General features: G+C 43.3%; 4 protein-coding genes across 13 annotated transcripts; 3 read left to right on the top strand and 1 right to left on the bottom strand.

Moving 5' to 3' along the window:
* Window positions 1-5,251: 5,251 nt before the first annotated feature.
* Window positions 5,252-16,845, bottom strand: GPR161 (G protein-coupled receptor 161). Of its 3 annotated transcripts, none has more exons than XM_080393618.1 (6): window positions 16,734-16,845; window positions 16,207-16,636; window positions 14,964-15,688; window positions 13,341-13,445; window positions 9,954-10,073; window positions 5,252-7,969 (listed from the first exon to the last, which is right to left on the bottom strand). In XM_080393618.1, exons 2-6 carry the CDS (start codon window positions 16,572-16,574, stop codon window positions 7,722-7,724), a joined length of 1,566 nt encoding a protein of 521 aa, XP_080249744.1. In that variant the 5' UTR covers window positions 16,575-16,636; window positions 16,734-16,845; the 3' UTR covers window positions 5,252-7,721. The 3 variants fall into 3 exon arrangements, with proteins under 3 accessions (XP_080249744.1, XP_080249745.1, XP_080249743.1); XM_080393619.1 differs by lacking the exon at window positions 16,734-16,845 and having other exon boundaries at window positions 14,964-15,115; window positions 15,617-15,688; window positions 16,207-16,674; XM_080393617.1 differs by lacking the exon at window positions 16,734-16,845 and having other exon boundaries at window positions 16,207-16,674.
* Window positions 16,846-17,704: 859 nt separating this feature from the next.
* TIPRL (TOR signaling pathway regulator) lies at window positions 17,705-29,103 on the top strand (the record flags this gene model as incomplete). 7 transcript variants are annotated; one of them, XM_080393661.1, is made up of 8 exons in its annotated part: window positions 17,705-18,108; window positions 19,273-19,371; window positions 22,968-23,147; window positions 23,994-24,093; window positions 25,224-25,355; window positions 26,351-26,446; window positions 27,191-27,253; window positions 28,829-29,103. In XM_080393661.1, 8 exons carry the CDS (start codon window positions 17,705-17,707, stop codon window positions 28,976-28,978), a joined length of 1,224 nt encoding a protein of 407 aa, XP_080249787.1. In that variant the 3' UTR covers window positions 28,979-29,103. The 7 variants fall into 7 exon arrangements, with proteins under 7 accessions (XP_080249787.1, XP_080249792.1, XP_080249791.1 ...); XM_080393662.1 differs by lacking the exon at window positions 17,705-18,108 and adding an exon at window positions 18,361-18,737; XM_080393667.1 differs by lacking the exons at window positions 17,705-18,108; window positions 19,273-19,371 and adding exons at window positions 19,890-20,160; window positions 21,456-21,563.
* Window positions 29,104-31,968: 2,865 nt separating this feature from the next.
* On the top strand, window positions 31,969-44,028 carry SFT2D2 (SFT2 domain containing 2). Its single transcript, XM_080393708.1, has 8 exons — window positions 31,969-32,788; window positions 34,035-34,121; window positions 34,444-34,529; window positions 35,608-35,689; window positions 37,765-37,800; window positions 37,905-37,960; window positions 38,729-38,758; window positions 39,438-44,028. The coding sequence occupies exons 1-8, from the start codon at window positions 32,726-32,728 to the stop codon at window positions 39,475-39,477; spliced, it is 480 nt and encodes a 159-aa protein (XP_080249834.1). The 5' UTR covers window positions 31,969-32,725; the 3' UTR covers window positions 39,478-44,028.
* On the top strand, window positions 35,646-66,880 carry TBX19 (T-box transcription factor 19). Of its 2 annotated transcripts, none has more exons than XM_080393651.1 (12): window positions 35,646-35,689; window positions 37,765-37,800; window positions 37,905-37,960; window positions 38,729-38,758; window positions 53,097-53,323; window positions 59,029-59,293; window positions 61,184-61,318; window positions 62,128-62,189; window positions 63,055-63,116; window positions 63,830-64,015; window positions 64,892-65,024; window positions 65,822-66,880. In XM_080393651.1, exons 3-12 carry the CDS (start codon window positions 37,958-37,960, stop codon window positions 66,054-66,056), a joined length of 1,338 nt encoding a protein of 445 aa, XP_080249777.1. In that variant the 5' UTR covers window positions 35,646-35,689; window positions 37,765-37,800; window positions 37,905-37,957; the 3' UTR covers window positions 66,057-66,880. The 2 variants fall into 2 exon arrangements, with proteins under 2 accessions (XP_080249777.1, XP_080249776.1); XM_080393650.1 differs by having other exon boundaries at window positions 63,827-64,015.
* The last annotated feature ends 3,098 nt before the right edge of the window (window positions 66,881-69,978 follow it).

Genomic DNA, 69,978 nt, shown 5'->3' with positions numbered 1-69,978 from the left:
TTGGGTTAGGTGTGTGGTAAGGTTTAGAGATGAGCATTGAGTCAGCTGGAGAACAGAAGGATACACTGAGGTCCTCGGGGGAAAAAGAAAGGCAGTCAGATGATGCAGGTAACAGTGGATTGTAGAGGGGTCGCTCAGCATCAGTGAAATGCTCTCAAGACAATGCTTTGCTGAATGGCACCCAGGGAAGCTGGAATGCCCTGAAAGGTACTTGGATGTTCTGCCTTCTCTGAGAGGGTGCTTGATCTCTCCTGGGCTGTTACTTTTCCCAGTCACAGCAACAAGTATCACCAGGAGCACTCTGGTGAGTACTGTAGGCACTCAAATGTCCCATCGACAGGTACACAGAGGAAGCTGAACCATCCTGGGGGACAATCTGAATACCCCATACAGCATGTGATGGCACTCAGTGGCCCTTGAACATCACCAAAAAGCACTGGCATGTTCCCCAGCTCTCATAAGAAGGCATCTGGAGGACACCAAACAAACCCAGAAGCCACTGAGAGGAGTCTGGGTAGAACACGAAGGCACTAGGAGGAGTACAGGCAGCACAGAACGACACCCAGAAAGTAACTGATGGCCTGTTGACACCAGTGAAATGCACTCCGGAGACTGCAGGGTACCATTGGATCCTAGACTGCTCCCGAACGGTCCCAGGGAACTTGAACTGCACTGAAATGCCCTCAGAGGCTGCTGCACTGGAGAGAAAGGCACTCACGGAGGCCAGAGGCTACACTGAAAGGAACGCGGGGGGCCCTGCATTGCACTCAGCCGCACTCTGTTGGTACCAACAAGCACAAAGAGGCCCTGGGAGCACACAGAAAGGCACTTGGAGGGTACAGAGCTGCCCCGGAGGACATTTAGCTGACCATAACACAGAAAGGAAATTGGTGTTACAGCAAAAGAGATTCAGGGGGACCCTGGGATGCACAGAAAACCACAATACTCTGCTAGCACCAAACATACTCAGAAAACACTGGAGCGCCCTGCAAAGCACTTGGAGCCCCCAGATCCCACAGAGAGAGGCATCATAAGGATGCTGAATGGCCCCAGAGGACACTTGGAAGAATCTAGGCAGACAGACAACACTGGTGGGCCCTAAACAGAGTCCATCATATGCTGGATAGGCAGGGCTTCAAACTCCCGAGTAATTGTACAGATCATTGACAGACATTGCTTTGAGCTAGCGCAACTGTGACACTTGCCCAGTAAGATATCAATAGCCACATTCTGCAAAACAAACTGAATTCACCATTTCTTCTGAATCAGATTTTGCAGAACATATTTAGGAATATTAGCACAATGTTCTAATATTAAGAATTTTGAACCCCTGACCCTTGGGCCAGGATCTCAGCAGGGACCAGTGATAACAACATCATCCACAGAGTGGATTTCCCCCACCATTTATGATGTGGGGAAATACTGCAGACTTCCAAATGCTGGGCTACCAGCCCATGACAAATCACAGGGCTCGGTAGATACCCCTGGGCCACAGCTGTGAAGGCATGCTGCTGATGCTCCCATGAGAATGCCAGTTGCTCCTGTGATTCCTTAGCTGTTGGAATGCTAAACAAAGCATTAGCTGGATCTAGCACAGGGTGCCATGGCCCAGCTGTGGTTTCACTTAGCTCAGGGAGCGTGACCATGTCAGGCATGAGGGCTGCAAGTGTGGGGCAGCCTGATTTAAGAATTAGCAATCGACTTTCTCCAGGACCCACCAGGGAACAACACCAGCCTCTGCTAGCTGTCCAATTATCTGGGCGATCTTTGTACTGCTTGGATGCAACCAGTCAGAGGGGGGTGTTCCGGGAGTCCAGAACAATGGCAGCCACAAACACCTTTTCCAGAATCATAGTATGAAACACAAAAGAGTAGTTCTGCCAACATCATGAAAGTTTTGCCTTCCAACAAATAATATATTGCAATACTTTAGCTACCCACATTTTTGCTATAAAAGGTAGGTAGGAATCTAATTGTAATATCAAAGAGATTTCACAAACAGGTTCTTCTGCCCCCAAAGACATAAATTTCCTTGAATCTATTGTTTGGATATTGGGATGGGTCTCCAGAAATTAAAGTGACCTTAGCCCCTCTGTCCATTACAGCTAACACCCACTGCTGGTTATGATGGCTCCAATGTATTTTCAGGGGAATACAAGGGCTGTTATCTCTCTGTGGGGGTCCCAAAAACCTGTTGCATCTTGAAGGTGCAACATCTAAGAAGAAACCACATCTAGTTGGTCCATATGAGTTTTGTATGTTTTTCCAGTGAGCCACGGAGGCAAGATCAGATTATTACTTGGTCCTGGTGTACTCTCCCTCTCTTCACTGAAGGCAGAGGAAGGGAGTGGAGGGTGTAGTTGGTCTATCTATTGTTCTAACATCCTTTTGTGATCTCTTTTTTCCTTGCAATTGCTTATATTTTTCCCATAAAAGTTAGTTTTCCCATCAGTTCTGTCCTTTTGGGACTCCAGACAACAATACAGCTACAAACATATCCTTTCAGGTAACTTTTTTCTTTTGCAGTTTTCCACACAGTGTAATATCCTCTCTTCCCTTTCCGCTTGTATTCTCCTAACTGCCCTCATGTGACAATTACATCACCGACAACTTTTGCCTGGGCAGCTCCCAGAAGTGTTATCATGACCCCGTTAAGATGAAGAAGTGCTCCAGCTTAACAGTCTGGGTTGAATTGCTGAAGTAAATATCTCTGAGTCAGGTTTAGTGAAAGCAAGACTGTAAACATCCTGTTTAATATCTAAATCACTCAAATACTGCCTCCCTGTCATGTCACATATACTTACATTCAATATTCTACCATTCAAATCAAACTGGGGGGGGGATGCTGTAGCTTTGCTTCCCCCCACAACTACTCCCAAAGAGAATAAATCACACTGCCATTTGCCTGTGTCCCTTTTAAGCATTGAGTTACCATTAGATACTGGGAAATTGCTCCAAGATGCATCAGTTGTACCCGGTTCCCTTCTTGGTCCTACCCTTGCAGTTGCAGTTCTCATTATTTTCCCCCAGGTTTAGCATGGAATCACAGAATGGTTTGTGTTGGATGCAACCTTCAAAGATCATCTAGCCCAACCCGCCCCCCACCCCCACGGAAGGGAGTATCTTTCACTAGATCAGGTTCCTTTGATCAGGTTGCCCTGTCCAACCTGACCTTGAACACTTCCAACAATAGGCCATACGCAACTTCTCTGGGAAACCTGTCCCAGTGTCGTATCACCCTCATCATAAAAAGTTCCTTCCTGATGTCCAAACTAAACCCACCGTCTTTCAGGTTATAACCATTCCTATGTTTCCTCAATATTAACAACTACAGTAACAGAAACTGTTTTGCAGAGTTCTGGGGCAAAAACATTTAGCCCTACCTGTTTCAGTAGTATCTGCTGTCTAAATGTTAAGAGCACCAAGTGCAGCTTCCGAATCCTGCACTTGCTTTAATAACCATCCCCCTTTATCTGGTAGCAGCTGAATGTTCACTGTAACCAACGCACTCTGCAAGAACAAAATAGAATCCAAAACCTGAGGGTGCTTACCAAGCCAAACTCTCTGCCAACTGAAAGCAAGTCAGAAGTTTTAAAACACTAATCTTATGCCATAGTAATTTGTATTTTGATACTGTTCTGCAATCTCCAAAAGCATTTAAATGCCATTCAGTGTGATTAAATAGGTTTATAGCAGAAAATAAGCTAGCCATTATTGTAGTTTAGGAAAGATGCAAGGACACAGAGCCTCTCTTTTTATGGAACAGGTAGTCAAGTTATTTGGACAATCCTGACATCTCTCAAAGCACCCAACATTCAACCTATTTGCACGTTTCTTTCTACGCTAGCAGGGACAACAGTTCTGACTATTTTGAGATTCTATTCTGAGCTCTAGGCAAACAGGGATTTTGATAATAAAAACTATGGAACACAGTTGTTGGCAATTATTAAAAAAAAACAAACAGGCAGTTTATTTCATTGTAAATGAACTTTCATGGCTAGATCACTCTCACTCCACAAGGCCAAGAGAGACCACCAGAAATAGCCATGTTATTTAAAAAGGTCAAGCTGGTTGTGCACTGTTCCATCTTAGGCAAATTACTTTCTGGGTAAAAGACAGGCACAATCTCAGGCAGGTAAAAACTGAGCATCCCCAAATGCAGAAGGTTGTATTACCTTAGGGGTGATTGTCTCATATGTGGCTTAAAACAACTAGCCTGTGCCTAGGCTGAATTCCCTGCCTTGACCTGTTTTCCTAAACCATCGAAATATTTTGCATTTCTGCTGTGAGGGGATACCATATTCTGATACCTGTCATGAGTAAGAGAAGTCCCCCTGGACACAGAACCGAAAAAAAGAAGGGAATAATGGGTGCAGTAAATGACCTTCTGCTTCAGCTGGACTACACGATGGTTGTGAAGAGCTGTAGTGTCCTGGGGTCCTTCCACACCATGCGATGCCGCAGCTCCCATCAGTGATGCCCACTGCATGCTGCATCCTCATTTTCCGGATGGAATCTCTCTTAAGCGCAAACTCTCAACTGATTTCTCAGGTTTACTTTTATCGGATGAGGAATAAACAAAACTCTCTTCATCACTGTCACTGCCAGAGGCTCCACCAGCGGGCTGTCCCGGGCACTGGCCCCGCTCCGGTCCCAAGGCAGCGCGCGGAACGCCGGCTGAGGGGGAAATCGCCTCTTCTTCAGGCATCGGTTTCGTTTCTCCATTATTCCGACCGATACGTCCTTTGTTCCTTTACCCCCGCAGGTTTTTAAGCGCTTTGCCTCCGGCCCGGCTCTCCGCACGCCCAGGCTCCCCCCAGCATCGCACCGAGCCCGCCGCCGGGCGGCTGCTGCCGCGCCCCTTCCTGAACCCAGCCAATCAGACCGCCCAACCAGGGCGGCGGAGCCAATCGCAGCCGCGCCCTGAATTCGCTGCTCCTCGTCGCTCCCGCACCCCCGCAGGTTCCGATTCATAACGCCGGGGAAAGGGCGGGAAGAGGAAGGCGCGCTGCCATTGGCGAGAGGGCAGCCCGATTGGGCGTGGCCAGAGGCAGGGGGCGTGGCCTCCGCTCCCCCGCGTTTCGGGCGGTGCTGCTCCGCGGTGGTGGCACCAGCCCGGCGGTGAGACCAGCGCTCACCCCGGCCTGCCTGGTGCTGCGGAAACGGCCTCCGCTGCCAGGCTCGTCCGTGAAAAGTGAAGTACTCCGAAATAAACTTAAGTTGTAGTAGCAGAAGTATAAACACACAGCACTGACTATCGGAAGCTGGAAACGTTTCTTTTTTCTTCTGTATTTAAGATGGGGATTACAATTTTATAAAATGCGTGCATTTGTTCCTGACTGCTTTTGTTAATGACAATTCAACTGAGATAATGACTCTGGTAGTAAGAGAATTATGGAAAGGTTATAATGTGTGTACAAAAGGATTAACAACATTTACACTAAATAACAGATTAGCAAAATTAACACCGACAGCCAAATTCAGTCATGGTGTAAACAGATGCAACCCCACTGACTTGCCTGAAGGCTGAATTTGGCTGAGTACCTGCGTGAAAAGCGTGACTTTTACACACTAGTAACAATTTTGTGCTTTCACACGTGCCTTGGAATTTTTCCTCCTAAATATACACCGGTTTAGGCTAGCACCACAACACATACACGCCCACGTGTGCCCTTTTCACAGCCACAACTTTGCTCAACTTGTTTGGAAGCAGGAATATGAAATAAAAGGGACACAGATAGAATGCTTCAAGCCACCCAGGGCAAGTGTATACCTTACGGAGCGCAGAGTACTACAAGCAACTGTGATAGCAGTGATGACCTCAGCGCAAGACATCTCCTGGCAAATACTGGGATTTTTCTTTTTTTACTGAGTGCCCACAGGTGCCAATTTATCTAACGTACTAGAAGCAAAAAATACCGGAGTGAGGCCCTCGCTATTATTAGTCATTTCATTCCTGCATTATGCAAAGAACCACCTTACTGGTGCTTAAGTGTTCTTGCTTTAACAACCTGTTCTTAATCAGTAAACCATGTACTGAATTTTAAGCATGCAGTTATATCTTACATGGGAATGTAATGGGATTCAGGCTAGCTCATAAAGTCAAGCTGCTTTGTCCAGAGATGGACATAAGCTCGTGTGGAATACAATTCTGAGTTGGGAACACAGACAAACAGGATGTCTAAATACAGTACTGGACTGAGGCTCTGCCACAGTTTGCTTCTGTGCTTGCAAATGAGTTGCACACAGCCATAATTTAACAAGTGTACACCCAGTTTTTGCCCAAATGGAAACATCCTGCCCCTGATGTCCAAACAATCTGCAGCAAAAAACTCATACAAATCACTTCTGGGGAAAAGTGAAGGCTAGGGCGAGCAGACACAGAGTAAACAAACGCAAATCCTTGGTCCTTAAGTCCATTTGCTACTGACACCCACCCCCAAGATATCATCCTATGCACTTAGGTCTCCCTCTCTTTGAAATAAGCAGTAAGGCAGGGCTGTAACCCCCACAAGGTAAGGAAGGGACGAGCCCAGGAAGGCACAGAAAGGTTCCTCAAGCCCACATGCTTGTATGATCCACCTCATCCCTCTTTCCATAACAAACTTTTCTACCTTGCAGCTTGTTTCATTGCCAGCAGCTTGACTGTGGCCGAGTTCCCTTCTTTGGCAAGCAGGGCTGATGAAACATCCCACAAAGGCCTAACACGGTAATGTCTGTACAGTGCTTAAGAACATGCAAAGTGCAATGTAAGTGCCAAATGTTCTCATTTTAGAGATTAATGAATTAATACTCCAAGAAATAGATGCACCGAGGTAACTATAGCTTAAATACTACATTCCCTCCTGATTAAAAAAAAACAACTCATAGAAATTGTCTTTCTAGAAAAGATGAATCCTGAAGTGGTAACACCTTATTTATATTCTGTCAAGCTTACCACAGCTGTAGAGTACCATTTTAGTAAAAGCAAAACTGGGGAAGTGAATTGAAGTTCTCAGAGAAACTAAGAACTCTGCACTGATGATTCCCTCAAATATAGTCTCTGTGATGTTTCCAGCACAGATCTGCTCCCACCTATTACATCTAGAGAAGCTGGTGTCTTACAACACAGAAGCAATGCACAATCCAATTTCAGATCTAGCAATGTGACTGCTGAACAGCCAGAAATACCCACTAGCAAGGGTAAGTATGATGATACTCTACATAAGCTCTCTGAAAAGTTCAAGTTTTGCCCTTAGTGAAGTCCATGTTCCTCATTTGGGAGTCTCTGACAGAAAAGCTGCATGTGGTATCCAATGCACGACCTATCAGAGCACTCCAGCTATTGAGTATAAACTGATTATCCTGGTGGTCAGAAAAGGATCAATGCAACATTGAAATAAACACTGCATGTACTTCTCCATTTTCATTCCTGTATCGGCTTTGGCCAGTAATGGACCCAAGACTCAACAGACTAATGATCTGGTCGATGAAACCAAACCCTGCATTCCTATGCACTGTGTGACAGATTTAAGACATGGCACAAGAGTCATTAGCACCCTAAAGAGTAAACAAACACTGCTGTAAAATGTTGATTTAAGTACCAGAATTCAGCTGGTTTTCAAGTGCTGAAAAAACACCGACAGCATCCCAAAAAGGTATCCTGGTTCTGTTGTAACACTAACAGCTGTAGTAGGTCCCGCTTAGTGGTTTCATTCAGTTTTCTTACTCCAGTGGTCCTGTCAAATATTCCCTTCATCGATGCTCTGCAACTTAAGTCTTTGGCTAGCATGGGGTCTGATACCACGCCGTGTGTTCATACTGCTTCCTGGCAGAGTCCGCACAGGGAACAGAGCTCCTGGTAAAGCATCTTCCCCAAACAAGCTGATTTTCACATCAGCTTCAATAGCTCTTGCTAAACTGGATGCGTAACTGTCCAGAGATTTATGGACTTCGGCTTTTACATGAAGAACAGAATTCTTTGCAGCTTCTGGAAAAAAAAAAGACCAAAACCCAAAACACCAACACATCAGAAAAGTAACAGTTGATCAGTATGGCTGCACAAATGCTTGAAGACTAACATTGATCCTTTTGTAAAGGTATGATCATGCTCTCTGCAAAGTAACTAACCTACAGAGCGCATGTGCTAGCAATAGCCAGGATTCCAAAATGGTTCATAGAACTTAAGCTTCAGAGTGACCTCGATAGGTCAAGCAGAGAAAGACTGCCTCCAAGTGAAAAAAAAAAATAAGATCTGATGAAACAAAGTGCTTATACACGTTTAACTTAATGAATTAAGTTTATGTTGAATGATTTTCTGAATCTGAACCTGTGCACGCTGGATTTTTTTGGTCTTAATTCAAATGAAGTCAACAGCCTGATTTCTGCTTACTATCTCGAGTCCAGGATCAGGGACAACAGGGATTGTCTGGCATCAGGCAAGACATCCTGCAGATGACAGAAACAAAACTCTCAATTTGTACTTGCCCTGCTGTAAGCATGACTTACAGCCTTACAGCAATTCTCAGTGCATTTGAACTAAGATCTCACACTTCACTGACATGAGCAGTGCAGTCTAGGAGCTATTTTATACTATGTTTTAAACCCAAACACCAAATGCTGTGTTTATGGATTAACGGCCCCCAAATTTCAAGTGCTTCTTCCAAGCAGTGATTAAAATCAGCAGTCTGCTGTTCTTAGGCTTAAATTTGTTCCAGCCACACTGTGAGAGCCACTTCCAGTGGGGAAGTCACAGAGCTCGCCATGCCAGGACAGGTTGAAAACTGCAGCTGCAGGCAGTAGTATACTTCTTCCCAACCTTTTATTACCTTGAATACACCTGCTCTTCAGTGTTGATGTAGTTGTTTTTGTAGCATCTATACAACCACCAACACATTGAGCAACACAGGTGTTCATCCTAAACACAATTCTTCAGTGAGGCACCTGAAATAAGTTAAAGTCTCAGAGATTCTGAAAAACCTGAGACATACCAGAAAGAACTGCTAAACCTGTGGGGAACTTTTGCACTAAGGCCTCCTTCTTTCACTGCACTGCACAAAAAATCAGATGTCTGCCCCTACATAATCACCAGAAAGATAATGGGAAACGTACGATAATGTAAAAATATCATAAAAGGAAATAATCAGCTCACGCTGGGAAGAGGGCAAGAGTGCATTTTGCCAAGATGTTTGAAAAGAAAGGTTCACAGGAAGAGTCTTCTCATTTCAGAATCATAAAAAAATCAGTCAGGTTTTATTATTACTTGACTCTTAAAAACATTCTACTAATTTTTGTAGTGTCCACAAACATTTTTGTTTAATAAATCCAGTTATTACCAAGTCTACTAGTCCATAACTATCAGCTTAAACTAACTTTGCCATGTTTTACAGATGATCACAGCAACACTTTGCTAGCACAGAATCAGAGTTGACTGAAAAAAGTGCATGTGGTTCATCTGTTTTCCTCTATCTGCTGAGAAACATACTCAGTAAGTGAAGTAAAAGTTAAGTTAAAAAAAGTAAGTGAAACACAATGAAATTCTATTCAGACCATTAAAGTCTGTAAATGGAAGAATTTCAAGTCTGTGAATGACAAAGTTGAGAGCAGGCAGCAAATGAGAAACGTTGGGATAATGGAATCAATGTATGAGGGCAGGAAAATGTATTCCCTGAGAAACACAAAAAAGACTGCAACAGCCACCAGGTGAGTAGAGTTACAGAGAGGATACTGCTGTGCAACATAAATAATATGTATGCAGGGAACCCCAGTTTCTAACTCTTTTCCCTGCCTGTTGTTATTTGAGAACTGCAAGAAAGACCTGATCTTACTTTCTGTTGCACCTGCTTGAATAGTCAGGTCTGTCAAGGTGAACAGTGGTCAGAGATGTTTTAAAACAATTCTGAAAGACATGGGAGGCTTCCTGAGCAGGCAATATAGGTAATTCTGAGTTTTTCCACATTTATCCCTAAACCCACCTTTAATTTGCTCTATTTCATCTTCAAACGTCACTGAACTCCTCCTTCGAGGAGGACAAATGCAGTGTGGGGCATGAGGACCATCTGAGCTATAATCTTCAAGAAGCATTGCATCTGTTCCTGAAACAAAGCAAGAGTTCTCAAGCAAAACAGAGAAACAATATGTTAAAATATTTAAGTGGTGGCAAAAACTCTTCGGTCCATAGCAGTTCCTTCAAAGACTGTCTAAACCCAGCTTCTCTGAGTAAATTTCAGCCTGAATTAGAACAGTGCACAGAAAAAGAATGAAGTCAGAGTATTCATTCAGAAGATTTAGAAATCTTTTCTCATTAGCCATCTAAAAACCTCAAGAAGCTCTGAAACGCTCAGCTGCAGAGCTCTCAACAGGACAGCAGACATAGGTGAAACCTTACCTTTAGTAAATAAAGGGTAAAGTTGAGGGCAACTTTCCCCATTTCCTGATTAAGAGAAGAGGCTAGCAGTGGCTACCTGAGAGGCAGACGACCATAGCTGCTAAATATCATGCTTGTAATCAGACCTGGACGGAAATCTGAACTGGAGAATTTTTCTGTTCAATTTAGTTTGTTTCTAATCTATTTTGACTTTCTTGAAATGTATTTTAATGGGGAAAAATCCCTTGCTGGTTGGGAATGATTTTTGTCTGATGAGTCTCTTTTCCAGTTTAGGACTTTAGTTTTTGGGGTTTTTTTTACCTCCCTGCATTTGCTTTGCACCTTTACAATATAAAACAGAGTTTACAAGCACAAGCAAATTCATCTTAGCATCTCTGCCACATCTTTTGTTTTCACACAAAGGGCAAAACTGCAGCCTAGACCTCCCTTGCAATGCTGGTCTCTGCTGTGTAAGGGAAAAGCAGAGCAAGCATTTAGGGGAGACACTAGGACAGTGCTGAGTAAGCTGTCCTCAGGTAAGCTGCTACAGGAAGACACAGCTTGCACACATTCGATGTGTGACACTTTACTACCAGCCCATTTACTCCTGTGATGTGACAACAGGCCTAGGACAAAGAGCCTTCACAGGTTTCATAACTTCTCCAGATGGTGGCTTCACATCTTCACCCACTTGACTGCTTTTAATCCCAAATATATTCTGTGCAAAAAAGAGGTGTTCCAGCACCCATTTTACAGAAGTGAAAGACATCACTGGGGGTATACCTCTAGACAACACACTGCTCCACAGCTCTAGTCTTTGCTGACGATTCATTATGATATAGATTTTTAAGGTGAAACTCGCGTGTTATGTCTTACATCTCCCTCCAGCACACAGAAAAGAGAACGACTTGCTGCCCTAATACACAGTTCCAAGTAAGCGAACAACTTCTGTGCTATTCTGTGAATTAGCTGGGTTTGAGGCTGTCTACTGAAAACAGTCCACTATTACTGATCTGCAAGGGTATCACAGCCTCCTCAGAAACAGTGTGCAATGGAAGGGTGGCACTAGGAAGAAAAAGATACTTTCTTCCATGGAGCAGAATTTTAGTGGGTTTTTTTCAAATGCACGAGTTCAGTGTGTTTTTTCAAATGGGGTTAGTGAAGAGACTAGCCCTTTATTCTTACAGGCTGGATCTTTGTCCTTGGAATAACTGATCTTAAGGCAGTATTTCTAGCAATTGGGACTCAGGTCTCCATATTTTGTGGCAGCTGACACCACTTGGATTATTGTCCTTTCCTGCTACTTCATCTGTTTTTCACATGAAGAGCCCAGCTTCTGTTTACCAGTCCACAGGATCACATACATCAATGCAGGCAGCATTGAAGACTGACTAAGACTTCTTTCTGCTCTTTAGTTCCTCACAGTAAAGGCATCCAGTGAAACAGTATTTCAAAGTGGGTCCTTGTGTATCCATTCCCAGGCTATGGACCCTCCATAACAAACAGTGGCACTTCTAACAGCATTTGGTATGCATTTAGTTTGTTCATTTGTTTAAACTGATCAATACCATTCATCAAAAGATGAAATGAAAGAAAAAAAAAACCTCACAATATCCTCTTAGCAGAGGCAGTATCCTGGTTTCAGCTGGGATAGAGTTTTCTTCTTAGTAGCTGGTGCAGTGCTGTGTCTTAGATTTGGTGTGAGAACAATGTTGATAGCATGCTGATGGTTTTAGTTGTTGCTGGGTGATGTTTATAATAAATGAAGGACTTTCCGGTTCCTTAGGCCCTGCCAGTGACAGGGCTGGAGGGGCACGAAAAATTGGGAGGGGACACAGCCAGGACAGCTGACTCAAACTAGCCAAAGGGGTATTCCATACCACATGACATCATGCTGAGTATATTAGCTGGGGAAAGGAAAGGGGGGGGACACTGGGTGTTATGGCGTTTGTCTTCCCAAGTAACCGTCACGCGTGATGGAGCCTGGCTTTCCTGCAGATGACTGAACACCTGCCTGCCCATGGGAACTAGTGAATTAATTCCTTGCTTTGCTTTGCTTGTGTGTGTGGCTTTTGCTTTACCTATTGAACTGTCTTTATCTCAACCCATGAGTTTTCTCACTTTCCCAATTCTCTCCCCCATCCCACTGTTGGGGGAGTGAGCGAGCAGCTGTGTGGTGCTTGGCTGCTGGCTGGGGTTAAACCACAACAGGCAGGTTTACCAGGATGCTATTCTCCTTCATCACATGCAGCTGCAGAATACCCATAACAGTCATAAAACTACCAGCCTAAAACAACTACCAAAATAAATCCTAGCTCCACAGACTTCCTTTACAAAAGCAAGAAACAAACGTCTAACACCAAGGAAATGTTAGAAGATCACCCTCTGGTGACTCTAGAGCAGAAATATTCTTTAAAGTAACTGCAGTGCAGTTAAGGAGCGGTAGCTGAATTAAATGCCAAAAAAAATAATCTAGCTACAGTTCTGCACAGAAAATTACTAGCGAAACTCTTTTGCCCTTTTCCAAATCATCTTCAGTTGAGAGATCTCAAGTAGTGACAAAATCATAAGCTGAAACCACCCTAAGTGTTTATGTTTAGACTGCAGGATGAGCAAGACAAACTAGGAAACACACAAGCACATTCTCCACAGAACTTTGTTGCTCTGTTCCTTGTGGATACATGTAAACTCCCTGAAGAATGACAGAAACTACAGGAGAAGGGCACAAAAGCTACGAGCCCTGTTCCCAGGACACATTATTAAGGGAGGGTCATCGTTCCTTAGAGCAAACAGTATTTTGCAAGTAAATATATTGACAGCAAGGAAGGAAAAAGCAACTGCAGCAGTTTTGTTGTAACAGCTGGAACCGATACTTAATGTCATCCATCCACCAAGAGACATCTGTGTGTGTAAATACAAAATATCCCAGAGATTTCTGCCAAGTTACAAGTGCAATCTTCTGCCCCAAAAAAGAGAGCAAGAGACTTTTAGTTACCTGAATCCTGTGAGCAGCTGAAACCTGTCTCTCCTGTGCTGCTGCTGTTTCCTAATGGTCGCCCACCTGCCATGAGGGCAGTGAGATGAGGAGATAGTCCCAAATCTGCAAAAGTGTTGTTCTTGTTACAAAATGAATGTTTAAAGGGTCTGCTATAGTAAAAACCTCTTTGGGTAACACCCACTCTACTGTTTTTATTATTCTACATTAAAACTTACCTTGCTGATCCAGACTGCACAGCATCTAGACTTCCCATCTTCGAAATCCAGTCAGCAGCTTTCAAATATCCTTGGAGTCTTCCCATATGGCAAGACTCCTTTCTACCTGCACCATCTCCCTCCCACTCTTTCTGCAATTGCGTGTATTTTATGTGCCAGGTGGACTGAACACAGGATCATACACACTCCAAGAGATTGGGGATATTTGCCAGACACCTTCTAGACAGAGAATAACCTGGCAGCCACCAGCAGCTGTGACAGCCCATTAGCATGGCAGGAAGCCCATGAGTGAGGCTGGGGCACAGCAATGCCTGGCTTCTTTCAAATCTCCAAAACAAGAAGAGAGGAGACTCTAGGAAAAGTGCTGTCCTTGGATCCCACTTCAAGATTTTGTTGTGGGTTTGGTTGGGGTTTTTTCTCCTCCCTATCAGCCTCGAGCTAAGACACCTGATAAATTTGAAGTTGTCAGTTTCTTATCGCTTGGAAAGAGAAGGAAGTTTCCTGTCTTTCCCTCCCACCGCAGTTCCTAATGTATTCATCCACAGCATCTCATGGATACAGATTTCCCAGAGCTCCTGCAGTTTGTCATGTGGCTGCAGCTGCAGAACTCTTTCATTTAGATGGGTCTCTCCCAGCGATCCCAGGTTGCAGGAAAGATAACAGATGCCTTGCTGCTTTCCCCTTCCTTCTGCATTTTAGATTTTCCTTCCCAATTAAATAACTTAAGTTCCTGCCTTCGTGTGAAATATCCCAAGGGACCCAATGAAGATGTTTTTGGATGCTTCTGAACAGGACCAGGGAAATTATTAATAATAAAAATCAGAATTTTGTTGCATTTCTACTTAAAAAAAAGCAAAACCACACCAAAACAAACTGAGCCAATGAAGCTCTCAGCCTGCAACTCAGGGAGACACCAAATAGTTTTACTCTTTTACATAGTTTTACTTTGTTTATGATCTTTTCTTCACAGTCATTAAGTCTAAAAACCAAATTTACAGATATAGTAAGGCCAGTGTAACTTTAGTGGATCTCAGAGTTGTAGCAAAAAGCCAGGAATCAAAGAACAAGTGCTGCAAATGTACAACTAGTAGTGTAAAAACCTGGGTAACATAAAACAACAGGCATATGAAAGGAAATACTTGAGAGAGAAAAAAATAAATGATCTGTTAACCTCATCACTAGGTCTTCTCTAGCAAAGAAAATTTTACTAGAGAGAAAGAGGTTAGCTCCCACAAAAATATTCTCCTTTCAAGGGTCTACGATAACCTGAACAAAAGACTGCTGCAACTTCCAGAAACATCCCACTTTGTTTACAGAGCCCTGAAACATGCCAAGCAGAAGCGGGCATTAAATCTTGCTCTTACTGGTATTCAGGAAGCGTGTCTTTTACGGCCAAGCATCTTACCTGTGATCCTATTGGAAATGCTGAATAACCTCGATGTCCTGTGTCGCTGAACAAAGGACTCACGATAATACCGATCCCCAAAGCACATTCCTAGTAGTTCCTTGCGCACTGTCTTGTTCCACAGTCCATAAATTAGTGGATGGCAAATGGCACTGGAAAAGGACAACCATGTAGCTAATGTCTCCAAGGCAGGGGAAATACTATTTTTTCCCCAAAGCGCCTCTGATGTAATTACTACCATGTAAGGCCCCCACGTAATCACGAAAGCACCGATGACAACCAAGATGGTTATGAAAGCTTTGCACTGGTTGGCTGAGTAGACAACCCCTTGGAAAGCATTCCGTCGGCTGCCAGAAGAGGATGTGGAGGTGCTGGAGTTCTTCCTCCCGTTCTTCTGGGAGTCCTCCTCCACAATGACGATGCTACCACAGTGGATTTTGCGGGCCTTAATCCTTGCCACGCGGAATATGAATCCATAGCAGATCATCATGACCATGAAAGGCAGCAGTGCACACCAGATCTGCCAAAAGGCAGTGTAGCCAGCCTCTTTATGCCAGGCCACCACACACATCCACTTGAATTGGTCAAACTCTAAAGATGACCAGCCAAAAAGGGGAGGGAGGCAGCCAATAAGGGAATGTAGCCACACATACACAAGAGCTACCACTGCTCTGTTGCCTGTTATCTTCATCGGGTAAACCATCGGGTACAGGACAGCGTAGTACCTGGTGGACAAGAAAAGTGTCAATAGAACAAAAGACATACAATAAAAAAACCCCACATTTTAATGACGTTGATAATTGGTTCTCTTTTCTCCAAACCTCAAAGTGGGCTCAGGGACCTTCTTATAAAAATAATTACATATAAAAATACGCATCATTGCAGTCAAGATTGTAAAACTTAACTGAAGGCACATGTGCAACTATTAAAACTGTCCCTATATGTGAAAGCATGCTTAGGATATAATCTGGAATTTTAAGTCATTATTGTTTCTCAAGTAGTATGTTATTTTACCACTAATAGCTTTAAAAAAATCTAGATGCATGTCCTCATTTTGCATATTGACGACATTGCTTGCTTCTGTTCTGTATCAGAATTTCACAAGGGGCTGAAGAAAAAATAACACTACAACAGTAGGCAGTGTTACCCACTGCGGTGCTTCTCAATTCTATGAGCAGCCAACAAGTCACTGTATGGAATGAGCAGGCAATTTGTTAAGACTCATTAGAAAAGAGCTGCTCACCTGTCTATAGCTATGAGTCCAAGAGTAAGCATGCTGGCTGAGCTGATCAGCATGTAGAGCAGGGCTGAGAAATTGCACCAAACAACTCCGAAGATCCATTCTCGCCTGATGGAGCTGGTGACAACAAAAGGTAGCACCAGTACAGAGAGTAGAAAGTTGGAGAGGGTCAGGCTGAACACAAACTTGTTGCTCAGTGTGAGAAGGTAAGATTTCCGGTACAGGGTGATGACAATCACCAGGTTGCCCAAACAGATGAAAATAGCAATGACGATGATAGCGATGGACTCTGTGACTCTGACCGCCCCATCTTCCTGCGTGGTGAGGTTCCTCAGGCCCTTCACATTGCTGAGGGAGGAATTGCTGCTCATGGTCAAAGCGTGCAGAGCTGGAGCAGCCGAGACATGCTGAGCAGCTGAGACATGCTGAGCAGCTAGAAGCAGAACAATGCTCAAAAACATTCAGGCAAGATTTCTTCAAACTCTCTTCAAAGACTGGAGGCTTTTTTGCCTGTGTTAATTAAAATTTACCTGTAGGATGCCGGAAACCATTTTAGATGGGAGAGCAAAGAGGCAGGAAATTGCCTGTGGGTACACCAAAGAGGTCAATAACGGTGCCAAGCCTAAAACAGGGAAGAAACTGTCTGAAAGACAAAAAGAGGTGGAGGGGAGGAAACAAGGAAGAAAATTAGCACATTTTACTTTTAAATTTTCTAAGGATCTTACTTGTTCCCAAGCCATACTTGCCAGCTGTGCATCTCACCCAGTCCCTTCATCTAGGCTGTGAAGAAAGAATGTCATCATCAGTCCTTGTTTCTCTCACTTTAAAAAAAAGTGACTTTTAAAAAAAATCTGCAGTTTGATCCTGATTGTTACTTTGTATTCTGCCTGTGCAGCATTTGCTGGTGGTCTGTAGATGCCCGGCTAGTCATATCCTGCTGACTCTTTCTGAACAGTTGCTCAGTAATGTTCAAAGAGTCAGGGATCGCTGCACATGCTCTCCTACCACCTCTTCTCCCTGTCCATAATCACCTTAGCTAGAACACCAATTCTATTTTACTGCCAAAACGAAAGGACTGGGAGAACTGAGGCTCAAAAGACACCCCTGTTGAGAAATGTCTGAGAAATTTTAACCCTTGACTTCTCAGTGTTAGCTAACACCCATCCCACTGACTCACAAGCTTGCTTTTTGAAAGCTTGGTATTTCTCCCAATTCCTTAAGCAGCCTTCTCCCTGCTGCTTCCAACAGGCACTCCTATCTACTTAATTCCATCCATCACCCATCTGCAGGCCAACGTATTGAAGAAAAAACCACCACTTATTCTTGCACGTATTCTTGCAGATACACAAGCCAGAAAACTAGAGTCCACCGATTAATATAAAGCTGATATTAGCATTTCTTGGGAACTGAGGACTCGGGGAAAGTTACCTCAGCTAAGGCCGTGGCCGTGCCCACCCGTGGCTCCCGGACGGGCGGGACTCAGGAGCGGCGCCGTGGCCTGATGCAGCGGTGCCAGGCTGGAGAGCCGCGGGTTCTCCATGGGTATCTGCGCTTCCCTAAAAGCATAATCGCAGGTATGACTGGGCCGTGCTTTGTCGCACATCGCTTGGCGCTTCTCCAGCGAAGGTGTCCGCCGGCTGCTCCAAAAGCGCTTCTCCTCAAGTTTATCTCCAAACACGCCCGCGGCACCCGCGACCCCGCCGGGACGCCGAGGGGTGCAGGGCTGGGAAAGGCGGCGCCCCCCGAAGGCCGCGGCCCCTTCCCGGCCCCTCAGGGCCCTGCCGCGCCCCGGGGGAGAGGAGGGGGCGGCCGCGGGGGGTGGTGCCCCCCCGGGCAGGGCAGGGCAGGGCAGCGTCCCGCCCCTGCCGGCACACACAAAGGCAGCGGCGGCGAGCGGCAGATACGGTGGGTAGGGAGAGGGGGTCGCCATTTTGCCCCCGCGCTCCCTCCGGCAGTGAACAAAGGGCAGGGTCCCCCGCCCCGGGCGCCCACCGACCGCTCCGCACCACCACCGGGTCCCGCCACCCCTGTTCCCCCCGGCCGCCGGTGCCGGCACCGCACTCACCGCCCGCCGGAGCGGGAGGGTTCGGGTTACCGCCCCCGGGCCCCCCACAGCCGCCGCCGCCGGCGGAGAGGCCTCGAGCCGCGGCCCGACCCTCCCCCCGCAGGGCCATGCCCCCTCCCCGCCGGCCCGCCCCGCCGCCTCGGCCCGCCGCGCCCCCTCCCCGGCTCCGCCGCCCGCCATTTTCCCTGTGGCCGCCCCCAGGCCGGCGGGCTCCCCGCTCAGCCGAGCTCAGCCTGCGTTGCGGGGGCCGCGGAGCCTCCAGGACAGCCCCGGGCTGGGGCTCCGCCGCCGCGGGCAGAGCCTGGCCGTGCCCCGGCTGGGGGGGGGGCACCGCATCCACCCCGCGGGCCCGCCCCGAGGCGCAGCCGCCGCTCCCCGCACCGCTGGGCTCCCCGCAGCTTTTCCCCCGCTGGAAACGCAGGAGACCAGTTCAGAGGGGAGTGGGGGGTGTCCGCTTTTCACAGATCAGGTGAAGGGGCTTGTCCCGGCACCACAGTGCAAGACAGCTGCCGAGAGAGGGGCAGACCCCGACCGCCAGACTCCCTAATCCCCGAAATGCTGTTGGAAGTAACAGAGAGCGGATCGGGGGGGGGGGGGGGGGGGGAGTTGTTCTTCCCCACCCGAAACAGGACATCGGTGAGCGCAGGGTGGATGATAATTAAATGCCACGCTTATGCATCCCTAATTCCTGGCTTCCCCGTGTCCTGGCAAGGTCTTTGAGTGCAAAGGTGACTGCTCTGACTTGAGCTTTGCCGTGTTTTGATTGCGCTGTGGTTTTTGGAAGAGGGGGAGTTTTTCACGAAACGGGCATCGCATTCCCACAGCTGCTGTCTCAGCTTGGCGGGTCTAACGCGAGCTGGGCTGCACATCGTTGTGCCCCCACACAAGGGGAAGTTCTCGGGGAGCGTCTGTCCTTTCCATGGTGCAGAAAAGCAACACAAGCATCAGGGCTGGAAGTGTAAATTATGTTATTCTCAACCAGTTCTTCCGATGCTTTTCCACAGGATTTTAAGTTTACCCTGCCATCACGTTTTGACATTTTCAAAATACCATCTTCGGACAGCGTTCAAGACTATACCCAACCGGCACAGGAGATTCCACACGTATGTATGCACCTATGTGTGTAATATCTGCAACAGCAGAAGGCGTCTGTGTGTTGGGGCTGGGTGATGCTTGCTGAACCTTGAAGCATGGCCAGGGAGAATGGCTCGGCACCATTTGAGCGTGGCCACGGAGCTTTAGAGCTCCCCATGACTGTTCTACCTCCCCGTGCGTAGCACCGCCGCAGAACCCTGCGTTAGCGGACACGCACGTTTTGCACCGGCTGCTGCTGCCGCCGCCGCTGCCCGGCTCCCCGGGGACAGGGGCTCAGGTGAGCTCGCCGGTCCTTCGCGCCCAGCTGCCCGCGGCGGCGCCGGGCACAGGAGGCCGGAGGCCCGCTCTCTCGCCGTGGGTGGAAGGAGGTTCCCGCCCGCGTTCTCACCCCCGGCAGGACAGCTCCGGGGCCGCAGAGCAGCCCGAGGCCCAGCACCTCCGGCCTCCCGCCCATGGCCCGTCCCCGACACGTCATCTCCCGCCGCCGCACGCCTTCCGGGCTGCGCGCGCAGGAGCGTGTCCCCGGAAGCGGAAGTCCGCTGAGGCGGCGGTTCCGGCGGCGCCGTTGCTGCCGTGAGGGGTGCACGGGCTGCGGCGGAGCGGCGGGGCAGGGCAGGGCAGGGCAGGGCAGGCGCCGCCGCCCCTTCCGGCCCGTCTTGCCTCCTCCTCGGCGGGGCCTTCCCCCTCGCCTCCGCCATGCACCCCGTTTTCCAAAGCAGCCGGCGCGACTTCACCTTCGGGCCGTGGAAGCTGAGCGCCGCCCGGACGCACATCATGAAGTCGGCGCAGGCCGAGAGGTCGGGCGGGTTTGGGACGGGCCGCGGGGAGGAGGGGGACGACACGGGGCCCGGGAGGTACCGCCGCTGCTCGCCGCCCCTCCCCAGGGCGCGGGGAGGCGGCTCGGTGGGGCTGGGGCCCTCGCCGCCCTGCTCAAGCCGTGACATTCTCGGGGCGCGGGGGACGCTGTTCAGGGCCAGTAGCTGGGGGAGGGGCGGGTGTTGCGCCCTCTCTTTTTGCGAGGGTAATGGCTTGGGAAACTGGGATGATTTGAGACACAGATGGTTTCCAGAATTTTGTTTTTAATGATTGCTAACCGTTTTGCAGATCGAGACCTCTACGAACAAAAGCCTGCTAATTAGAAGTCTGTTTCTCTTCATTATTTTTTAACGGTGATTAAAGTTCTTTTAAATGTGGTCCACAGGCTCTCATAAGCTATTCTGTGATAGCGGCTATTTTAAGATAGTGGTTTTCATAAAAGAAATACTATTTTCCGTCTCCTTGTACTAATTCCCACACTTAGCAAACCACTGGAGAAAATGTTTCTGTCAGCATCAAGTACTTGAGTCAGATTTGCTCATGTGGAACTGAGCCGTTCAGCTGTGTAGTGCTGTAGCTGACCTTGGGCAGTTGAATTTGACAGATACTTCTTAGTTTCAATGTCTGAAATACATACATGAAAGTCTTGTTGCTTTTGTTAAATGTATCTTTATTCATGTGTGGTTTTAACTTTTTGGAGGCTGGGTGGTTTTTTTTATGAAGTCCCATGTCTTGAAATCTTATGCTGTTTTTTTATCACAGTAAACTACATAAAAGTTTTTTTTTTACATAACAGCATAATGCTGATTTTTTTTTAAAACTGGATATCAGCCTTAAAACAGGTAAAAAATACGTTCCTTTCTCCATCTTACGTTCAGTACCTGAAATAATCTTCTCAAACTGCTTCTTTTAATTTTTGCAGTTACAGTTAAGAAAACTTGAATTCTGTGTTTCAGTCATTTTTCTGTAATGAGGATTCAGCATTGAGCTAAGTTGTACCTGTGTCCTGCAGGGGAAGGAGGGGCTGCCTTTAAGAGTATCCTATTTTTATGGCATGTTTCTGAAGCCTTATTTTGTAGGATGCTGCCTCTTAAAAATGAAGATCTTTATTCCTAAGATCAGGAGGACGTTAACTCAAGAGATACTTGAACTGCCAGTCTAGAAGCCAAATTGCCTGCTGTACTCATCTTCTGATCTATTCAGTTTCTTTAACTGTAGCTATGTTAAAATAAACAGCCACCTCTGTAATATTCAGAAACTACCTTTGTCTGTTTAGATGTTTTTGAGGGACAAACAGTTTTTCAGAATGTGTTGAAAAAGGCTGAGAAGTAAATTTGGAAGAGCCACAAAAAGGAGCTTGAAAGAACACAGAGGATTTTGCAAGGTAGGGAAGAGAAATCCAAAATTAGCCGTTGACCTGTAGGTCTTGATACCTAATGTGAGATCCCCAAAACAAGTCATCCACTTTAATTTGAAGAGTCAAGAACTGCCTAGTTGCAGTGCCTTTCGTCGGCTTCTTTTTATAATGTATTTCTTTTGGCATCTTGCCTTTTTTTTATTGCTTGGGGAACATAATTAGTATCTGTAGAAGTTTTATTTCTGGCAAACTTCTATCACAAAAATCCCTCGGCAACCTCTGTGGAAAGGTGAAGGATTAAACATGCAAGAACTCCTTTCTGTCCTGGGGTTGGTCTTTGCAGGTCAAGGGGCCTACACTTAAAATGGAAAAGTTCGTAACATTCTGCCTTCTCTGGGAGAGACATAGGATCATATTCTCTAGATGTATGAATTTGCTATTTTTATTTCAGGCTCGTTAGCATAATGTTCTTTTGTATGTAGAGTTACAGAAATTACCACTTTTGTTCAGGAATGCCTTACTATCAATGTGAATGTTGCACTTAGGACACTTTTTTTTCTCTCCTCCTTATAAATAATGCGTTTCCTAAAGTTTTCTTCTCTCCAGATGTTGTATTTTTCTTTTTGATCTTGATCAAGTAAAGTAGGTAGTGGTAGAGAGGAAAAGAAAGATACGAAGCCTTTTGGTAAATAAAATCAGTATGTATGTAAAGTGGTGTTACATACCTGTGTGTGTATTTATATGTAGTGTATGTATATGTGTACATATGTATACATAAGTATAAAGATTGATGTAAAACAAAATGTGAAATGTTTGAGATTTGCTCAGGGATCATGCTTATTTGGTTCGTGCAGTACTTTGTCCGGTTGGGTCTGTGGCTGCGGTTTTCATGCGTAAGGTTACAAGTACCACTGTGTTCTCTGCCAGCTTGGGAAAGGAGTAGAGCGTGGTAGTGTCTTCTGCACTTCTCACGTACTCTGCCAGTCTGTTTTGGCCCCTTTTTGTAGGCTTCTAAATTTGGAGGTATGGACCACTCTGTAGTGAATTTAAGCTTGTTGACAATGAGTGTTTGTTTCTAAAAGTTACCAAAGTAGTTCATGGACCATCCAGGGATTTGCTACAACAGGTTGAAAGCTGCTATTTCATGCTGATTGGATAGTGTTTTGATTTCTCCCATATGAAGCTTTTGTACAAGCCTGGTGGAGAAGGAATGTTTTAGGAATACTTTTGTGGTGGAAAAGTCATTTTGGATCAATGACTGCATTTAATATCAAATGAGTAAACTGGGAAAACAGGTGTTTTGCGGAACATATTGACAATATGTCTTCCGAATTACCATGGTCTAAAGATTACTTACTCCAAAACAAGACTGCTTTCACTGAACTGTAGCTGACTGATCTCTCTTCATGGGACTTTTATTTTTCTGTACAGATTGGCTGATGAATTACACATGCCTTCCCTGCCAGAGATGATGTTTGGAGACAATATCCTAAGAATACAGCATGATCGTGGTTTTGGAATTGAGTTCAATGCAACAGATGCTTTAAAATGTGTCAATAATTGTCAAGGTATGATCAAAGTGGCTTGTGCAGAGGAGTGGCAAGAGAGCAGGTACAGTATTTTATCACCAGTGGGCAAGTACTGGTGTGTTGTATGTGAAATAGTCATAAGAGCTCAGTCTGTTCTTTTAATTACTTTGAAGACCACGTTACATTTGGTTCTGCTGTAGATACAGTGTGGGATCACAGAAGTCACTTGGCTTTTCTTTGCCACAATCATCCTATCTGTTAAACTGGGTCAACTGTATTTTGCAGTTGCATCTTGGCTTTCTTAAAATAAACTACAAGTTTAACATGGCTCAATGCTGTTTCTGTTTATTTAAACTCATAGGGCCTCGAGCATTACAAGATTGTATGGTGTGGGGTTTCAAAGTGTAAAATGCTGTACGTGTTCAAAATCTTAGCCTTAGGAATATAGCAGAACAATTACCATGCACAAGAACTAATTGTACTGCTTAGTATTTACCAAAGTAGCAGCAGAGCACCTAGAAATAAAGCACAGAGAGAAATCAAAGCTGTCACAAAAACTAAGGCAAATAGCAGTGTTATTGATTGCTGTGTGTTATCAGCAGATTGCTTTCTGCCTGCAAAGAAAAAATGATCTTGAAATGGGAATTTTGCAGTAACGTTGAACTAAAATATTATTTTTTTTATACCCAGGACTGAGATAGTGTTACCAGAATTCCTGTGCTAATGCTTTTCTAATAAATTATGGAAACATATGTTGTAAAGGAAGCAATACTATGTGATTAAGTCTTGATGTTGTCATTGCAGCACAGGCAATGTTGATGCTTTTCTTCTTGAGGGGTGTGGGAATCGTAATACATAATCTTATGTGAGGCTGTAATTTTTTTAAGAATAACTACAAAGCATGCTGTTTTCTTATTTATTTCTTCAGGAGCGAGACTGAGCACACTAAGGAAGTTGTCAAGCCCTATGATTGGACTTACACAACAGACTACAAAGGAACATTGCTGGGAGATACCGCAACATTAAAGGTAACTATTTTCACCTTGTTAAATGCTGATTGCCTAGTCTTTCAGACAAACACTTCTGTTTTGGGGTTTTGGGGTTTTTTAAGCTGTCATTTACCTTATAATAGGCTTCTGTAAAATCTTTCATGCTTCATGGTTTTTGACTTCAAGATATAGTTTGAGTTTTTCATGTCTTTCAGCATGTTGTCCTAATCAAATCATGGCTTATTTTAATAACTCTGTGTGTGTGTGTGTGTTAAAGCATTTTAGGATTGTATAAAAGGGTGCCATTGTGTCCCTTAGGGAGAACTTACTCAGAGAGTAAAGCACATGGGAATCTTCAGTACTTGCTGGATGCCCCTCTGAAGCCCTGAGCTCCTCACACACAACAGAACTAGTAAATGTGTAATTCTCTAGTACGTTTACTCTCTGTTGCTTGCCTGTTTGTCTAAGCAGATCTGTAGGTCAGTCTGCTTTCAGTGGCTTTGTTTTTCTGCAGCAGTAACTCCTCAAACTCACAGGCTCTCCCTTGTCTTTATTTACTTTAAAGTAAGACTGAAGATCCCACCTTCTCTTTACTGGATACAGATTGCTTGCTACTAAGCAGATAATTGATATTAATCCACTAGGATTGTGTTAGGTGTAGATCATTGGAGTTACTCTGGAAGTAAAAGTGCAGCATAGGAATAAACGATGTCTTGTGTGTATATGGAGCCCATGAGATAGAAATATATAGGCACTTGATTTCCATTGCAAGGCTTTATTAGAATCATGTTCAGGGTTTGTAGTGGGCTAGAGATATTAAAATCCTGTTTATAACCCAGAACTTTTATCCCTTGTATGTTAAACACAAGGCATCTTGAAATGTTTTCAAGTATCAAAAGTGAGCAGAGTTGTTCGCAGCTGAAATGCTACTGAGCCTGTACCCAGAGGGAAGTTTATTCAGAATTTTCCACTCTTGGTTTTTGCTTTGATTGATGTTTCCTCTTGGAAACTTTGGGTTTAATTTTAACTTGTTTTCTTAGAATGTTTTAAGCCTAAAAGCATTTTTGACTCCAAAAGTAGCAATTGTGGGATTTAAAAGATCAAGAAAACCTTTATGTAGCTTGGCAACAAACTAACTGCTTCTAACTGTTCCTAATCTTTTTCTTCAGGTTGTTCCTACAACAGAACACATAAATACAGAGAAATTGAAAGCCAGGGAGCAAATTATGTTTTTTGAAGAAGTACTTCTGTTTGAAGACGAACTTCATGATCATGGAGTATCAAGTTTGAGTGTAAAAATAGTGAGTACCGAGAGGTGTATACAAGATGCTTAGTGACTCAGTTGGCTGATATATGCAAAATAAAGTAACTTTTTTGCATGTTGTTCCTTCTGAGATTTAAAGTTTAAAATGCAAAGTTCTTTATTGTTGCTCTTAGAAATATAATCTTTCTTTCTGTCAGTTGATTCAGGGAACAGTCTTTTCCCTCTTTCTGCATCCTGTATAACAATCTTTTGAGACACACTCTGCCCTGCTGTCCAATGATAGTTGTAGTACATCAACAGCCCAAATTTTGACTTTAATACTGAAAGCTCCTCACACTATCTTTCATTACAAATATCAGACTGTTGTGTTTTAAGCCCAGCCAGTGACTAAGTACCACAGAGCTGCTCACTTGCTCCTACCCCCAGCGCACCCCAGCAGGATGGGGAGGAGAATCGGGGGGGAAAAGGTAAAACTCAAGGGTTGAGATAAGAACAGTTTAATAATTGAAAAAAAAATTTTAATAATAATAACAACAATGCTTGTAATGAAAAGGGGAGAGGAATAAAATCCAAAGGGAAGCGGAAAAAAAACCCAGGTGATGCACAGTACAGTTGCTCACCACCTGCTGACCAATGCCCACCCATCCCTGAGCAGCAATAGGCAGCCCCCAGCCACCTCCCCCTATTTTATATACAGAGCGTGATGTCCAGTGGCATGGAGTATCCCTTTGGCTAGTTTGGGTCATCTGTCCTGGCTGTGTTCCTTCCCAGTTTCTTGTGCCTCTGCAGCCTTCTTGTTGGTAGGGTCTGAGAAGCTGATAAGTCCTTGATTTGTTAAAAACATCACTCAGCAACAACTAAAAACATCAGTGTGTTTTCAGCATTGTTCTCACACCAAATCTTAGACACAGCACCGCACCAGCCTAAGAAAATTAACTCTATCCCAGTCGAAACCAAGACACTGATGTAGATAAATGCGTGCTTAAAGTAAAACTTTGTAATATGCTGAATGGAACATCTTTATTTTTGCAGAGAGTTATGCCTTCCAGCTTTTTTGTGCTGTTGAGGTTTTTCTTGCGAGTTGATGGGGTGCTTATCAGGATGAATGATACAAGGCTTCATCACGAGGTAAACCCTTATTTGCCATCATGAATACAGATGCTCCCTTGCCATGTTACTTTCAGAGAAGACCTGCTGATATTCCTGTAATTTAATACTGATGTTTGAGGGCATAGAAGTTACCTGAAGTTTCAAGTGTATTTTATTATTGTGGTGATGCTGAAGTAGCAACCAATTACTGGATGCCATGGGGCTTGGTATTGTATGAGCAGAGTAGGCTACCCCTCATGTGAAGTAATCATTTAAATAGATTTGACAGATGCAGATTAAAGAGGAAGTATTAGAAGGAAAATAGCAGTAAATGGTGTGATACTGTGCTTACCCTCATCTCCAAGTCAATGTTTTTTGGCTTGTCTAATACATGACTGCAAGTTTTAACTTGCAAATAACTGTACTACATTGTGTTCTAGTATCTCATAAATAATATAGAATGTCAGAGTTGTGGTTTGCTTATTTTGTCTAGCTGTATTCATACTGATGTAGGAGTTCTAGTTGAGTAAAGATTAACAAGCATATTCAGTCGTACAATTTTTTCATGCATACACACAGAAAGGTGAGTTTTGGGAAAGAGAACATTGCTAAACATCTTTCTCTCTCTTTGTGAATTTGAACATTATGTTTCTGCTCACAGATGAAAATCTGTGGTCAACTAAATTCAAATGCTTACTAAATTCAGTGTGTTTAAAATTGTTATTTTGCACTGATACTAGATAATGATTTTGTAATTATTTTTTGTCATTTTTTTTCCCTTAGGCTGACAAGGCCTACATGTTGCGAGAATATACATCCAGAGAAAGCAAAATATCAAGTTTAAAGGTATTGCATTTAAAAAAAATATATTTTTTGTCTGCTTTTAAAATGTTTTATGGTTAGCATAGGAAGTACTGTGTAAGTCATTCTTTGTTAGGTTTGGAACTGATACAGGGGAAAAAACTTTCTGCTTAGGCAACATTTATTTTGGTGATTTCACATTTGTAAATGCTCAGATCATGTGACAAGATATAGAATTGGATTACTTCTACTTTTGAGTTAACAATATTATTATTTTATGTTTTCATAGAACTGTTCAGCCACAAAATCAGATAGTCCGTGTCCTATGATGCTAAATTTCAGGGCTGGCTGTATGCTTGCAAGTGGTATTAGGGGTTAAGATCTGTTTGGTGATAGACTCATTCAGTTTTTCTCAAGTAAGTTTAGCAGTTCACCATAAAACTCTAGCAATGGCTCAGAATAAGTTGTGGCACACTTGGAGTTGCAGCTGTTGATTTTTATTCTTGACCAAACACCTGATCTTGGGTGTTCTTTTACTTTCCTTCTCCCTTGGTTTTTTTTTCACCTGTAAAAAGTGACTAATGTGTTACTAACCTTCAGAGGGAATATTTTGGCAGAATGCTTTTCCTTTTGACAAAAGGGGCAGTGTATCATTTCTTAACGTGTGATTCCTATAAATGGGACTGAATCCAGACGTGAGCTTTTTGATAGTTTTGTGGGTTTGAAATATAAATCAGTCAGCCAGGTTTCACCTATGCTGTTAAATAATTTTTCCTGCATGTTATAGAGAGGAAATGCATATGGCTTTTCAATTCCCTAGATCAGCTTGCATAGGTAAAGCAAAAAAGATTCCTGCTTCACTTAGGTTTGAAATAACTGAAACAGCAGTAGAATTCCTTGCATGTTAGTGATATCCAGAATACAGAGTGCATTTGAATAGCTCTGGATAACAACTTTCTTAAAGAATATTACTGGAAAGTTTGAAGGTGGTTTGCTCAGTATACAAGACATCTGATGGGAAAAAAATGTGTGTGGTGAAGTTATCTACAGGAATCTCCAGAGAAAGATACAAACTTAATGAAACCACCTAATTTATTTAAACATTAAATTAAAATCCAATGAGTTGTAGTATTTCATATAAATGTCTGTGCTGGACTTCATAAAACTTAAGATACATGTCGAGGTATATCAATTAGCAATAGCTAAACCAGAGCAACTCCAGTGAATATATTGCAATGACTAGAAGACCTTAAGCACGGGTTCCCTGGTGGCCATCCTGGTCTCACCTAGAACTAGAACCTCAAGAAGACTGTTTGTTACATTTAGATGATAAACGCATTTTTTAAAACAAACATTGTAGCTGTTCATGAATGTCTCTGACTTTCTTGCACTCTTACAGTCTGCTGCTTAAAAGCATTAAATAGCTTTCCTTAGCCTGTTGGTCCATATGAGTAAAAGACTATGTACATTTGAAGTTATAAGGTAAATTTTAATAATGATACCTTACTTCAGGTGTTTAAATCAGGTAAATTGTAGATTAGTTGTAAAAGTTTGGGTTTGGAATACCTCCCCCTTTTCTTTTTTTGTTTACTTGTTTCCTGTAAAATTTTTGCTTCTTAGGACGTTCCACCTTCGCTGTTCACGGAACCTAATGAGATCTCTCAGTATCTACCCATAAAGGAGACAATTTGTGAAAAACTAGAATTCCCAGAGAAGTTGGAGCCTAAACCAGCGGCAGCACTGGAAACCATGTCTGTTAAGTCTAAATAAATGTGACTTTATATGGACTTGAATCATGTAACCATTGCCATGGGGGATAATGTGATCATGTAACCATTGCCATGGGGGGTGGTTTCACTACTAGTGGAATAAAGAATTTGGCTAATTTTTCTGTAGCCCTAAGAGAAAACATTTCAATCAGGTTTTGCTAATGGTGTTTTTTTGTGTTTGTTTTTTTTAACCTGTATCTGGAGTTAATGAGAGTCTGATGGTGAGTTACAGTTTTCAATGGCACTGGAGAAAGAATCTCACGATTAAAAGTCTAGGTTCTGTTTAGTTCACCAATTAGGCAGGAGTATTGTCTGGATACCCTCCACCACAAACACTTCTATGAAGATTTTGTTATTGCTGTTCAGATACTAAGAGACTACTGGAGTCATACCATTGGTATGATTTTATTGAGAAATCGTCCAGGGTAAAAAAAAAAAAAAATAATTCCTCTGCATTTATTTTGAGTACACATGTTGCTTGGCTTCCCCTACTGTGAGCTGGTAACCAACTAAGTTACTTTTTGGAGTCTCTGATCCAGACTCTAACTTAAGATCATTCTTATTTCATCTGAAGGTAGATTTAAGGAGGAAAAGAAAAAAATAATTGCAATTGTTTGACACTATATAAAGGTAAAATTACCTTATTTGTGAGGCAGTAACTCCAGAGCAGGATTAAACCTGGAGGCTAACAGAGGCACACACTGATAGCTATGTCTCTTCACAAATACTAATCTGATTTCTCTGAGCCAGATTTCTCTGAGCAGTTCTGGAGACCATTGCTTGTGGTCTGTATGCTGCTACAGTCACATAATCTTGCAAATGCATGGTACTGCATTGCCCTCCTGTTGGACATCGCGGATGATGCCCATGTATGATGGTTGTACTGCCCTGACGGTCAAATTGCTACATAGAAGTGTGGCTTAAGGCTGGGGAAGAGAGGGGTGTTTAGTCTCTTAATCCCTAAAGGGTTGCTTCCCTAAAGGATGCTGGTATTTGCAGTTTGAGAAACAAGATCCTATATACCATTAAAAGGTTGCTAACATATTCCAGATAAATCATCTTGGTTTATTTTTAAAATTTAAGTTCTGGTATTAATAGAAGTGATCTATAGTCATCTATGTATAGTTATGGTTTTAACTCAACACTTTGTAGATTAAACTTCAAATATTTATATTGATTTTGGAAATCCTAAATTAATGGTTTGGCCTAAGTGAGGGAGCTAAACAGACTTGTCTAGGTTTACTGCTCAAGCTCAGTGAAGTGCAAGAAGCAAAGGACTGTAGCGAAAAGTAGGCCTTGTGGTTTAAGGTGACAGCAGATAAGAATGTGTACACATTCTGATGTCTTGGAATTTTTGTTTTAAAGTCTTCATATTCTACACTGCATGGCTTAATAGAAACAACCCACCTCAAAACCTGGTATTTAACCAGGTCTTTTGAGAAATGGTTTTCACTTGGAGAAGAGCCTGAGGTTTTTAGAAAAAAGTGTACTGCCATCTGAGTGACTGGTTTCTTAATTAAAAACAAACACTACACTCTTTCACTTTTATTTGAGGCAGCCTGGTGTAATGAATTAATCATAAGATTGTAGGGTAGCTTTTCCTACGTCACTGATTTACTCAGACCACAAGGAAGTCACTTCTCTGTGCCTCAGTTCCCTGTATGTAAAAATTAGAGTTAATACATGCCTACCTCACTGAGGGTCTGTGAGGATTATTTTGTAAAACATTATTGATTAGAATATCTTTCTTTGTTTTTTTTTTTTTTTTTTTCCTGACTACACCTGCAACCTTATCTTTGGAATCCTTTGGAAGGGATTACTGCAAAAAAATCCTATGACTCATAGGATCAGATGAGTGAAGAGAACTGAAATTAAACACTCTCTGAAAGAATTTATTATCAGCCAGACATGATCTGGGTAAGCAAATTTACAGCCACTTTGAATTAGAGGTGAGGTCCTCTATTCCCCATTACAGTCCTGAATTCTGTTGGCTTTTTTCATCTTTCTTCCTGCACTTCTTTCCTAAAGATTTTAGTGTCAGGATGAAGAAGGGGCTGCAAATGATTACAGCATGGAAGTGATCAAATTTAATTTGGTAACAGAAAATTATTTAGGTCCACTCCAGTGATAGAGGGATATGAGGAGAGAGTGAAAAGGAAGGGAACAACAAATGGGGGGTGAAGAGAAGCCAGTCATGGCATTTCTTTTACTCTGAGCATATATTCTTTTAAACGCCTTAAAGGCTTACAAAAACACACTTTAAAGCTGGTAGTGATTGAGAGGAGAGCTGATGTAGTGCTAGCATGAACCTGTATCTGCATTCATTAATTACAGTTGTGATTTCAGTTTGGTCAGTGATGCTAATAACATTCAGTGATGCTAATAACATTGAGCTCCATTGGGCTAAAGTATAGTTGGGGGGGAACTGGCAGCATGGACACCTACGGTTGAGAAGGTGCTCTGCATGTTTAGCTTATACTGTGTATTTTATCTTATCCATCACACACACTGATCTGTGACCTGTTGATACAGTTGTCTTGAATGGACTTGAATCCTGACTCTATAGCTATGTGATACCCATCTGTTGTGGGTGCTCTGTGTTTCAGTAGAACGGGTGTTGGGGGAATCACAAGAGTGTGTTTAGGAAGTTACAGTTACTACAAAGTAAAACGTGGAGCACTTTGTGACTCTCTCACACCACACATTACCAAGAAGCAGCAGCATAAACCGGTACACCGTAAGCTCTCTGGTACAAATTTTCCACAGAGAAGTACCACTACGGATAACGTAACTTGAGGGGGAGGGAGTGGGGTGATTCTCCAGCTGTTTTGTGGCAAGTTTAACATGTGACAATTTATATTCTTTCCTGTATGTCGCTAAATAAAATGTACCAAACATTTTATAGTTCTGTTTTTATCTGAGCAAAATAAACTAAAATAACTGCTTGTGGTGCTGAATCGTGCATGCTACTAAGATGTTGGGTCCGTGTGCCTTTGCCTTTCACCAGATCACTCCAGCTAGTTAAGAAAATAAAGCGAGACCTTCTCAGAACAGGGAAAGAGCCCCAGTAGTGGAAGGAAAATGAAATACGTGTTATTATTTCTATGAGCTTCGTTATTGCCATGTAATGGATGCAAAACGGGTGGGAGGAGGTAGGATACAACTAGAGAAGTAAAACTGGCAGAGGGTGTGGACTTCATTGTCTGGAGAACAGCAGGACAGTTTGGATGTCAGCTGTCCAGTGCTCGGAAGGGTGAGCGATGGCAGACTTGGGGAAGGTTTGCTCTCTCTTAAAACACCCAAACCCATAAATTACTGTGGAGAGGCCAACCTCAGTTCGCCGGGCTGCTCTGTCCGGCCGCCACCCCTGCGGGAGGTTTGCGGCGCTGGGGCCGGTGCCCCCGCTCCCGGGAAGCGGCCGCGGGGCGGCTGGAGCACCCGGGGGTGGGGCATGGGCCCCGCTGCGCCCCGGGGCTGAGGGCGAGGGGCCGGCCGGCACAGCGCTGCCCCCCGCCCGCCCCCCCCCGGGGGACTCACCGCTCCTCAAGTCCCGGAGGCGGCGGGTCCCGGCCATCTCCGCGGGGGAGCGGCCCCGCCCGGCGGACTACAGCCCCCGGCAGCCTGCGCGCCGCCGCCGGCCCTCGCCTACCTGCCGGGCGCAGGTGCGTGCCGGGGCCCAGAGTTCCGGGGGCGGGGAGGAGCGGCCGGGCCGGGCGCGGGGCAGAGCCGCGGGGCCGGGCCCGGGGCCATGGACAAGCTGAAGCGGGTGCTGAGCGGCCGCGACGCGGAGGAGCCGAGCGGCCTGGCTGAGGTAACGCTCCGCTCGCCGTGCACTCCGCCTCCCTGCCGGGGCCCGGCCGGCGGGGGGGCCTGCGCCGCCCCTCAGCGCGGCTCGGCTCGGCGGCGGGACCGGCCTGTGCCGCCTCGGCCCGCCCTTGTGCCGCCGGGGCCCGGGCGAGCGCCGTCGGGTTCCGGCTGAGCCGCGCTCCCCACTTTCCGCCTGCAGCTAAAGGCCCCCGTGTCCGCCGGCCGGGGGGCCCTGGCTGCTGGGCGCGGAGCGGAGGAATCGCTTCACCTGTGCGCGAGCGAGCGGAGGGTCGTTATTCGGCAGCGCTGGGGGCGCGGGGATCGCTCCACCGAGGCATGCCCCCCCAGGGGACCTTTCAGCCCCCTCTTTATGCAAGTCACTCATGACTATTCATTAACTTTTCGGGGAATCATTTACATATTGTTTACAATTCCGGGAACTCCTTAGCGTATCTCGCACTTGCGTAATGTCCTTGAGGAGTGGTCGTCCGGGGGTCTTCAAGATGGAGATCATGAGTCTTCCTCTGATGAACTTTTTACCTTTTGTGTCTGCGCGGACTCTGTTTCTCGATAGACCGGTGACCATGATTTAAATTCCCTGTCCCGTTGTACAAACAACAACTTGGGACCAGATCTTTAAAGATAACAGAAATCTAAGGCCTGGGTAATTAGCACATTCTTTATGTCATCAATTCAAGAACGACCCCCTCAGGTCAGCATTGAGGGTCTCTGATTTAGTACATCCTAAAGTCAGCAATAAGGGTCTCCGGATGTTTTTCAGCCTTTAGACAAACACGAGCGCGGGCACGTTGGTTTTTTTAAATAAAACGTACGTAGTTCATTATTCAGCTCACTATGGGAGGGGGCGGCCGGGTCCCCGCGGGGGCTCGGGCCGGGAGGCGGCTTGGAGCCAGCCCGGGAAGCGGCGGCGCGGGAGTGGCAGGGGGGAGCCCCCCCCCCGACGCCCTCTACCCCCCGACCCCCTCTACTCCCCCCCCCCCCCCCCGAACAAGCAACCCCGCGACCCCCGCCGCCGGTGCTGGCGGGGGGGGGAGAGGCGGTCCGGCGGGGAGAGGGGGGTCTGGTCTTGTCCGGTCCGGCGGGGAGTGGGGGCTCTGGTCCGGCGGGGCAGGGCAGGCCCTGCGGGGGGGCACGGCTCGGTGTCCCGGGGACGAGTCACGGGCTGCCCGAGTGGCGAGAGCCGTTACTACATCGTTACTCGCCCTCTTTGTTTTCCTCCTCGTTTCTAGGTTATTGATGCGACTTCGTTAGGCTGGGGCACCCGAGTGAAAGGCTTCATTGCGTGTTTTGCAATAGGGTGCCTGTGCTCGCTCTTGGTAAGGACTTTTTTTGCCGTATTTCCATGATCTTTGAGCTTCAGTAATTACAGCCTTGCTGTATGCTGTTGCTTTATTTATTAATTAATTTTTGAGCCTCTGGGAAGGCATCTAACTCAGTTCGTTGGATGCGATGCAATGCACTAACTGCTAACAAGAATGCCAATAAATGCAATTTACTTTTGCGTGCATGTGATTCTGCAATTTGGGTTTAAGATTTCCTAAGATTTCTCTTGTGTTGCGACATTTCTTGCATATATGTCTTTTGCAATGTAAAAAAATATTAATTCTATTCCCCCCCACCCCGTTTGTTTCTTTCTAGGGTACTTGTCTGCTATGGGTACCAAAGAAAGGGCTGATACTCTTTGCAGTATTTTATACGCTGGGGAATATTGCGTCTATTGGGAGGTAACAATCTTTATATATTAGTTCCCTAATAAAGATGTGAAACTAAGGCACAGTGATAGGTGAAGCTGCATAAGTGGTACAAGCTGTTGCATTTGTGTGAGAAGGCTTGATGATGTAGATCATTCTCTTGTTGCTGAATATCAGCATTTCCCCAGAAGTGCCCTGAAACAGTAAAGAAACCTTTTATTTTGTTTATTGTTGTTAGTAATGCATTCAAGATAAAAGTTACTTTTTAGTAAAGAAGAATCAAACTCATGTTTTGAACATGGAAGTTTTTTGATTTTGTTGGTTCCCCCCCCCCCAAGATAAAAAAAAAATTGTTTGCCATTTTGTATTTTCTGTGTGTTTTGGTGAATATATTTGGGCAGGCTGGCTGTCAGGGCAGGTGTGTTTGATAAGCCGTCATGGCCATTCAGGGTGCTGAAACGTAGCCCCCTTAATTTTGTCAGAGGCATAAACTTCTGTGACTGAGGAAACTTAACAAGATGTCACAAAGCACAAAGAATGGAATTAGAAATACTATAGTGATGAGGCAGAAATATCACCTTAGGTAAAACTTTCACCTTGTTCATGCAGTATCAATCAGTAGGGCTCTAAATGAGGGCTGCAGATCTGCTAAGGGATCGGAGAATGGATCCAGGCCTGAAAACAGCCCTTTATGTAGAGGAATTTAGATGGGTGACCTGTCAATCCATGCAGAGCCGCTGTGGCTGGAGTTTTTCAAGAGCAGGTTAAAAAAGCACCTGTCAAGAATGATCTCATTGAAGCTGACCTTGAACCATGCTTCCGGCTTGACAGTTCTGCTCTGCTTATGTTAGTTGTAACTGAACAAGTGTGAATAAAATTATAGAATAAATACCTTACACAGGGAAAAGCAGGGATGGATTTTGTCTCGTATGTCCTGTTTCTTTGTTTCTTTTGTTACACAGCACTGATTACCCTAACAACATAGTGTACTGATGCCCCATATCACAGCGATTGAATAAAATACCCCCCCTTAATGAGGGACCTTAATTAGTTACACTTTTGCCTTTCTACTCTCTGTCTTAATCTTTTTTTTTTTTCCCCCCCTCCAAAGCACTCTTTTTCTTATGGGACCAATGCAACAGTTGAAAAGGATGTTTGAGCCTACACGTTTGATTGCTACTATTGTTATGCTAGTAAGTATCAAAGGAATCAGGCTGAACTCCTGCTAACCTGTACACTGTTCCCATTGTAAAGTCCTTTCATATACATTGATCTATGTCTCAGGGTGGGTAGGTGGGTGGGTGGTTTGGTTTGTTGGTTTGTTTTTTGGTTTTTTTCTCTTAAAACATCAAATATCCTGCACATCTGCTGTAGTGGAAAGGTATGTGTAGCACCAGAAAACCACTTTCCTATTATGAAAGACTGAGCTGGGGCCAGGTTGTTATGTTAAATCAGCATTAAGGGTCTGTGCCTGGTGTGTGAACCATGCACATGCTTTTTTAGGGTGCTTGAGGTCACAACATGATATGTACATGTTGCTTAAAAGGTGGGAAACTAGTTTTTTAAAAGTTGTACTACAGAAGTTTTTAGGCCTTCTATTTTGCATAATTTTGTCTTTTTTTATTCTATCTGATTTGCTTTAAAGAGCTGTGCAGGTATTTCTACCTCAATTTAAATAATCGTTCCCTGAGAAAGCGACTGGGAAATCTCTATGCCTTGGTCATCTTGCATTAAAAATACAGAAATCATCCCAGCTGGCTGATAGCTTCAGGTTTTGAAACTCATGTGACACAATGAAACTGCAAACTCAACATTCAACTGAAGTCAGCCCTTGGAATTATTTTTATTTTCAGAAGATAGGAATGGTAGCCAACCTTCTACTGGGTGGGTGTGGGAGTGTGTGTGAAAGTTGCTGCTAAGTTTCAGACTCTTCCTTGTTTAAAGTGCATGTGCTTTTTTGTCTCTTAGACTTCCCCATTGTCCCCTGGAGTCTAAAATCTGGAAGGTGGTTTAAGCTGCATGACACTGTCCTCCTCCTTTCAGTGTGAATGTCTTCAGAGTGTTTGCTTGGCATCAGCACTTCCTATTTTCTCTTTTAACTCACACAACTTTTAACTTAAAACAACCAGAGAGGCTGCAGGCAACTGATAAGAGCTTGAGAAACTGACTGTGTATCCTCACAGATCAGAAGCAAGCGAGAAGCCTCCTGCTTGGTGTGTTTGTTTTGTATGCGTTTAGGATGCCTGGAGTCAGGAGAATGCTTGGAATGTTGTTAACTGGAATAAAGCCAGTTGTTAGATGTATGATGTAGTATTTAGACCAATGTCCAGATCACCACCTTAACTAATGCAAAAACTACATTTAACTTCAGTAATCATGACTGAGGTGAGGTGTGTGATTTCTTTGGCAATGCATGTCTTGCTGTCTTGAATATGTAGTGCTAATTTGTTTATTTTTTTTTTTTACTCAAGCATTAAAACGTGCCTTATAATCTCTAGTGGCACAGTGTTACATGTGTATCAAAAGGCTGTTAGATGTTGATGAAGGAAGACCCAAGTATCAGCATCAGTTGTAGCTAAATGAGCTGTTGTGTCTTAAATTGAACACAAAAACTTAAAAGGAGGCTCCTGTTAAAACATAAAATAATCCAAAATTGCCTTGTACCTCCAGAGATTTTAACGGTAGTAAATACAGAGTGCAACTCTGAAGAAAAGAAAAAGTGCTGGTTTAAATGGTTGTGCTGGACTTTATATTAAACAGGAGAGCTACTAAGCAATAGCTGAAAGTTCTTGAAAGTGAATTGTAGTTTTAATTAATAAGAATTAAATAAAGAAATAACTTCAACCCCATGGTAACCTTGAGAATCAACAGGAAATATGGCTTGTACAGAAGCAGAAAGACTAAAGTTGTAACTGAAAGATCTTACTTGCAAAATGATGAACTGTGGTATATACCTGTGACACCAAGAAGTGTGTGGGATGAAGCAGGGACCTGCTGATGTTGCAAAAGAGCTGTAGGAACCTCTTCCCCTTGGTCTTTTGCGGCTGTAAAATTATTTCCTGTAGATATTGGGCTGATACTTCTTATTGCTTTAATTCAGGAATGTAATAGTGAGAGCATTTTAAATAAGGGACATTCTTATGCAGGGTTGGATACATCTATGAAATTACGTAATCTGTCTGTGTGAAGGAACTCATTATAGTGTTGCAATATCTATAAAAACTGGAGTTGTTTCTGTGTTTAATATATATTGTTTGTTTTCTTCTAGTTGTGTCTCATACTAACACTGTGTGCTGCTTTCTGGGTGAGTATGTGTGTCCTGTATGTATATATAACTGGGCTGTATTTTGAAAATAAGATTCTTACAATGTTTTCTCTGTCTGCTGGGTTTCTTCTCCCCTCCTTCAGTGGGGTAAAGGACTTGCGCTCCTCTTCTGCATCTTACAGTTTTTTGCCTTGGCATGGTAAGTGATTTCCTCCCTGCACACTCCCATTGCCTATCACACCTAACATCAGCAGCTGAATTTTGAGTGGATTTTGACCTTGCATGAGTTAGAGGGAAGAAGAATTTGTACCCCACCGTTCCCCTAGATGCAAGACAATGCATCAGTGAGGAGCTGACTTACTCCTGCGTCTTGGTCTCTCAGACCATCCCTCTAGAGATGGAGCTCAGGGCTCCATTTCCGGGGGAAGCTCCTCTGAACATGTTTAATTTCTGTGAGCTTCAAGTAAAACTACTTTTTTTTTCTTTCCATTATAAATCAATTTGTTGCTTACTGTCTAGTATTCCTCTTCTGCAGTTTGTCTTATTCAAAGACTCAGATATGCTAATCAAATCAACTGTCAGTGTTCTTTAAGTTAACATATGCTCTGTGTAATGTTGCAGCAGCATGGAAACTGGTATGAATATCTAGCCAGCACTCAAGACTAATCTTACCTGCCTGTAGGTGTTGAAGCATGAAAAATATATCAATATATCGGGTGCAGGAGAACTGTGTTAGAATGCTTCTACAACATGCCCCCCCCCTCCCCGTTTTGCTATAGTGTTTCACAGCCCAGCTGGGCTAAGATGACTTGCAAGGATACTCGTTCCTGTTGCTCACAACCTCAGAGCTTCATTTTAGTTGTGTATCTTGCAGTTTCCTGTTTAGAGCGTCAGAGGAGTTGTTCTTCTTGTTTGTGACTAATAAAATCTGACATGAATAGTAACTTTAAAAATCTTTTCTTCTTAGGTACAGCATTTCCTTCATACCGTTTGCAAGGTAAGCTTCCCTACTCCCTTACTTTTTTGTCATCTTGAGCTTTAATGATACAGAAGATTAGCTTATAGAAGCATTGTAGTGTATTGCTTTAAAAGTTTTTCCATGGTGGTTTCTTAGGGGGAGGAAATACATGTAGTTAAATCTGAACATGAAACTAAGCACATTCTCTAGTGGGAGAACACAAATGTAACAAAATGTGAGGGCTTCCCATAAAAATATGTAACCGTGCTGACCATGTGCTAAACTTGAGGCTTACCTTTGGATGTCTAAATGTTGGTCCAAAATGCTACTAGGCAAGTGTACCTTTTTTCTATTTTTTACACCTTCTGTGTACCTCATTTTTTCCCTGTTCTCCCCCCTGAGCACTGTTACGTGTTTGAGCACGCAGTTCTCTCCCCTGCTCCATCACGCCCACCCTTCATTGCACTGCCTCAACACAGGCTGACAGGTGTCATTTCTGCTGCAGTTGGGCAGGTGGACGGTGAGCAGATCCACTTGTCTCTAATGCATTCATGTAGTCATGTGAATTATGTAAGCACAATTAATACAGGGTCAGCTGATCTTTCAAGTCCTCAGTGTCGATGTGACAGCAGCATGGAATGAGTCTCATCAAGCAGCATAACTGAGGTGACTCTCTGTGTTGGTTTGTTTTTTTTTTATCTCTTTCTCCTGCCTGTAGGGATGCTGTGAAGAAATGTGTTTCAGTCTGCCTGTCCTGAGAGGAATACTGGATGCTTCACAAAGTTCTAGGAAGTATAGTAGAGCTACGTTAAGATCACTGTGCGTGTATTTTTCCTACTTCTGTCTCCAACATGTGCCTTTCAGCTTGTTTAGAAGCCCCTTGTGTTAAATCCAGTGTGTGCAATTGCTTGGTTTTGTAAGCAATGGTGTCTGTAGGACAGGGTGCTCGTGGTCAAATGAAGTTCAATCTGGCAGAAAAACTAGGTGGAGATCCAGAATCTGTTATGATAATTCTTTATATAAAGTCATGTATTTGTTTGGTTTTGCAAAAGTAACATAGTAATACATGAAGCTTGTAAACTGGAGATCTCTACTCTGATGGGACTATGCCAGTCTAGAGGATTTCTTTTTTCAAGAAAAAAAATCAGTTGGCAACTGATTTGTTACTGACAACTTGTTTTTTGTTTTCAAATAGCCTTATGTCACTTAATCTTTGCACTGTTTACCTTGGATAATGGAATACTGGTATTCTTTTCATGCCTCTTGAAAAATTTTAGGTTTACTTCAAAAAACTTTAATTCTAAATGAAAAGACTATTTTGGAGTAAGTATGAAATGTTTGCATCTTTAATGAAATATTTACTTTTCAGTTTAGACTGGTGGTGTTTCCTTAAAATACATGAAAAGGACATTTTCATCTATAATAACTTACTCCTGTAGGAAAAGCACTTGCAAAATAAGGTTGATAGAATCTTTTAGCTGTCAGGAACCTGAATTCTTTGCCTTGCCTGCAGCTAAAGGTAATACATAAAAGGCAGAAAACTGAAATTTTTCACATGATGCAGGGTGCTTCCCTTCTTTCCCAGCTGCAGCGTAGGGGCCATGCAAAGCTGAGGGCCTGATAGGTAAGCAACGACAGAATTTATGTATGTCCTTTCCCACAGGACGAACTCTGATAAGGTGAAAGCAGGCTATTGTTTAAGCAGTCTGGGCCAAGGAGAAGATGTTTTCTTCTTACCTTATTTACAAGTTAGAACTACAACATTTCTTCTTTTTTGTAAGTGGGATCAGTTTTGTGTCTCCTAAAGCTCTTGCATACACTAGTGAAGAACAACTGTTTTGAGGAGAAAGTACAATTTTCTGTTGCCTGTCTTATCAAAGAAAGCGTGTATCAGTCTAGCTGCCAGCTCAAAACAAATGCTGAACGTCGGTATCCAAATTCCAAGGCTACTCTATATTCTGTTCATATTCTGAGACATGTATAATCATTTACTCCCAAACCATTGCTGCGGTTAGTTGTTTATAAGCACAGGTTCCCGCTTCTGCGGGGTGAGATACTGTTTGACTGCTTTCACCTTTCCTCTTACCAACTGTCTTGCTGGAGGCAGTGTCTATGAAGGTGATTATCCAACATGAACTGAAGTCTCTCTTCCTCCATCTACCAGGAGTTTAGCCAGGTAACAGCGTTCTGTTTGCATGGCAAACATATCCCTGACTTGTACTACAAAGATTTCAATGTAGGAAAGACCTAGATGTACTTGGCAATAAAACATAAACCCACAGTGAAGCCAAGTAATTCTATGGTTTCCAGAAAGTTACTAGAAACTGAGCTAATTCAAAATCTTAAACTTAAGTGTCCTTCTGATAATTTATAAAGCACAGTACCATCCTTCTGTTAGGATCCTCTCAAAAAAAAAAAAAAAAAAAAAAAAAAAAACAAACAAACAAAACCCAAAACACCAACCTTTTGAGGATGGTATGAAAGGGAAATTTCACCAGGCGTTCAGTGGATTCCAGCTGGCTAGAGTTCCTGTTACAAAGGCATCTGAATGGAAAATGCTGCCTTGAAAATATGGCACTGATGTTGGGATGAATCCATTACACAGGATGATCAAATGCAGTTCCTGGTGCTTTTTTCTTTTCCTGCTAGAATTTGGAAATTAGTGTTGAATAACTAGGTTGACTATTACTTTCCTTGAAGGATTGTTAAATGCCCAAGAGAGACTGGGAATTACAGAATACTGCTACTTCTTTCCTCTGACTGACCTAAGTATCTAAACTGATGTGTGTCTTTTATCAGGGAGAAGGTTCAAACCTAATTTACATCTGTCAAAGGACCTGTGTTAGTCTTTTATTAGGACTTTGATGATGTTTACAGAATTTGAGGGCAATTTAAATGCAACCCTAATGCCTTCTGCATTCCAATATTTAGTTTTAACATACTTGGCTGTTCCTGGAAAACACTAGAAGTATAGCATACATTCCTCCTTTCCCTTTCCAGGAAGTTATGTTAACTTGGATCATCATTCCAGGCTCATCAGCAGTCAACATAATGGAATTTGACTTTGTTCTTTTTTTTGAATACTTCAGATTAGGAGTAAAAATCTTTTGCTTCTTCCTTGACTGGCTTCTGAAGGACTGCGGCACCCTGACTCTCTAGCAGTTCCTCTAGAACACCAGAAGTGGGTATGCTGAATATTAGTTTTTCAACTTGCATACTAGCTAACTGGAACATCTTAGCTGACTGTTGTGAGCACAGCCACTTGGAAGTAAGAAATTTAGGAAGCTACCAATATATAGTGGGTAACCTTAGATGGATTATTTTTTTTCCTTACTCCCCCTCCTTTTCCAACTCCACAGCTTTTTATTCAGTAAGAGAGAAGAACAAATCTTCATTTGACTGTATAGCACGTGAGGCTCAGCAGTTGTGCCATTAAAGAAAGGGAATCCAAGGAGAGGTGGCAAAGACACAAGGACTGCCAGAGTGTAATTAGGGCTTATGTTGCCCTTTGGTGTTGCATTCTGTTCCTGTGAAGGTCAGACAGGAGGAGAGACTCACTGTATTCTTGCCAATATGTGAAACATACTCAGGGTTTATCATTTCGTCTACAAGCAGTTTTGATTTAAAATAACTCTTCTTTATCACAACAAAACTCTTCAGATTCTTAGTCGCTTATAAGTAGTTATGTTCAAGCTGATGCCAAGTTTAGCAGCAAAAGATTTTCCCACTTTGTTAAAATACTTTATATGATTTTGCATAATCGGGGAGTAAACCTCTTGTGACCAGTTCCAATCTGAATTAGATTACACCATCATACCTTTTTTTCATCATTCATACTACTTTATGTTAAGTTTTGTTACCATCAGCTTTGGTCATCTGCTCAGCAGGAAGCGTGGTGGGCATTTTTGAAGCCCTCTCTAGCTTTCTATCTTAGTGTCCTTCAAGGCAGGAATGTTTGTTGTGTGTGCTGTACTGCAAATAGAGATGTTTGTGTTTTAAATAGCAAAGCTCCTTCCTTCCCAAAGTCCTTGCTCTGTTGCCTACGGCACTTAACTCAAGGTTGACTTTCCTAAAGAAACTTGCATGATGTTGGATGCGCATCTCGGTAGGCTTTGATGTTCTTCCAGAAAGTGTTTTTTGCCCAGCCTCACTGTTGGTCAACTTGCCTATCCACTTTTTTTACTTTTTGCAGTACAGATAACATAACCTTAACCAAGCAGCCCTAGCATACAGTTCTAGCATGAAATGTGCATATCTGGGATCAGTTGACTTTCCAGATACAGTAGAAATGGAAGTAAGGAGGGTGGTAGTCATGTGTTCCCAAAGTACTGAGATTCTACACATAAAAATGTGGGATTTCTTCTTCATTACTTCAAAGATTTGCTGTTTCATGCAATGAAGTCCATTGTGAATACTGGTGCTATCTGAGATGGTTCCACAGGGATGATGTGAACAATTTCCTCTTGTTTAGTATTTACAGTAATGAGATTGTTCATGAACTGTTACAAAAACCAAGGAAGAAATTTCTGCACCAAGTTGAAATTCTTCTAAGAAATTGTTTTTTAAAAAAGGAAGTGGTGTAAGCTTTGTGTGTGAATAAATACGCAAGTTTGGGGGAGGATAGGGACCCTGCTATGGGATGGCTTCCAGCTAGGTGTAAGATGGCAGGCTTGAATCGATCATGATTTGTGGGTAGATTGCAGCTGGCGTGCAATGCATTTGGAGGCTCATGGCACTGTTGCTTACATGTGGTCTGAAACTCATGTTCTGGGAATTGCCTTGTGGAGTAGTGCGGGCACTTGAAGCTCATCCCCTTTTGCTATGTGCTATGAGATGGAAAGAGCCTCCGAGTCTGAGAATGGTTCTTGCTTAGTTTTGGTACTTAGTCACATTAAGGGAAGTAAGATCACTGTTGCTATTGTAAAGTGAGGAGGATGATGACATTGAAACACGCTTGTCTTATATACTGATGTTTAACAACCATAGCAAATACTGACCATGTAAGACAGAAAGCACAGAAATGGTATATTTTTCTTAAAACCACGTGCCTCACTGTAATGGGACCACTATATTTTTTTAACAGCTGTGGACTTGTTTTGTAAAACAAAACCCAAACTCTCAGAAATTCTCCACAATGTTTTCTACTGTTACTGATTCTATTTGCTGTTGTGCTTTTTGTATGTTTTTACACTGTTTTCTACTTTGACAAACATCTTTTTTCCTAACTTCCAACTTTCTCTGTAATTAAGTGAAATATTAAAAGTGCTGGTTTTTTTTTCTTCAATAAAGTTGTCATTGCATTAAATTAATTGCTGTTATGGTTAATACGGAGTTTTTAATAATGCTGGAATTGCTGTGGGTTGTTTTGTTCAAAAAAAAAAAAAAAAAAAGTTACTGTCTTGTCCTCACTTCCTTTGCTGTCTATACAGGTACTGCGAATTTGTCACCACTGCTGTGCAGCTGTTTCACCCACCATCTTCTCTAGCTCAATCAAATTCTTATTGTTCGTTGTGTGCGCCCAGACAACTGGTTTGCCCAATTAGAGTTGTGAAGGTGGGGGTGATAATTTTATTACTAGTTATTTATTTACTTCAAGAGTCAGCCTAGATGTGCCAGCAAAGTAGTGGCTTAGTCCATGCTACAGCACAAATAATTCCTGATACTGTTCTGTCAGCAAAGACTGGAATTAAGAAGCCACATGATCTGGCTCTGTTTGTCGAATACACTCTGAATACTGATGTACACTGGAAGTAAAAAGCCAACTATTTATGAATGTGTGTTTGTTTTGCCAATTGACGGGGTCAATAGATAGCACACAGACACCAATAAAGAAAATAACCTTAGTTTACTGTTTGTTTCAAATTAATACAGAAAATAAGGCATTAGCTTACAATACCCTGATTCAAGCAATGAAACAGATAAGCAAGGTAATGCACCTAATCATTACTACTTAAGGTTAGCAGTCGTGATTAAGAAAGGTACATCACCAATTGCCCTAACATGTTACCATCATCCAGGTCTGCGGTCAGTAGGGAGCCCCTGTTGCAGTGAGGATTTGGAGAGCCAGTCCCGTGCAGGACGTCCCCGCGTAGGGGAGGTCTCCAAAGTCACTGTGAGAGGGTCCAGCTTTTACACTGTTGAATAAACTTACGTAATTTCAAATGCAAAACCATCTGGTTTCACTCTTCTTCTCTCAGGTTCCCCCACAGCCTGGCCAGGGCTCAGGGAGGAACCGAGGGATTTTCCTTCATCTGCTGGGTTTTAACCTCCTGGTTCCAAACAAGGCCAAACAGCTGGTTCGTGGCCTCGACCACCTGCCTCTAAGCAAGGAAGGATGCACTGTATCTTCGTTAATGATTATATTTTCCCTAAGCTATGTCTTTCGCAAATGACCATGGGTATTTTGCTGGTGATTGGATACTAAGCATATATAATGTTCGGTTGGCAGGTTCATCTAGAGGTCAACTTTATCTCAGGGCCTGTTGCTCAGGCCTCAAGTACTTCAGCGTTAAAATTAGATATCGGGGCAATGATTTTAATGTTCTTGGGGGGGAGGGTTAAACTTTTAGAAAGCACATCTATCGAAGTTTGTGCCTAATACACATCCAAATGCTTGCTGTGGTTTTAATGTCCATGGGCAGTGTAACAGGGCTGTTCAGAACACATTAAACTGCCTTCCGAGTGACAGGGCAAACCAAAGCAGTTGCATTTTTTGCGAGGGTGGTGGCTAGAGTTGTGTGCTGTGGGAGGCTGTATTCAGTTTTTAAGTACATTTTTTTTGGGGGGGTGAGATTGTTCTAAGCAAGCCCTGTCTCAAAGCTGACTAACCTGAAACCTGTCTTACAGAAAACTCCAAAGTTTTATTTGAAATAGAAGCAGCAACCTGTCTTCCTGTAATATAGAAACCTAGGGGGTTGTATTTTGTCTTTTTGAAAAGGTTAGTTTCCAAGGACTGTCAGGAGAGGTTGATCTATCTATTTCATATCAAGACAGCTGTGAATCTGAGTCCTAAAGGGCAATAAATCCTTTCCATACTTAATAGCTTAGAAAGAGCTGTTTTACTTGGCCTAGTTCAACCTCCTGCAAAACAACAAAGCTGTTGAATTTTGCCACATCATTCTTATGCTGAGGTCTTAATACCTGAATGATTGGAAAAAAAAAAAAAAAAGTCTTCATCTGAAATCTCTAAAGTATGAATGATCAGCTGCCTTCTAGGGAAAGTGTATTCTGTGGGTGACTTTGCTCCTTAGAAATCCTCTGGAAGGGGTTTATCAGTTGCATTACAGCATCTGGTCCTTGAATCCCATTTATAGATACTGGGGCAGAGTCATCCTCACCACATGCAAATTCAGTGACGAGACTCTTGGAAGGCTGCTGTACGCCTAATGTCTGCCCCTTTCCCTTCTCCTACAAGGTCCGATTTGCAAGAGGGGGTATTTGCAAGAGGAGGCACAAAGTTCAAATTTGGGGGTTGATATTTATTTCCTTCCCTTACTTGTACCTTTCCGACTGAGCTCAGTCTTGGTTGCGTTATCGGTGGGGGTGCAGGCTTGTAACTGCCTGGCCATGAAAAGCTGGAGATGCCTAAAGGGAACAAAATCCTCTGTTTTCTCACTTTTCTGAAGAAAGCTTCTGATGAATTTGAGATGGAATGGTATGTGTAAGCTGCCAATCTTCGGGATTGATATTTTAAGTTAGCCTATTTGAAACCCTTTTAAGTTTTTCTTGGGTTCCCTTGTGGCATCTCTAAGAGAGGTTATTCCTGAGCAAATGTGCTTTAAAAATCTCTGTAGAAGCAAGTGTGGAGTAACACTGGTGCAGTGTAAAAATGGTACATTGAAAGTATTGGCTGGCCAACATGATTTCATTGCAGCTCTGAAGGGCTGTCACTTCCAAATATGTGGAGTGGAAACAAATTATTTTATCATGGGCATGTACTCCTGTGTTTTCTAGTTGTGTGTAATTTGATGAGCTATTTAACTCATCCTTCTTGAGAGAATCAAAAGCTTCAACTGAATTACACTTGCAACTTGTTAACTGTCACAGTTAACAAAAAGCTTTAACTTACACATCCAAGTCAAAAGTTCATGTTTGATTTCCCTAATATAAACACTGAACATATTCCTTTTATTCTGAGATATTGTAAATAGAAATCAAGAGTTTGTTTAGAAAACTTTAAGTTCTTTATTATTTTCTGATCTTAAAAATAGGGACAGTAATAGTTTCTTGCTCTAGGTGCTAATCCATGTCTGGGGACAGCACTGCAGATCTTCAAGTAGGAAAAACAAATCAGGGAAAAGTAAAATTACTGTTTAAAACTAACTTACGTTTATCGCCAGCCTGACTACATGTATTGGGTTTGCATGGCAAAGTTTTGGTAGTGAGCGCGCTACAGAGGTGGCTTCTGTGGGAAGCTGCTAGAAGCTTCCCCCATGTCCAACAGAGCCAATGCCAGCTGGCTCCAAGATGATCTTGCCACTGCCAAGGCTGAGCCCATCAGCGATGGTGGTAGCACCTCCGGGAATAACGTATTTAAGAAGGGTGGGGAGGGGGAAAGCTGCACAACAGCAACTGCAGCACGAGAAAGAGTGAGAATATGTGAGAGGAACAGCTCTGCAGAGACCCAGGCCAGTGCAGAAGGAGGCAGGAGGAGCTCCAGGTGCTGGAGCAGATTTCCCAGCAGCCTGTGGAGAAGCCCATGGTGAGGCAGGTTGTGCCCCTGCAACCTATGGAGCCCATGGTGGAGCAGATTCCCACCTGCAGCCCATGGGGGACCCCATGCTGGAGCAGGGGGATGCCCAAAGGAGTCTGTGACCCATGGGAAGCCCATGCTGGGGCAGGGTCTGTGGATCTGTGGACAGAGGAGCCCACGATGGGGCAGAGTTTCTGGCAGGGGACCCACTCTGGAGCAGTCTGTTCCTGAAGGACTGCACCCTGTAGAAGGCACACATGCCGGAACACTTCACACTGCAGCATGGGAAAGACTCACGCTGGAGAAGTTTGTGGACTGTCTCCTGTGGGAGGGATGGACCCCACGCTGGAGCAGGGGCAGAGCGTGAGGAGCAATCCCACCGAGGAGGAAGGAGCAGCAGAGACAACATGCGATGAACTGACCACAGCCCCCGTTCCCTGTCCCCCTGTGCCACTGGCAGGGAGGAGGTGGAGAAAATTGGGAGTAAAGTTTAGCCTGGGAGGAAAGGAGGGTTGGGGGGAAGGTGTGTCTGTTTCTAAATTTGGTTTTATTTCTCATTACCCTGCTCTGATTTGATTGGTAATAAATTAAATTCATTTTCCCCAAGTCAAGTCTGTTTTGCCTGTGGCAGTAATTGGTGAGTGGCATCTCTCCTGTCCTTACCTTGACCCACGAGCCTTTCATTATATCCCTGTCCACCTGAGGAGGAGAGTGACAGAGTGGCTTTGGTGGGCACATGGCATCCAGCCAGGGTCAACCCACTGTGCTACATAAGGATAATTTTTTTTTTCTATCTTCTTTTTTTAAAAAAAGAAGAAAGTTGTTCTGGAAAGCTACCCATGCTTTCTGGGCTTCAGAATTAATCTCATTTATAACCTCAGTTATAACACCAGGCAGGGAGATACTACTTGAACAAGCTGCCTGCCTCACTGCTAAAAACATACCTGGTGGAAATTATTGAAACTGTCCCCTCACCCCCAACATTAATGAAAAGGCTAATCTTCTCTGTCTCTTCTAGCCTAGCAATCTCTTAAGGGGCTGGATCCATGATTAAAAACCAGAAGGAAAGCAGCTGTCTTTTTATCCTCTCTTAATTATTCTGTGGTAGTTGATAGGTGTTGATTTCCTGGGAGTGTCATGGCGATGGAGGTTACATTTCCCTGTGGTGTTGGGACTAAATGTTCAGAGGGGGGTTTGTTGTTTGAATGCCTCGGTGGGAGCTTTGGAGATGGAAAGAGTGAGTCTTGTTCTCTGTGATTTCATCTGGTCACAAAGGGCTGCCTTTTATTTGGAAGCATGCACCTAAAGGCCAAAAAACAGCTATCTAATGTCAAGGCAGGGGAGGCCTCTTTAATTACCTTCTTTCTTTTTCTGTTTGTGAGGGTTTTTTTTCTTTTTCTTTCTGCTGTACCTCACCAGCTGGTGGCCAGGAGGGTTTTATGACAAGTTTAATTAGAAAGTTAAAAATAACACCTTGCTTTTTCCTGCTGTAACTTGGTGAATAAACTCCAGTAAGTGTTGCAGGATTGTTCTTTTGCTGCTCTCCCCAGTCCTCATTGCTTCATTTAAAAATACAAGTCACTAAATTCTTATTAGAAAATCCTGGGCATGATTACAAGTGTTGTACTCACATTTTTAACTAGTAGAGCTTAGTTCTGACCGGCTATGAGACACAAGGTGTCTGATCCCTGCTTGGAAGTACCCAGCTCTCCCAGCTGAGTTTCAGGGAAAGTTTGCAACGTTGCAGGTTTTGTATGAGCATCTTCTGCTCCCTCCGATGCCCCTATTGATTTGCTTGTTTAATTAAATGGAGACAAGTGCAAAAGGGGTTTCAGTCTTCCGTCCTTTGGCTCTGCTCTGTCCCACTTGCAGTGGCAATGACTGCCAGTCACCTTGCTGCTGTGTCACTGGAAGTGCAGCTACCTTTTCTTCAGATGTCAGGGAGACCTAACTTGCAGCCCAAGAAGTAACCCACCTGACATCTGAGAATGGGTGCTTCTTGGTGCCCTGGCAATACCTACGTGCAGTGACATTAATCTCTTGGTGCCTCAGTTTCAGCATCTGTAGACTTGGAAAAATTAATCTTGTAAGAAAGCGGGAGAGAGAAGGGAAGTTTGGGAAGTATTCAAAGCTCTTATTTAGGTGAGCAGAGGGACATAAGGTTAGAGGATGTCTCTTACTTCTCCTAAACCACGCTAAATATTCAAAGTAAAGTTTTCCGCCCTTAATATGAAATGCCAACAATAAGCAGATAACTTTGACTATGAATTTGTTCAGTTTCTCTTCTGCAGCCCCCTCCCATGGCAGCTGTGTGAAGCAGAGACAATATAGGATGTCAGGAAGCCTGACATATGGGTCTGGATGTGTATTTTAAAGTAAAATATCAGGCCAAAACACATTCAGCTGATCATTTGTTTGCACACATGCAAACTTTTTATTTTTTTGGCTAATTCTTCTCAGCTGGAAAGATATGTCACTGGTGAGCCATGCCTTCTGGATATGTTGCTACATACATCACAAATTGCTCTTAGTCTGAACTCTTACAGCTGAAACACCCTTCCCCACACTGAAAATAGCGATTGGGCTATTCCCACTAGCCAGCCACAGGTAACTACTCTCATTTTGAAAAAAGTTGTGGTTGCAGGCATGGTTGCAGCTATGGTAACATTCTTATAAAATTAAAATTCAAACAGTACGAAAGTCAGCTACTTTAAGAGACAAGATTTGTGGAGGTTTTTTTCCTCTGGGACACAAGACTTCCAAGCATCATGCAGATTGAGTGAGTGATAACTGTAAGCACCCAGGTGTAACTTACTTTTAGTGTCTAAGAGTGCGTTTTATTATTGTGCAGGATGAAAATTTTAGTATGATACTGCAAAGCAAATGCCTTTGTGCTTCTCCCTTAGGGATGCCAGCTGTAAAAAAATCCAGCCTTATTGATGAAAAACTTGCTTCCTTGTCCTTTACTGGAATGGGCCCATTATCCGTTACTTCCATATATCCTTCCTTCTCCACAGCTCTGTCCCAGGAGTGCTTTGGGCAAGCAGTGCACTCAGGGAAGGACCTCCCTTTTGCTTTGTGGCTGCCTCCATTTCCAATCCATCTTTGCTGAGCATGTTTTTTACCTCCAGTGATCCACACTGCCTGCTGGTGAGACAGTGTTTCACTGCCATAACTTGAAACCCTTCCACCAACAAACTGTTGTTGCTTTTTTGCATGCTTTTGATTTCCTTTAAGCTCTAAGCATCTTGAGGAAGGCAGATGGGATGTGATTTTTCAGAGGCTGTGATCTGGTATCACTCCACTTAAAGCCCTGTGGGAGAAATGGGCAGTCAAGTACTTTGGAAAACCAGACTACTTTGCTTTTTATTTGTCTACAGAAAGAACTGTGTGTAACTACTGAAATATTACTACTTTTATGAGTAGTATTATCTCTTTACTTGCCTCAACTTTGAATCTCCTGATTTCTGAGCAACTAATTCTAAAAAAACATGTGTGGAAATAAGGCTTCGACTAAATAAAAAAAAAATCTCAAAATAACATGATTTATTTGTTTTAGACCTGTCTGAAAAACTGAAGTTATTGAATTGAAATACATAGTACTTCTACCAGCTCTGATTTCTGTGTTTATCTGTATTTATAATAAAATGAAACTAAACTGCATTTGCTCTGCCATTTGATCACGTGCAAGGGAAAATTACGGTGGTAGTTTCTCTCTCTCCACTTTGAGCATTTGGAAAGGAGAACCCAAACAAAGATATTCTGTGTTACACAAACGTATTACCCGAGATGCAATTATTTTTCCGAATGCGACATGGCACACTTTCAAGTACCTAAATATCCTATAGATTTTAAAGTACGTTCTTCAGTTGTTCAATAGTGAAGATGGGCTGGATATTAACTAGAAGCTGCTATTTGACACTATACATTCTAGTGTAACTCCAAAGGTGAGTTGACTGACAGAGTAATCTAGGTAACTTTGTTATGAGTTGGCAATTTAAAAAAGGCATGGAAAGGCTGAAGAGAGGGACGATGTGTTAGTTTTAAGTTTGAAAGCAGCATGACTGAGATTATCCAGATGTAAAAACAGCTCAAACCTATTTGGCTTGCACCTTCCGATCACGCTAAAATTGCTGGGAATTGAGGGTTGTCTCCTAAGGTCTCCTGTTCTGCAGAACATCACATTGCTGCACACCTGCAGCTGTGCAGTTTTGAGGACTTGCAGCCAGTATCCTCACTCCAGGTAGGGCTTGAGGGATTAGTAGGACTAGCTGCCAAATAAGGTGTACAACACAAGATCAACAAGCTCTGGCCCCTGCTGCTTAGGTAGGTGATATCTCCAAGGTTTTTTTAACTGCAAGATCTGTTGAGCCTTGTCAAATGATGGATTTAATTCAAATCCTGTTTCACAAAATTTGCACGATCCACCAAGTCATTTTATCTTTTAGAAAGAACCGGAACCACAGGAATTCAGCAGGGGGTATTGAACTGAACAAATGCAAAGTTCTCAATAAACAGTCAGAAAATATATTTCTCTAAAAACAACTCCTGAGAGTATGTTTTCATAATCAAGTCCCTGACCATGTCACGTGCAACAGACCAGAAATTTCAGAGACACTATCGGAACTAGATGCATCGGGAGAAATTAGGCACTCAAATGCCTTGTTATGTGCCAAAGTCCAGTGTTTATGGGTCACTGGTAGTCAAGTGGCCTCCACTTAACCCTTTAGCATAGAACTGAACCCAGGTCTCTCATATTCTTGGCTGGGTACCAAAATTGTTTGACTTCTCAGCAAAACAGTGGTTTCTTTTTGGAGGGTATGTGCAGTTGGATTAGGCTTGTCAAAGAAGGTTACAGCCTGAGGCAAGAGGGAACACCTGTTTTAGAGATGCTGAGAGAGCTTTTCTAAGACATGGACCTTGAGCAGGTCAGCAACACCAGGCCTCGGGCGGTTGGGTTCACACTGAGCCCCAGGAGCGTGGAGTCTGTCCCTGGAAATGCAGCCAGAGGGGAGTTCAGCCGCTTGTAAGGTGCAGCAGGGGTTTTGGGAATGACAGTGGGACCAAGGGATGGACACAGTCAGCATCAACGGTGGAGTGTAGGGATGCTACCTTCTCCTTGTGCATTGAAACGTCAGTGCAGAAGGGTCTCGTACTATTATATTTTGATTTAGGAACACAGAGGAATGAAATTAATGTGTTTATTCAACATGCCTGGTGAAAATATTTTAAGGCTACCTCCTCTGTGTAACTATCTTGACTGTTACCAGCTCCTTCAGTTGGAGTCCGCATCAGTGTGAATGCAATTTCCATGCATTGTTTCAGTCTGGAAATGAAACAATTTTCATTAATGGAAACCTGGTTCTCAAGCAGAACAATTAGACCCACTTCAGGTTGAAAAAAGATAAAAGCATGCTAATTTGGATGGAGGACTCTTCTTTCAAGGCAGCCAATTGAGTCATCAGCCTGCCACCCACCTGACTGTCTGACACGTAATTAGGAGATAGTCCTCTTTTTGTGTGGAGTGTGTGCGTAAACCTCCACATGCTGGTGTCACTGCCCATTGGGACTTCCAGAGGAAAGAGCCAGTCAGTGGCAAAAGAGTGAGGAGAGCACATTTGTCGGATGGTGCCCAATGAACTGACTTGCTTTTTGATTTAGCTCATTATTTTTTTCTTTTAACAGCTACCTGAAGTTTCTGGCAGTAAAGTCATCATGGCAGACCTGGGCTGCAAAAAAACCAGCGACTGCACCGTCTCCAGGCTACTTAGCGTAGTGGAGAGCGAACTCCGAGCTGGGAGAGACAAAGGCGACCCCACTGAGAAACAGCTCCAGGTTGTCTTAGAGGATGCGACGCTCTGGCAGAGATTCAGGGAAGTCACTAATGAGATGATCGTGACCAAGAACGGCAGGTGAGTGATCTGCTCAGCTCTGTGGGCTAAGTGTAGATGACAGCCAGGGGGGTTAGGTGTATAATAATAAACTGTGTGTGCAGACTCGAAAGAACTGCAATGAGCACTGAACAGTTTTATCCCTGCAGCTTCACAGTCCTCTAAACCCAGCATATGTACAGAATGGGGTGTCCCTGCTCCTTTTTGGTCACTGCTAAACCATTCCTGCCACCCTGTATTCTGCCTGTGAAAGATGCTTGAGAAATATATTAACTGTCTTAAGGTTGCACAAAAAGGGAACTTTTGCAAGGGAATAGATGCTACCTCTCAAAATCTTTTTAATAACTTCTTGTACTAATAAACACCAGCCTTTATTGCAAGTCCTGTAGACCTCAAATTACTGTACAGAAGCAGATCAGTGTTGTTATCTGCAGCTGCAGTTCCTGTCTCTCTGGCCTTGGATATTAACAGCTTGTACAAGCAGTCTGTGCTAGAATGGGGTACAATAAAACTGTGCCCTACATGGCATGTATGTGCAGCCTGGATTGCATGGTCCCTATTGCTCCATAGCTGTTGCTGGTGACCTTAGAAACAAGCATGGAATATTGGTTAACACACAGTTTTAGAAAGACAAAACACTGTGATGTAAATGGGTCACATCATATCATACTATCTGGGGAACACAGAAAGGCTCCAGAAAAGAGTGCAAAACCTGGTGAGAAGATACTAAGTCTGAATCAGACACTGGCTTGAAGGAAGCTCTCCACAGGGGTTCTGCTCTGAACTGGGCTGACAGCAGAGTCTAGACCATAACAGACAGGCAGCTACCAGAATAAGGTTCACTGGTACAGTTGTACTAAGGTTTTTATTTAATGCACCCTCGCCAGCCCTCTGCCATCACCCCCCAGCATGCACACGTTTCTTCCACAAGACCTCTCAGCAGATCCACGACCTCTTAGCAGATCTGCACAGGAGAGAGGAATTAAGAGATGGAAAGAAAGATTTGCTCATGTTGTGTGACTTGTATTAATTTTGCAGACTTTGGTTTAGCAGAATTTGTGGACAATATAACTGTTGACCATAGCTTGACAAGGGACACAGGTGAAAGCAGTTAAAACCAAAAAATCTCGCCTGTTGGCTCAGCAAGGTTATTCTGTTGAGAGAACAGCTACTTTTCCAAAATATCAGTCCTCGGTGTAACACTACCTATTGCCATTCTGATTCCTCCTAATAACTTATAGGGATAGAAATCATCTGCTGAGGTTCTCTTTACACTGAGAAGGTTTTTTTGCTTCATTTAAATTGCTTTAAAAACTGCTGTTAGGCTACAGCGAACTTGTGAGTGGACCTTCACTTAGTGTACAGTAGCTTTGACTCCTTAGCAGTATCGGTGACGAAAATGAGGTAATATACATTTGCCTCAAATTAATTAAATTGGTACAAAGAATCACACCTTACCAACAAGGTTTTTTCAGTTTCTTTCCTCTCAGCTAATGTAAATCACGACTGTGGACTGTGTGGTGATACTAGTTCTCTCTAAAATGTCTAGGTGAGTGCATAGATAAAATCTTTTTATAATGATGATAAGGGAATCTTTTCTTATTTGAATATGCCTGGTTACTTTTCATTTCATTGTGTAAGCTGCCTTATTCTTCTTTATTTGAACTTTTACTCTCCTTATCAGCTCGATCCTATTTTTCCTAAAGCCAGCAACAGATCTGGTAATGTCAGTGGGGGCAGGAATAGATTCTTTATGAACAAAATCACACAGCAATCTCAAAATAAAAAATTATAGGAAGTATGTCACACTTTTACCTGCATAAATCATTTTTAACAAAGTTACTGGAGCATCAGGGACTACGAAAAAGGATCTCTTGTATTTCTTTGTATTTCCGTAACAAACACACCAGCGCACCAAAAAAAAAAGGAAATGCACACAGTGGCCTGCAGCAAAGCTCTCTGAACAACTCCATGCTGTTCAAGAGGAGGCAAACTTGAGACAGTTTCCTATGAGTGCTAGGGCTTTTTCAGGTTCAAGATTCTTCAGTGATTGTCTCCAGAGGGATTCTCAACAGAAAAAATATTGATCTAATTCTGCTGCTGCTTAAATCAGTAGAACTAACGCAGTCATTCTTGCTGAAGGGTATACGAACACTTTTGAAAACTGTGTTCTACGATTAACAAGAAGAGCCAGTCTGAACTTCTGTGTGTGAAAACTGAGACAGTTTGCGCGAACACGTTGTTAGCAAAAATCAGAAATTAAACTGAAACCTGATACAGGAGCATCGCAGAGAATTAAAGGCTGATTGATTAGTGATCCTTAAGTGTCAAATGCTAGTGTGCACAATTCTATCTGCTGTGATTGAGACATCTCTAATCGGTACCGAGGGTCCCAAAATACCATAATTAGATGAACCAACTTCAGTGTTAAAACATAGGTATGTCTCCATTTCTGTATCATACTTCATTATAATAATCACCTGCCACAGCAATATGCCTAGGTACACAGGGAAGACAGATGTACTCTGAACAGGATAGACATTAGTGAAATTAAACCACATACTATATCACAAAATACATCTGAATGGGTGCAGCTGATATGGTGGGAATCAGTCTCATATTTTACACAGATTTATTGTATTCACTTGGCACTTCAATATTAAACACCCTGTTTTCTGACTGAGCAGGTTTTCTCTTTTAATGTTTACACCGTATTAGCTATGCAGTATCTTTAGACTTTGCAATCCACATTATTGCCTGGAGGCAGGAATGGGCCACTGTTCCCCTCCACATATGGGGAGAATCCACAGTGGATCAATGCAGGCAAATGTGAGTTGGGGGAGAGAAGTGCTTTCCAGGCTTAAATGCTAAAGCAACTTTACTGGTTACTATGCATTCAAGTTTGATATCAAACATCTTCCCACTGTTTCTTCCCACTCCCACTGGAGTAATTGTAGCAGATCTGCTCTAAATAAATTGAAGAGGCTGAAGTGCTCAGCTATTGCAGTAATGGAAGACATGCGTGTACCAACCTGATCATTGAAACAAACATTCTGACTGAAACAAATTCGGAGAAATCATCATTTACCATTCTAAAAGACAGACAAATATGATTTTATCGGTAAAGCTGCTTAATCAGCAGAACAGGTGAGGTGGTAAGTTTTCCATCATTAGAATCTGTACAGTCAAGACATGCTGGTCCAAGTGAAGCAGCGATTAACTGTGTGTGAGGCAGGTTAACACAGGGAAGTGTTATAATCTCTGCGATACGGGAAGTCGGAATTGATGATGACTCTATTACATGCTGGTGTTTGTCTATAGATCTTACAGAGATAAACTCAAAGCCTCGCGCAGAGAGGCAGAGAAGCCTGCATTCTGGACTTAACTTAGAGGAATTAACAATCTGTATGTAACACAAATAGTTCTGAGAAATCTAGTGAAATTAGATTTTCACACGGATTAATTTTCCCTTTCAAATAAATATTAAAATGTGTTACCTCAAAGACTGACAGTAGAAGGGGAGGAATGCATCCACACTTTTTATCACATCCCAGTTTGGTAGCTGGTGCATCCTGGTCAGAAAGACACATTAAATGCAGCATATAAATCTTGGGCTAAGTTTCTATTTAGTCAGAATAATGTTGCACTAGCCCTACATCACCAAGTATTTATATTAGATGAAAAATCTCAAATTTCTCAAATCGTGTCTTTTCTGGTCAGCACTAGGCATTGAGTGTATACAGCGAGAACTATATAAAGGTGTCCAGAAAGGTAGGTGGTGAGTGGGATGTCACAGGAGGTTGTTAGCAATCTGCAGTTGGGTATATGGCTGCAAGGGCAGAGACTTTTGATGTCCCATGAGAGAGCCTGGAGTTTCAGTTCCCTTCTTGTGTATTTTGGATGTCTTGCACTGCTACCTAACTAAGCCTGGAGAGCTACCTTACCTTAGCCATGGACCTCAGGCAATTGCTGTGCTTGCTTGTTATCACCAGTCTCTCTGTACCCATAGAGGAAAGGAGCTGGAAGATTTGTTGACCTGTGCATAAAAATGTGGCACAGCAAAATGGCAGTTGCCAGGAGAGGTCAGTATGAGGTGTCTGGGGCAGGGAGGCTTCTCATTCATACAAGAATGTAGGAGGTGATACATAACAGCTATAATAATCCTCCACAGTAATGACGTGCATTCCTTGACAAGCTAAGAAACTTAATGAATAGGATACCTTTGTTGGGAGATGCCCCTGTTCTGCTGACAACAATTTTTTTCCCAGTTCCTGAAGCTGTTGGAGCCCTACTAACTCTGTCGCTGCAGACTTTCAGGCACTGAGATGCCAATTCAAAGCTGTGCTATGGATCTCAAGTACAGGGACAGGCAAAAAATTGCAGAAAGTCTAGCTGTGAGGTGCTGCAAATCTGCTTTACAAAAGAAAAAATAATTAGAAAACGGGGATTGATAAAAGGTGGCATCGGACCTTTAAGCACAAAAGGAGCGTTTTCCCAAAACTAAACAAAGGTAGGATTTCAGTTTTAAATGCACAAGATGGTAGGAAGGCTGGATGACAGATGTTTAGAGCTTAGTAAAAGAAAACACTGCATGTAAGATGGAACTAAGAGCAGAACTTGATCAAGATGATGAGGTCAGGGAATATGGAAGGATGGAACCAAATTACTGGAGGAAGAACTGCCAAGTGCAAGGTCTCATGGCAAGGATTTTAACCAGACTTCTCAAACTGGAGAGTTATGTAGCGGTAGTGGGACAGTACATGAATACTTGCACTTAAGAAAGGGAGAAAACACATTTCAGCTAACTATGGACTTTTTAATATATTTGTGTAATAAGAATTCAGGATATTTTGAGGAAAGAGTAAATATGTGGAAGACAATGGAAAATGAGATAAAAGGGCATTTTATTAAATTTAAGTCATGCCGGACTAACCTGACACAACCCTGATAAAGAAGTATTTTTAGACAAGGAAAATGTAGCAAATTTATTAGAGTATTTAGAATAACACTACCTGGAATCCATTACTCAAGGTAGGAGATGGGGATTAACACAAGAACCACGAGAAATGACAGAGGGAGGTGACTGATTTTGCTCACAAAATTATAGAATATGACTATCCCTCCAGAGGAAGGGAGAAAAACCTTTTGTATTGAGTAGTGTGGTCAATAAATCTAACTGGAGTCTGATGAGTACCTGACTGGGATTATGTCCTGATTGCTGGAGATTACAGGATGATTTCAGAGCACACACCCAGAGTCAGACAGAGTAGGACAGAGTATGGGAGCGTGTGCTGGGGGAACCTAAGCACCAAAGAAGTACATTTTATAATAGGATTCTGCAGTTAATGCAGTAAATCTGTGCTTCAGCTCCACCTTCTCAGCATTTTGAGCTATTCAATCCTGTTCATGCCTTCTTGTCCCACACCTAAGGATGTATTTATTATGTCCAGATCCCAGGGACTCTGCTGATGCTATACACTCATTATGTTCATAACTCTGCATGACCAAGACCTTAGTGCCCTACTTTAGAGACAACACTTTTTTTCCAAATGATTGAAATAAAATAAATATAAAATGAAAGACTGACCTTTAAGAGACTTACTCATCTAGATAGAGGGAAGGAGGATGTTTTTTACATTGACCTAATCTGCGAGCGTCTGGTCCCAAACATACTGAGTTTTAAAAGCATTTTCCAGTGGTGTCCCCCTTTTTTGTTTCCTGCCCAGGCGGATGTTCCCCGTTTTGAAGATCAGCGTGTCAGGCTTGGACCCAAATGCCATGTATTCCTTCCTGTTGGACTTCGCCCCAACTGATGGCCACCGCTGGAAGTATGTCAATGGGGAATGGGTGCCAGCTGGCAAACCAGAGCCACCGAACCACAGCTGCGTGTACATCCATCCAGACTCTCCCAACTTTGGGGCCCACTGGATGAAAGCTGCCATTTCCTTCAGCAAAGTCAAACTTACCAACAAGCTCAATGGGAATGGGCAGGTATGGCCTGATGTTTCCCCATACACCTCTTGGCTTCAATTGCAAGCACCTACCAATCAAGAAATATCAAGGGTGCATTTGTGTAATTATAGAGGCCCTTACAGGCCTCTTCACCCACAGATGCCAATTATTCTCTGTAGGCCAAATGTAAACAGGAATAAACAGGTCTTAATTGGAGCTTTCAGATTTTAATGGACTTCTTGATGTTAAGAGAGACAGAGTGCTGTGGTTTACTTAATCATCAGGGGGCTTTTCAGAGTTGGTCTTGTGTGCTGGGGATTTTTACATAGGACTTCAGAGAAGGGGGAAAAAATGGTCACGGGTATTAGGTTTTTGTTGTGTTCCCCCATGTTGTTTGGTGTAAGTGGAATGTTGGCAGGAGTCAGATAGCAGAATAAAAGGCTGTTCCTAAATGAAATAATTACTATGTCTGCTTCTGCATCATGATAATTATCAATATTCTATTGAATCAGCTTTGGCCTTTGGAAAGAAACCACATGTACCAGAAATAAGTGACTTTCTCTTTGAACCCCTTAAAAATGCAAACAGGAAAATTAGTTTTGTTTCATATTTTATTTTTGATGATGCATCTAAAGGTAAAATGTTACACAAGACCTTTTGTTTGCTTGTTTGTTCTGTACAAAACTCCTACATTGGATGATACTTGTCAGCCCGGAATCAATTCCTTTCATGTAAATATTATATGTTCTCTATCTGTTATTTCCATTAGGTTTGTGAGGTACCTCCATAAGCCTGGTACCCTAATTAGGTAGAAAATTATCTCAGTTTTTACAGACTGGAGAACAGAAAGATGACCTGACTTTTCCTAAGTCACACATGGAATCAGCACACAAGATTTATTGTGAAGCACAGAACAGGATCTGCATTTGCAAATTCTTGTCCTGCATCCAGGGCCTCAGAAAAGTCAAAGGCCCCAGAAAAGTACGCATAGGTGCAAAAAAGCTACAGGAAACAAACTTGAAGAGTCACAGAGACCCTGGGCAAAAAACAAGGAAACACAATATGTATATATGGTGGAGAAGAAAAAAGTAGAAAGCTTGAGAGGAAAAGCCATATGAGAAACAGATCCCAAACAAAAGTCACTAAAGAAAACTCACTAAATAACAAATGATTGCGGTTCCCCTTGTTTTGAAATCTTGATGACAACGGTGTTAAGGCAAACCATGTCCCCAGTCTGCTTCCACTTCCCCTTCTGTGGTGTTATGAGAAAATAATAGCTGACTAGCAGTGCTTTATGCTAATGGATGCATTCTTTCTTACATATATATATGTGTATGTATGTATGCACACAGTACTTTCTAAAGTACAGGTTGGGTTTTTTAAGTATCTTTCTTGCAGTAGAGACAATTAAGCAATGCAATAGACTTCCTGAGGAAGGTGTATTGTGGAATCAATGCCATTCACAGCTTTTAATGCCAGATTAGAGACATCTACCAAGGATTGTTTAGATACAGTTCGTCTCATCTAGAAAGATGAGTGGGTCACTGCCTCAGCTCCCTCCCAGCCCTGATTTCTGTGATGGTGATCCCGAGTCTTTCAGATAGCAGACACAGGACAGGGATTGCCCCCTAACTGTTTCAACAGCCTCTGCTGCAGTGGAAGCCCGACAATTTGAAGGACATAGCTGCTAACACAAATATTCACTAATGCTCTTGTATCAAAAGCTTTACATTCAAGTCCAGTGAAGTCTCATTCTGTTCAGCTTTGTAGTTCATCAGAAGTGAGGAAGGCACCTGCCCTTCTGCTCTCAGTAATCACTGACTGAGGAGGTTTAGCAGTGGCATCTGGTCTATTACAGAGCCAGCGTGAAAGAGCAGCTGTGGGATACCAGAGTGGCACTGGGGTTTGTCTCTGTTTTGTTTTCTGCAGATAATGTTGAACTCCCTGCATAAATATGAGCCCCAGGTACACATAGTTCGCGTAGGAGGCCCCCACCGGATGGTGATGAACTGCTCGTTCCCTGAGACGCAGTTCATAGCTGTGACTGCGTATCAAAACGAAGAGGTAGGTGGATGCCACACTGTGCTCTCGATTGCCATTGATGAGATATATTAAAAGCTTATTAAATACAAGATCACCATGGACAGACTGATCCTTTTCTTGTTTCCCCACCAGTCCCATGCAGTGTAATGTTCCATCCAACCTAATACTCTGTTTTCTCTCTGCAGTAGAACATTCTCTAATCTAGTGTCTGGCTGCAGTACTAAGCCAGGTTTAGCTTAATATCCTGCCATGGCTATTCCAGACTGGTCCATCTGTCCTGGCATCCCAATCCCTCACTGGAAGAAAACTAGAGTCAAGTCCAGGATCTCTCTCCGACAATAACTGATAGTTAAAATGATAACCCTATTTCTCCCCTCTCCTTACAATACATACAACTGTAGAAGAGCACAACATTCCATGGGAAAATTTCTCCCCAACCCCGAAACTGTAATTGAGGAATGCTTTGGATTGTGACAGTTGTTAACTCATGTGCCACATCCCTTAGCTAGTGTTGCTGCAGGTTTGATTCATACTTGACAGGAACTCAGTGTTTAAACTCTCTTGAAAGGGTCCACCATCCCACAGGATTTGCCAGACCGGACCATGCCATCAGGTTGCCCTGACTGGTGTTCTGCCTGTGGCACTGATCAGTACACAGCACTCTGCAACGACCAAAACTCCCCTAACCAGCCCTGGAGAACATCATGTGTGGGGATATATTTTGTTAGGCTAACAAAGGCAGTTCCACTTGGATTACTCTGGAAGATGTTTTGTCAAGTTTCTATTCCAAATTGCCTTCACTAACATGCCTTGTTTTCTGTAAACTCAAGATAACAGCTCTCAAAATCAAGTATAATCCCTTTGCCAAAGCCTTCCTGGATGCGAAAGAGAGGTGAGTTCATCTTTTTTGCTCCAGTAGCATTTTGCTGCTGATACTGTTAAAACTGTGGCATCACAATGTGAAAGATTGATTATATAACTTAATCTTGTTTCTGCTGTCTTAAATCCAGAGTCGCTCCACTGATATTAGCAGGGAAACTTTCTATATAACTATTACAATAGGGTCTGAAGTAGGTGACTATCCTCTTGGGGATCCTAGGACTTAGCACTGTTTACACAGGAAGCCTGAAATGAGATTGTGTGAACTTCCCCAGCAATGTTATACACCACATATGTTCACTACATTGTACTTGCACTGCAATGAATCCCATGATTTGATAGCTCAGGAAGAATAAAAATTAACTGCAGATGTCAAAAAGCATAGCTAACGTGAAATTGCACTGTAACTGTAACTATGCTGCTATTATTAAATCCATGTGGTATTAAAAGTAACCTGTAGGTGCTAACTGTATAAGGTGTTAGAGATGCTTCCATTGGAAATGAATTGTGGTTTATCTTCCAAAGTTTTACTGGCTGAACTGGAGGCAAAGCCCTACCTTGGTCTGGGGGAAAGTCCAGACTGAGGCTGTTCACGCAAGCAGGCACAGTGCCCACAGGTAGATTTAGAATTCCAGGTTCAGCCCCTAAATTTGGCACAAATTTAGGAACATTTTTGTGTATGCCATGAAACATAGCTCCTGCTTCCCTTATGGAAAACTGAAGAAAAGTCTGCTGCTGCCTAGCAAGTGGTTAAAGAAGATGGATTTCCCTCCTTTCTAACTAATTTTTCCACCTTTTTTTAGTGAATAGTTCTATTTCTGACTTTCTTTTGTAATTTCTTAATTGGAAGTTCTACCACTAGGTATTTTACTTTTCAGAAACCATCCCAAGGATGCTCCAGAAACAGTCTCTGAAGGTCAACACGTAACATATTCTCACTGTAAGGTTTTTATTCATGTCAGCTGGACATTTTGTATGATATGACAGGTGTTGGGAACCTGGGACTAGCTTAAATGGATCATAAGAGTCATTCACTGAGTCCTGAGCTGTGTTCATAGAAGGGGACCCTTTAAAAAAGCAAAAGAAGATTGAAGAAACCTCACAGTAGGAAATAATGCAAGACTCTGCAGAGGGATCACTTTCTTTATTATCCAGGTTTTCAATATTAAAAGGAATCTAAAATCAAGATGATATATAACATTTTCAGGGCTTTCTCCTGCCCGCCCCCCCCCCCCTTTTTTTTATTTGTATCTGTGAATAATTTTGTCCCTATAAAATTATTTGTCATTACTGAACATGTGAAAAAAATAATGGGGTGAGCAGAGGTTGTGTTTGTTGCAATGATAGAGATTTTTTTCTTTTATTTGTTCTTTGATGTTTTTTTTTACATCATTTGTAACTCTGATGTAACTTTCTGTTAGTTGTTTTCAGGTCCAGTTTTTAGCGTTGGTGGCTTTAGGTTTTGGGGGGGGGTTGGTATGTTGTTTTGGGGTTTTTTTTTTTTGATTGTTCAGCTGTTCTATAAACCAGTATCTTGGAATCTGCTTGGTGTTTCTGAGGCACAGCTGATTCTGCAGGAAGGCTGGTTATTTTATTGTATTGCAGTGTTTTAGTGCAATAATAGCTTTTTCTCCCTCTGTTCCCTCAAAGTAGGTGGCTGGTTGATTTCCAACCCAGATACAATGTGTGCGTCAGGAAGCTCTAATTATCAGTACACTGGACCTTTGCCTCTGCCAGCTCCACACACTCCCCACAGCTGTCAGCGATACTCAGCACGGCGAGGGCATCGGGCTGCTCCGTACCCACCTTCCTACATGCAGAGAAATCATTCACCTACAGGTACCACTGTAATGCTGCTTTGCTTCCAGGGACCAGACACTCTCTACCTGCCTGACCCTTGCTTTAGGTTAGCACAAGCAACTAAAACGAGCAAGAGCTGAGGCTAGGAAATAGCATGACGAGTCTTGGTAACAACCTGCACTCAACCCTGACAAACAGAGTATGTTTAAGGCAGCAAAACAAGAAGTACAAAGAGCTGGGTGCACTGTAACTGTTAATTATAAATGAGATTGAATGATCTTGCTAAAAGTACAGCTCCTAATTATACAAAAAGAGCATTGCAAGCCTTCTTTCAATGTCATGCCATGAAGCAGTTGTGCTCTCAAGTTGAAGCAGCCCTTAGGAACATGGTAGGAGGTCACTTGAGATGAGGGCATTTTGGTACTGCCAGAATGTCTTTTGAGTCCCTTTCACTCTCTAGATCTGGGTGACAAGTTCCAGAAGTTGATTCTACTTTGATCCGAGAAAATCAGCCAGAAACAAGAGTAAGGATAAAAAAATGAGCTTACTAACTACAATCTAGCAAGGTATCCTGTTTAACAGAAATATTTAAGCTCAAGTTATAAGGAAATCTGTACCAAAGCATTGCCAGTGACACGGCAATTGTCATTAATGAAAAGACTATTAGTCAGACTTGCAAAAATGCATATCCTATATCTATTATGCTGTACCTTCTCATATATCACACCTGGGATTAAAATGCCACCTTGCTCTTGATAAACATGTGAATTTTGTCCTTTTACCTATGGTTAGGAAGCTTGTGATCAGATTGCTTTCTCAGGCCTACCCATGTTCTGTTGCCTTAAGACAATGCCCCTGTGATAGACACTGAAGATTTGTTGCCTTTTTTTTCCTCCCCCCACCCCCACCTCCAAGTTAATTTGCTGGAGAGCTCCAGCAATAATCTTCAGGTATTCTCAGGACATGACAGCTGGACTTTGCCATCTCCTCCACATGCTAATTTGCTCTCAGTGCCACACACGAAGGGAGCTGCCAGCCCTGGACCCAGGTAAGGTTATGGGAAAACTGCTGGAATTAGGAGCAGCGAGACTTGTAGGACTGCCCTGGTGATTCACACTTTGTTCCAAGCTTTTATTGGTAGCCAGGATTTGAAACATTCTGAATGCCCAACACAAGATTCCTGGATAGATCTTTCCAACAAGCTAATTATCTCCCGCTCTGAAATCAATGGGAGCTTCGTATTTCCCCAGCACTGCTGAAAACCAGGATCTTGGAACAGCCACAGAGAACTCTAGTATCTACAATCTGTGACCTTTTTAAAGCCAAATTATTTTTCTCTATCTATTCCTCAGTATTCTCCTGCATGAAATGAGGATCCTATTCCCATGCAGGGATGTAACAATCTAATTCACGTTTTACGATTAAAATATTGCTAATAGGGTAGTAAACAGTTCTAGGAATGCTGGATTTTAGACCTAGAGAGTCAATTATCAAAGTATTTACCCTTCTTTTCCTAAAATAAACGCACACATTTCTTCTCTAATTTAGGTGCCAGGAAAAGCAGATGCAATTCTTTAAAATACGTATGCATGCACAAAAAAGATCTTTAAATCTTGAATCCTCACATGTATTTGTACATTTGTCTCCATGCGTCTCTCCAAGGTCACTGGGTCTAATGGTTGCTGGTGGTTTTTCACTTAAGATCTGCAAGGCTGATCTAGTTCAGTAACTCGATTCAGATAGCTGCCTTTTAGCAGATAATGCACCTGACTTTAGTGTGCTGAGTCTTGTGCAGGGGAAAATGCTTTGAAATAAGTCATTCAATGTGTACTGCTTTTTTTCCAGCCACTACCCTTGCCTGTGGACAGTGAGCAACAGTGCTGTCAATGTTGCCAACCCAGGAAGCGAGGTGAACAGCAGCCCTTCAAGCGTATTTTTAAGGGGTAATGTCCCCTTTTCCACTGCACAATCCGTCCAAATCCCTCTGCAGGGAATGGTGTCTGGCAGCATGGAAACACAAGGGGAAACCACTCTAGCCAGACTAGCCGACTCTGCGTGGACATCCTCACATTCCTTTTAAGGGACGGGCAGCTTACAAGGGAAGCTCAGCCAAACAAGACTGACACAAATGGCAAACAATCCCCTAGAATTGCAGCTCAGAGCAGGGATGTGTATGCAGAAAACCACCTTCATCAAAGATCACTTTCCATAACGTACCTCTTGTGTGCCAGTGAAGCCAAAATGCATAATGCAAAGGCAGGAAACGTTATGGGAACCAGCTTATTTCTGTAACTTTTGTGCGCTATTCAGGAAGTCATCCAGAAAGAATCTTTGTAGTTAGTTTTGCTTCTATACCACATAGAAAACGGTCAGACACATGAGACTGAGTGAAGCAGACATGGCAGCTGGATATCCACTTATCATTTTTAAAGTCCTTTCTGTAGCTAGCGGCCAAGTCCAGGGGAAACTGTAGACAAGTTCGCAACTGGTAATTTGAAGGGACAATGCTGATTTAAAGACTTTCTGAATCTGTCACATGAAGGTTTTCACAATACCTGAAACTAAACCCTTCAGGGGATGAAATGAGTCTGACACCCTAATGCCACCTGCATACAGTATTGTCTGTCCCCTTCCCTCTTCCAGCTCCCGTTTGCTGTCTGTATGCTGTAGGGATAATGGACATACTCAAGCTGAGAAAGTGGCTGCATTGTAGCAGCAGGGTGAAGGGCATCTCCTTTAGCATTTATAATCTGATGTGATGGTCTTTGAAATTAAAAGTTCCAATGTATTCTATATGTGCTATTTTTGAAATGGTGGAGGGAAAAGAATTATAGAAAAAAGATTCAGCTTGCATTTCCACTTTGCTTCAGGTATAGAATATAAATAAAATACAAATAAATGGTGTATTATCTCCTCAGTGCCCTTCCAAGGTGTAAACACACACACTGTCTTTTTCACCTAACAGCCTCTGAGCAATTTAAAGCAGCTTTGCCAGAAGCAAGTTGACAGGACAGACATTTTCTATTCCTTGAACAGCGACTGGCTGTATGCTCTTGGGCATGATATTTCATGTCTTTGTGCCTGTTTCCCCTTTTGTCTGTTTCAGCTTCCTTTTTCAGGCTACAGCTTTTCCTATCCTGTGTGAATGTATGCCAGATGTTGTCATCTAGCACAGTGGACATCTGATCCTGTCTGGGATTTCTAAGCACTACTGTGATGCAGATAGTAACGGTTGTCCCCCAATCTTCCTTGTCCTCTCGTGTACCTCTTCAGGCAAGCTCTACCAACTTCTCAGGGAAGAGTGCTGCCATTTGATCTCTTGGAGGGGTAAAGAAAAAATTGCAAGTTAATGCATGTAGATATATGTCTCTGTATAATGAAATGCCCAGCAGCAATTCAGTTCCTATTACATTCATTAGCATTGCTAGGGGCTGGATAGATAGCCCTGGAAGAGGAAATCCTCAGCATAGGTATAGACGAGGATTCTCCAAAGCTCTTGCAAGCTGGTGTCTCTACAGAGGTGTTTCTGCTTCTGCTAGATACGCAACGTTCTCTCTGTGAATACTCATTTATTGCATACAGGCTCTGGGACCAGCATTTTATTTTGGGTAGACATTAGGGGCAGCAGCAAGGAGAACATTTTCCTTCCAGCCATCAAATAAGCATCTGTCTGGTGAACTCAGCAAGCTCCTGTTTCATTTTCTGTTACTTTGGCCCTGAACCATCCCCTTAAGGTGTTCTCAGTGTTCCGCATTTTCTTGACTGCCCCATCTGGCCTTTCAGATTCCCTGCAGGCAAGACAATGTGCCAGGATGCCTCACTAATGCTGTTAGTTTTACTGACTTAACGCTGTTATCCCCTAAAAGCAAAGTAATGAAGTTGCTTTGGATATGCATTTTTATTAATAGAGGCATTGGTCAAACAGGAGCTAACAGAGTGCAAAAAGCTCTGTGGCCTGCTATCAGTCTAATCCTTGTCAGTTCTGACTGTAAATCTGCTTCTCCACATTCTCTCAAAAGCTTGGTGATGAGTTTCTCAATGTTGTTTCTCTTCCTTGCCAGAAATATAAGTAGGTGTTTCTCTGAAAAATAGCGCTGCTTTACAGATAAGGTTTATTAACTTAACGCTACCCTCTTCTGGCTGTTCTGCTCCCCACATACACACCACATGCTGAGTATGGATAAGATGGCTGTAGATGCTCAAAAATACACAAGTGATGACTTGTCTATATTCCAGGACTTGCTATGCTTCCTTCATGGTTACCGAGTTGGGTAATTTCCTAGTTTTCCCAATATAATGCATTACAGTAACAGAAAAGTGATTAGAAGGTGTTACACAAACTGTATTTTTATTTCACAAACAACCTAGGGGAAAATTCAAAGAGCTTTCCTGATAGTCCCATAGGATTGAAAGGATTTAAAAAAGGATCAAAATGAACAGGCAGAGTCATTTGTCTTTCTTATCACTGGAAGAGCAGCCGTGATTCATGTCATAGGAGGCAACAAGTTTTGAGATCTCAGAAATAAGCCAAGTTTTTGTCATTGCAGACAATCTGACTTAGCCAAAGCCTGAGAAATGACATGGAGGGTAAAAATACCCTAGGCTTGCTTACTACCTTGACATTTTTCTGCTTTGGTAAAGGCTTTGAGAATTGATATCTGGCTTGGACAGATCACCTCTAAGGAGCAGCAGGAGAAAGGTTTTTGCCACTTGTTCACAAGGAAAGCTGCTGGGTTTAACTTTGCAGACCTCCTTTCCCAGCGCAGTGGAGTTCCCCACGGCACAGTAACAGGCTGAGACGCTGTCTACACTGTTCTCCTGTGGGAGGCAGGTTGCCTTAAACGGTATATAAACTGTTCCCCTCCAGAAAAACTATTATTGTGGATCTGGTTTTGCACCTATAGTGCCCTCGTTACCCATTAGGTTTCTGTTTGCCATTAAAACCCATAGAATAACAATTTCACTGGTTGCTATAAGCAGTAACTGAAACTCAGCAAGAGAAGGAAGCAACCCCCCTCGATGTTTATATATTTTGACAAAGTCACTTGATTTTGTGGAAAACAAATACATCAAGAGACTAGGAGAGCTCTTTTGAGGTCTCTGGGGTAAATATACTACCTGATACAAAAGACAGTTTGTATTTTTTAACTTAACTAGATTACGGATCTCTCGGCCCATGAAACACAGCTGGCTTTGTCCTGACTGAGAAACAATGCTGGGGCACATCTCCATACAAATCTTTATATAATTAGAGGGAAGAACCATTTTTTTACAATTTCTGCAGGGCTTTAGCACAGTACCCAGTAACTAAATGTGAGGTTGCAAGGTGGTTTGGGTGACATTTTGTTTAACTGTATAAAAAACCCCGTACGTGTGTGTCTGTGTGTGTGTGTAGTAAAAGCGTTAAGATCTAAAGGGTGAAAAATAAAACTTCAAAACAAGCTGTTTTGCCCCCATGCTGCAGTTTCTGCTCCCTGGCCTGCAGCTGTAACAGGGCCTGCCTCGCCCTGGTGTCCCTGCTCCTGGGAACGGCACTGGGCAGCCTCGCAGGGCGAGCCGGGAGGGACGCTGCCCTTGGCGGCAGCTGCCCTTCCATCACCTCAGTGGGCTCCAGCGGCCATTGAATCGGGGTTTCTCCTCAGCTCGCCCGTCTCCTCCCGGCAGCGCCCGGCCGTGGCGCGACGGCGCTCCCCCGGCCGCAGCGCCTCCGCTGGCGGGCAGGCGCCATTTTGTGCAGGCGACGCGTCGGGCCGTGGGGAATGGAGGGCAGCGGCGCCTCGGGCGGTCCCTGTGCGCTGCCCGGCAGCCGGTTGCCTCTGCGCAGCGTGGAGCGGTCAGCAGCCCTCCCCTGGAGCGGCAGCGGGCTCCCGCCGGAACACACAAAGCCACCCAGGCTGAGGCAGGTGCTTTTTGTCTCAGGCTTTTCCCTCGGGGTTTATTTTCCTGGCGCTGGGGCAGATGTGCTCCCAGAGAGGCGAGGAAGAGCCTCTGCCAATGCCCAT

The sequence above is a fragment of the Falco punctatus genome (genome assembly GCF_963210335.1).
Source record: "Falco punctatus genome assembly, chromosome: 6".
Lineage (NCBI taxonomy): Eukaryota > Metazoa > Chordata > Aves > Falconiformes > Falconidae > Falco > Falco punctatus.
Note: the sequence above shows the minus strand (reverse complement) of the source record. Positions and strands in the feature narration are given on the sequence as shown.

What these genes read in the sequence shown, in the direction of transcription:
- GPR161 (XM_080393617.1), bottom strand. Translation starts at nt 16,664, where the DNA reads ATGTTTTTGAGCATTGTTCTGCTTCTAGCTGCTCAGCATGTCTCAGCT. An exon ending in GGACTCATAGCTATAGACAG is followed by an intron (nt 15,689 to 16,206) that starts GTGAGCAGCTCT and finishes CTTGTCCACCAG; the next exon opens with GTACTACGCTGTCCTGTACC. An exon ending in CAGCTGCTCACAGGATTCAG is followed by an intron (nt 10,074 to 13,340) that starts GTAACTAAAAGT and finishes GCTTTGTTTCAG; the next exon opens with GAACAGATGCAATGCTTCTT.
- SFT2D2 (XM_080393708.1), top strand. Translation starts at nt 32,726, where the DNA reads ATGGACAAGCTGAAGCGGGTGCTGAGCGGCCGCGACGCGGAGGAGCCG. An exon ending in AGCCGAGCGGCCTGGCTGAG is followed by an intron (nt 32,789 to 34,034) that starts GTAACGCTCCGC and finishes CCTCGTTTCTAG; the next exon opens with GTTATTGATGCGACTTCGTT. An exon ending in TCCTTCATACCGTTTGCAAG is followed by an intron (nt 38,759 to 39,437) that starts GTAAGCTTCCCT and finishes TCCTGCCTGTAG; the next exon opens with GGATGCTGTGAAGAAATGTG.
- TBX19 (XM_080393650.1), top strand. An exon ending in CTGCGTATCAAAACGAAGAG is followed by an intron (nt 61,319 to 62,127) that starts GTAGGTGGATGC and finishes TGTAAACTCAAG; the next exon opens with ATAACAGCTCTCAAAATCAA. An exon ending in GCTGCCAGCCCTGGACCCAG is followed by an intron (nt 65,025 to 65,821) that starts GTAAGGTTATGG and finishes CTTTTTTTCCAG; the next exon opens with CCACTACCCTTGCCTGTGGA.